Raw genomic sequence first — 57,644 nt, forward strand, 5'->3', positions numbered from 1 at the left:
TAGCTTCTCCCTTAGCACATCATCCATCCGCCTACAGGTGCCTCTTCTGAGGTGGGGCCTTGAGCACCGAGAGGCAGCCCCGTTTCTGGGGGCCAGAAGGGATCCCCACACCCCCAGGGCCCTTCAGGGAGCAGTTCCAAGTGCACATAGGTCATGTCTGAAGCAGGATCCGTTATTATCCTGTTCATTTCATGCAACACGCATCGGCACCCAGACCCCAGCCACACACCCACGTGGGCCAGAGCGAGCCAGACCCTCCATCCAGCCTGCATCCCTGCCCACGGGCCCCAGACCCCGCCAGCCCGAGGCCCCAGCGTCTCGAGGGAGGCCTGTCAGACACAACAAATGCTCTGTCTGCGTTGAAGACGCCCCCACAGTCAGACTGGCGCGTGAGACTTCCCTTCCTGGACCGGCAGGGAGCTCCGGTCCGGTCCTCAGTGGTGGGCGCTTGTGACCTTGCCAGCTAGGGGCACCCCCTCTCCAAGAGGCCAGCCTCCCCCAAACCTCTCCCCCAAGGCAACACAGAGACACAGCGGCTTAGAAACCAGGCACGTTTTAAATATACGTTGGCACAATATTAACCTTAAATACACATCATAAATAAGCCTCATAAATAAAATTTAAATTTAAAAAAACAGATACAAACTGATAAAAAAAAATTGATAAATTAATCACGTTCCTCCAAGGAATTGTTGGCCCAGAACCCTTCGGGGGGACAATTGGTTTCAGCATGAGAAAAATTCCAAGACCCACCACCAGGGGGAGCAGTCGGCAGCCAGAACCCAAGGCCAGGCAGGCGCTGCCGGGTGCTGGCTGGGAAGTCCCCGGCCCGGAATTCAGTCTGCACCCGGGTCCCTGCACTGCGTGACCCCGTTTACGGAAAGAACTTGAAACCCATCCTATGTCAGTGAGTCCCAGCAGCTGACAGGCCCGCTTTACCGGGTCCCCAACCCCTTCCATTCACAAACACAAAACCGAGGGCCGGAGGGGTCCAGTGGCCTGGCCTGAGGCCACACCGTGAGCGAGGGGCCCTGCTGGGTCCTGAGCGCCTTTCCTTGGGCCGCCCCATCAGTGCTTCTTGCAGGACACTCTGCCCCTGTCATAGCTGCCTACGTGAGGTCACCCAGACGTCCAGGTGCCTGGCGATGAGGCATCGGAGGCCAGCTCAGGCCCTGACCCGCCCCCCCTCAGAACCAAGCCGCCACGGAAAGGAGGAAGTCTGGGGGCCACGACTCTGCAAGTCATGAGAGGGAAGGCCGGCAGACCTCCGGGCAGCAGAGTGGGGGGTGGCGGGCAGTCTGGCCATGAGTCAGCCTGTGTCATCAGACCCCTGAATCAATGGAAAGTTGGCCCCGCGTGGCCTGACCCAGCCACCCCACCGGGATGGGGGAACTCGGGGCTGGGGAGGCACCATGGTGGGGTCCTGTCTCCCAGTCCAGGAGGAGGTAGGGGAGCCTGCCCCGCTCTCACCCCTTAAAGTGCACTTCGGAGAGATGGGAAGCAGGGGTGGAGGCCCGGGGAGCATCCTGAGGAGCACCCGCTGATCCTTCCCCTGCGGGGGGGCCCCTAAGGCTACCGGGGCAGCTGCCCCCTGGGCACGAGTCTCCTGCCCCTCCCGGAGGGTTGCATCCCGTGTGCCCTGCGCACCCCCCTCCGCAGGGTCTGGCGGGGGCTGTGTCTCCGGCTCCTCGGGCTCAGGGTCTCCCTCCACTCGCGGAAGACCCGCCCCGCCGCGTGCATGAAGCGGTGGAAGCCGTGCAGGAACCGGCAGCCCTCCAACTTGCGCTGGAAGGTGTCCGGGGCGGGGGTGGGCGGGGGGGAGGCCCCCGGGCCCGCCGGCACGGGTTCAGCCGTTTCCGGGGAGCCTGGCAGCAGCTGGGCCAGGCAGTGGAGGTTGTTCCTGATCCCGTGGAGGTACCTCTTGGCCATCGCCCAGGCCTGGACGTCGGGGATGTCCTGCTGGAAGGTGGCCAGCCTGTGCAGCACCTGGCCCAGCTGGGTGTGGAGGGTCTGCAGGAAGTCCCTCCTGCTGAGCCGCTGCAGGGCCTGCTCGCCGGGAAAGACCCCGCGGCGCTCTTGGCAGCGCTCTTTCAGTCCAGACACGTCAAGGCCTTGGATGCGGATCTGAGTGGGGGTGGAGAGAATCAGGGGTGAGTGCTGGAGCCCCCACTGTGTGCGTGCACACACACACACACAAGCACACACAAGTCTGCTCTGGTCAGCCTTGAAACGCTCGACCTCGTCCACCCCCTATCTAATCTGCCCATTGTACAGATCCAGAAACTGAGGCCCGAGAGGGGAAAGGACTCCCGGGTCACTGCAGGCAGGGTCGGAGGGATGCAGGGGGCCTAGTGGGGTGACCGCACAGGCGGTGACCATGAGCCTCAGGAGAGCGGACTGTTTTGTCCGCTGCTGCATCTCAGGGGCTGAGGACAGGCACGGGGTGGGCGTGCCGTAGGCGTGCTGGGCAGATGGAGGGTTGAAGCGCTGCGGCTGGGCTCACACTCCAGGCCCCCTGAGCTAGGGAAGCTGTCTTGTCTCGGGGGTAGGCCTCGGGTGGATGTTTGACGCGGTTCTGGAATAACACGGGGACTTGGTTTCCCCACCCCCATTCCCATCCTCTCTGGGGCTCACTCCCTGCCCTAAACCCAAGTTCTCGGAGACGCAGCTGCCCCCGGGGCGGGCGCTCACATAGGGGTCCAGGAGCAAGCTGGGGTCCTGCATGAGGTTCGCCTGGTGCCACAGCTGCTTGAGGAGCTCCTGGCCATTGCCCGAGCAGGTGCCCGTGACCACTGGGTTCAGGAACAGGAGTCTGAGGATCAGACCTGGGGCAGAAAGAGGGGGTGTTACCTGACGTGGCGAGGAAGCCATGGGTGGGGGGCTTTCGGGGGGGGGGAGGGCGCTCAGGGGGTGCACCCATCCTCCCGGCTCTGTGCCGCGGGTTCCCAGGTTGCCTGGACACGGGCGCACCTGCCGGGGCCACGGACACCTGCCCAGGGAGGCACTGCCCAGCACCTGGAACAGCGGCTGCTTTTCACCAAGGGGGCCGGGAGAGGAGGCCGTGGAGAGGAGGCCGTGGAGAGGAGGCCGGGAGAGGAGGCCGTGGAGAGGAGGCTGGGAGAGGAGGCTGGGAGAGGAGGCCGTGGAGAGGAGGCCGGGAGAGGAGGCCGTGGAGAGGAGGCCGGGAGAGGAGGCCGGGAGAGGAGGCCGGGAGAGGAGGCCATGGAGAGGAGGCCGGGAGAGGAGGCCATGGAGAGGAGGCCGGGAGAGGAGGCCGGGAGATGAGGCCGGGAGAGGAGGCTGGGAGAGGAGGCCGGGAGAGGAGGCCGTGGAGAGGAGGCCAGGGGACCTGGAGCCAACCGGAGTGGACCAGGTGGGCTTGCTCTTGGCAACACCTCCAGGCTAAGGGCCCCCGGTGACCGACCCATTTTACTGGCAGGAAAACCAAGGAGCGAAGAAGCGTTGCCCAAGTCACACAGGGCCAGCCTGTCCCCCACCTTGGGCCTTCCTCCTCTCCCCATAGGTGGCCACTCCTGTCTGTCAGGCCCACAGGGACGCTGGGAGCCTGTGGGAATGTTTGGGGTCGGGGGGGGGGGGCCCACAGTGACCGCTCGCCCGCCTCCCCCCACTCACCAGCAGCCACGTGGTCGGAAAGGGCCTGTGGTGCAATGGCCCGGAAGGCAGTGACACCAGTTCCCTTCCTAACAGTCGCCCAGCCCCGGGGAAGATGCTGCTGGGAGGGCGGAGGGGCCGGGGCAGCGGGCGCAGCGACCACTGGGCCCCCTCCCGCCCCCCAGGTGCCTGCTGAGTGTGCATGCGGGCCAGGCTGTGTGCCTGCTGCGTGGGCAGGTCTGTGTACGGCTGAAGAGATCAGATGGGCCCCATCCACCGTGGGGCCCAGGGCTGCATGTGGGGGTTCCCGGGTTGGTGAGATTGAGGGTTCCGGATGATGTCACATAGCTCTGCGTGTGTCACCCTGTGGGTGTGGCTATGTGGCTGTGTGATTGTGTGGGCTCCAGGGCCCCTGCCTGGCTGAGTGTGACCCTGCAAATCAAGGCGAGAAGGAGGCCCCTCCAGATGGCGTGCCCCGTTTCTCTGCTCAGCTTCTACAGCTTCCTCTCCACAGCACAACCCCCACCTCCCTCCTGCTGCCCCAGCCTCTCACCCCATCAGTCCCCCCCACCCCCGGCTCCCTGAGCTGTCTCCGCTTTGCCTCCCCCTGGAAGCCCTCCTGGAATACCCCTGCTCCGCCCTGTGAAGATGCCGTGTTCTCCGTGGACCCCTGTCTTGGCCCGACCTCCTGTTCTCTTTCAGTCTCAGCATCCTTCTTTCTGCCCGGGGCCCGGTCTCCCCAGCTCCCGGGGGACAGGGGGTGCCCTGCTCCCCGCAGGCACCCGTGGCTCACAGCAAGTGGGTGCTGGCGGGGAGGAAGGAAGTACTTACTGAGCAGCGTCCTCCTCACAGGCTGTGCCCACATGCTGGGTGTCCAAGCTCTGGCCTGTGCCTGTCAGGGGTGACACCTCCGGGCTGGGAGCCCTGCGGGCTGACAGCCACTTTATTGCCTGCCAGAGTGATTGGCCAACACCTCCTGAGGTGGGTGGGGAGGGGAGGGGGGAGGGCAGGCCTTCTGGGAACATGACCCCAAAAACCAAAGTTTCCACGGGCGACCAATGGGCGCTGGGCACCACGGCATGCCTGCTCCTCCTCCTGTTTTCTTCGAATTCGTTCTTCGAGGTCAGCCCCACGCCCAAGGATGATGCAAAGTGCAGCCTCAGCCTTCCTGGGGGACGGGAGCCCGGGGTCCGCGCCATCGGCAAGGCGCTGGGCGGGGGACGGAGGGGCAGGTGGGCCGGCCAGGCCCCTCGCTGGCCCGCGGGTCACTCTCGGCCCAGGAGCCGGCGGCCTCCCCGCCACTGTGGTTTGGGGCTGAGGGGAGCAAGACATCTTCCTTTTTGGGTGCCCTTCCCGCCCTCCCGCGGGGCTGTTGGGACATCTGTGAGCGGAAACCACTGGGCCCTGGGCACAGAGCCAGACCCAGGCTGGCAGCCCCGAGATTGTGGTTCGGCCCCAGGACCTGCATCCCCCAGCGGGGCTCCTGGTGTCTCCGGTGCCCACCGAGCGCCCCGCACCCCAGCAGCCAGGCCCTTTCCCTGCAGCAGGGTCCATCGGGGAGAAGCTGGCGCTGGGTCTCCCCGGAGAACGGGTCCGAGCCCGCTGACACGCTCTGGGACCTGAGCACATTGCCTCGCCTCTCCAGGGCCCACCTGCAGAATGAGGATTTGAAAAGCATTTCCCGGCCCACCTCACCGGTTGCGAGCGAGCGTCATGGACATAAAAGGCAAAGGTTCTTTGAAGGAAAAAGGAAAGATGAAAGCTCAATTCCAAGTACTAGCTGGGGGGCGGGGGGAGGGGTGGGAGGGGGTGTGGAGGAGAGGGGAAGGCCGTGAGCTCAGAGGGGAAACCAGCCGGGGAGGGGGAGTCGCCTGGGGTGACGGTTGGCACCAGGTTTCACTTTCTCTGAAAGATAGCGATCATGGGTTGGTCCTCGGAGTCTCACAGGCCCCTGAGCGTCAGAGGGAAGGGGCCCTGGAGACGGTGCCTCCCTAGGCAGCCAGCTCCCTCACCATCGGGTAAACTGAGGCCCAGGTGGGGGCAGAGGGGCCGCCCAGGCCTGCAGGCCCTGCCTGGTGGTCCAACACGTTGGCCAGGCCTGGGAGAAGGTCGCTGGCCCGAGGCCTCCCGAGTCTGGCAGGAAGGGGGTGTCCGAGGCTGGGGAGCCAGGGCGGGGCCTCTGCCGGCTGCCAGGGAGGCCTGGGCTGCTCCAGCTGGGCCTCCGGAGCCTGGACGGGCAAAGCCCAGGTGCCAGGGCTGATGCACTCCTGTCCACCTCCACCCCTGGCACCGGTCATGGCCACCAACGCTGTCCCCTCTGCAGAGACGACCAATCAAGCCTTCCTTCATTCAGCCAATGTCCCCCTGCCACCTCTGTGCCAGCCACCCAGGTGCTGCGGCTCCACAGCGGGCACCACCAGATGCACCCCCAATGCCCAGGCGGCTCCTCAGCCCCGCCCACTCCCTGGCACCCCAGCACGGCGCTCGCTGTGCCATACGCAATCACCCCACCGTGCCCAATCACCCCACTATACCCAATCACCCCACTATACCCAATCACCCCACCGTGCCCAATCACCCCACCGTGCCCAGTCACCCCACCATGCCCAGTCACCCCACCGTGCCCAGTCACCCCACTATACCCAATCACCCCACCGTGCCCAGTCACCCCACCATGCCCAATCACCCAACCATCGCCAGCCCAAGGGCCAGTTCTGGATTCTCCTCTGAGCATGTTGCTTCCGCTAAATTCCTCATTTCGGTGCCCACCCCCGCAAGGCTGCTTCCTGCGCCCAGGCCACGCCACTCCTTCTTCATTTCACATCCCTGCTCTCGTCTTGCAACAGCCCCGTGAGGGGGCGCGGCCGGCAGGGGTGTGCAGGCTCCTTTAACGAGGAAACTGAAATTCAGAGAGGCTCGGGGCCTGGCTCCAGGGCCGGGTCTGGCCGGGCAGCTCCTGGCCCCTCTCAGCTCCTGCTGACCGGTCTCCATCCTTGGGGGACAGCCATGTGCATCCTCCTCCGCTCCCCATGGTCCAGGGAGGCCGACTGTCTCCGCGGCTTAAAAAGGCCTCTGAGCCCGGCTGCCGTGGCTCCGTGGTTGAGTGTCGACCTGTGAAACCAGGAGGTCACGATTCGATTCCCAGTCAAGGGCCCATGCCCAGGTTACGGGCTCCATCCCCAGTAGGGGGCGTGCAGGAGGCAGCCGATCCACGATTCTCTCTCATCGTTGATGTTTCTATCTCTCATTCTCTCTCCCTTTCTCTCTGAAATCAATTAAATATATAAATATATATCTATAATAATAAAAGCATAATATGCTAATTAGACCGGACCGCCAGACGACCTTCCGGATGTCCTTCCGGACGACCTTCCGAACGAAGCCGGGGCTGCGAGGGCCGAGGCAAGCATTGCGGCTGCGAGGGCTGAGCCCCTTGCACGAATTTCGTGCACCAGGCCTCTAGTATATAAATATATATATATGCCTCTGAGGCCCAGGGGCATGATGTCGCCTGCCTGAGGTCACTATGCGTGGCGGCATTTCAGAGGCGGGGCATTCATTCCAGGGCTGTGCAATGTGAAAGCCCATGCTGTGAGCACGGGGCTCATGGAGGTGCCTGTGCAGGCCCCGGGGACCAGGGCTACCAAAGGCAGAAACGGCTTATCTGTCGTCTTGCTCGGGACGCCAGACCAAAATGCCACAGCCCGGGCAGCTGATGTACAAGGAACGTGTTTTCTCTCAGTCCTGGACCTCGAAGTCAGGGGTCAGCAAGGTGTCAGCAAGGCCGACGGCATCCTGCAGCCTCCCTCCCGGATTTGCAGATGGCCGCCTTCTCGTTGCCTCCTCGCGTGGTCCTCCCTCGGCCTGTGTGTGAGTCTGTGTCCTCATCTCCTCTTCTTGTAAGGACGCCAGTCCTGTTCGATTAGGGCCCACCCCCTGACCTCCTTTAGCTTAATCGCCTCTTTCCTTCCAGGCCCCATCTCCAAACGCATTCACACGCTGAGGCTCTGGAGGCTTGGACCGAGGAACACCATCCAGCCCATCGCAGCTTACAAGAGGGCGTGGTTGGAGGGCGACAGGAAGTCGGGACCCTGGGTGAGACTCCAGAGCTGGGTGGGAGGGGCAGCGATGGGCAGGAGGTCCCCGAGTGGCCCCCAGGTGAGGAGGCCCGGCTGCCCATTAGAGAGAAGCGTGAAGGGGAGATGCGTCAGCGTTTCTGGTGAGGTCAGCGCCCGATGACGTCCCTGTCGCCAGCAGGAAGGGCTTGCAACACGGCGCAATCAGTATAAATAGGCTCCCTGACCACAGCACCCGGGCTGTCCCCTCTTCCCGGGCCACGTCAGCCAGTTCCGCGTGATTTGGAGGGGAAGAGAGGGCCGGCTGGGTTCCTCAGAACTGCTGCTTCCTCGCTTCCTGGCCCACCCTCTGCAAGGACAGAGGCTGGGGTGGCCTGGGGGACGGGCCACCATGGCAGGCCACGCCGCGGGTCCCCTGCGTGGAGAGACGCTGGCCCCTGACCTGCTGGGTGGGGGTCAAAGACCAAGCCACTTGTGAGCCCAGTGTTTTTTTTTTTTAAATATGTTTTTATTGATTTCAGAGAGGGAAAAGAGAGGGAGAAAGAGAGAAACATCAATGATGAGAGAATCATGGACCAGCTGCCTCCTGCACGCCCCACACTGGGGATGGAGCCCACAACCCGGGCCTGTGCCCTGATCGGGAATCGAACCGTGACCTCCTGGTTCACAGGTCGACACTCAACCACTGCGCCACGCCAGCTGGGCTGAGCCCAGTGTTCTCGATCCAGTCACAGCGCCTTTCTGAGCCTCAGTGTCCACTCTGAGGTGACAGTGGTACAGCTGATTGAGAGACAAGCAACCCAGGGCAAACATGGGCAAAGGTGCCCCTCCCTTGCCTCCAAGGTGACCAAGAAGGGAAGGAACATCGGTCGTGCCGAGGAAGGCCGTGGCCATATGCAGCCTGTTAGCTGCACCAGCTGCGCCCGATGCGAGCCCGAGGACAAGGCCATTAAGAACCTCGTCCTTTGAAACACGGAAGAGGCCGCCGCCGTTGGGGACCTTTGCAAAGCGAGTGTCTTCGACGCCTCTGTGCTTCGCAAGCTGCACGTGAAAGTACACAACTGTGTGGGCTGTGCCTTCACAGCGAGGTGGTCAGGAATCCTCGTGAGGCCTGGAAGGACCAACCCCCAAAAGTTCTTAGGGGGGGATTATATTTAAAAAACAAACAAATAAAAATGACCCAGCCAGTGTGGCTCAGTGGTTGAGGGTTGACCTATGAACCAGGAGGTCACACGGTTTGATTCTTGGTCAAGGGCACACGCCCAGGTTGCGGGCTCGATCCCCAGTACAGCCCATGCAGGAGGCAGCTGATCAATGATTCTCTCTCATCATGGATGTTTCTCTCCCTCTCCCTCTCCCTTCCTCTCTCTACAATCAATGAAAAATGGACATATATAAATTTTGTTTTAAATGGACAGAGGATTTGATTAGACATTTCTCCAAAAGAGAAAGACAAGAAATGATGCTCCCGATCACCAGCCGTCAGGGAAATGCAAATCAAAACCACAGTGCGGTACCACTTCACACCCGCGGGAGTGGCTATCATCAAAGGCAGACGAGACAAGTGCTGGAGAGGATGTGGAGGAATCCGAGCCCCGGGGCACTGCTGGCGTGAACGTGCCACGTGCCACGGCGCGGCCACTTCGGGAGACAGTCTGGCAGTTCCTCAAAGGGTTAAACATAGAGGTGTCAGACACCTCACTGCCCCCCCGCCTAGACCTACGCCCGAGAGAGTTGAGAACGGATGTGCACACACATGTTCAGAGCAGCATTTATTCACAGCAGCCCCAGCATGGACGCAACCCCCATGACCATCAGCAGAACATGGATTTAAAAACTGCCGTCTCTCCAGGCAATGGAATATCGTTCAGCCAGGGAGAGGAAACTGGCCACGCGAGAGTGGCCAGTCACAGAGGCCACGTGTTTTAGGGTTCCCTTTAGATGAACCGTCCATAGCGACAGACGTGGCTTCCCAGGGCTGGGGATGAGGAGCGATGGCTAACGGACAGGGTTTCTTGGGGGTGATGAAATGTTTTTGAATTAGGTAGTGGCGAAGGTTGCACAATCTTGTGAATACATGAAACAACAACAACACTGAGTAGGCGCTTGAAAATGCTCCGTTTGATGGCATGGGAGCGGCACCTCAGTTTTTTGAGGTGTAATGGCAAATGCTCCCGACGGGATGGTCAGCGTGACGCGGTGAGATCGTGCTCGGGAGACACTGGCCCTCAGTAGCCACTCCTTCTGAACTCCTACCCGCCGGCCGCTGGGGCAGACGAGGCTCACGTTTGCTTATGTCACAGGGTGACTGTGAGGACGGTTGGGAAAGACGTCGTTACATAAACCCCAGGGTGAGCAAGATTCTACCAGGAGGTCAGTGAGGTCACGCTGGGCTGGGGGACGCTTCGGCTTGAGGACCGCGACCCAGCTCTTCTGGAACCTGGCGTGTCCCCCTGCTCCCAGGGGCTCCCCCAGATTGGATAACTGATCCCCCTTCCAAGTGGCCCAAACACGTATCCAGGGAAGTACAGCAGAGGAGGGAGGGAGGGAGGGAGAAGAGGCAAAAAGGCAGGTGGAGGCCGGCACATCTCTGAGGAGGAATGACCAGGCATGAGGGGCTGCCCAGGGCCTGTGAGGCGAGGGGACAGGCGAGATGGGCCCCTTGGGGTCCCTCCACAGCCCTGAGCCCTGAGCAGCCATGGAAGTAAAACAACCCTAACCATGAGCCGAGGATCAGGAAGTCCAAGGAGCCCCGTCTTCCTCACGGTGACAACACACAACGCCGATTTTGAAACATCACATTCCTGCCAAACACGGTCTTGGTGCCCAGGCGTGCGCCCGCGGCGACCATCGGCACGTTTCCGGACTTGGGTGCGCGCCGGGCCCAGCGCCGAGCGTTTCCCACGGGCAAGCTCCGTGAAGCCTCACAACCACCTCGTGAGGCAGAAACCCTGTCTCTGTCCTGTAGGTGGGGAAACTGAGGCCTGGGAGGTGGGGTACTTGGCAGAAGGGCTGGACAGAAAGGAATTGGAAGGGGTCTCCTCGTGGGGAGACAGGAGATCCACTCCTGGGGGGGTGGGGCAGTGGGGGGGTGGGCGCTGCCAGAGGCAAGGCGGGGGCTTGGCCCAGGAGGCCGCGCTCCACGGGTCTAGAGATAACGCTTTCATTGAATTCAGAACCCAGAAAAGAGATGCTGTACATTCCGCGTCCAGATAACTGCAGGAGGCCGCAGGCGGGCAAGACCCCACAGGCCCATTCAGAGAAGAACTGATGTGGCAGGAAGGGACCAGAGAGGGAGGGAGGCAGGAGGGAGGGGGACACGGAGCACTTGCAAAATCCTCTGCTGCCACTGCAGCCCCTCTGGACGGGCTTGTACCGCACAGCCCGTCCCACTCCCCGGGTGCCCCATTGCCGTCCGGGGAAGGCCAGCGTCATGACCACAGCCGCCAGGACCTGCCCCCTGCCGGCCGCGCTCACGCCTCTGCAGCCTGCCATCTTCCTGGTCCTCTTCAGTCCCTCGGGGAGCTGAATCCTCTCGCCCCAGGGCTCTGGCACAGGCTGCTCCCAACACTCCACCTGCTCATCTGCCTGGACATCAAGTCCAGTCCAAGCTTCACCTCTCCAGGGAAGCCCTCCCTGACCTGCCTCCCCCCCAGGCTGGCTCCTGCCCCTGCTCCCCAGACCCTCCCAGAGCACTATGGTACCCCACGTTGCAGCACTCTTCGGAGTTGTCAATTTTTACAACCGCGGGGTTGTCTCCTCAGCCAGACTGTAAATCCCGAGGATGTGCGCTGTGGGTGACTCCCCATCGCCCCTCTCTGGAGCACATCACAAGTCCCGACGTGCGTGGCCGGACAGTGTGGCCTCTGTAGAAGCCCCAGGAAAGCCGTCTGTGGCCTTCGGGCTGCAGGACCCAGACGTGTGCCCATCCCACGTCCTCTAGAAGGGCGGGCCCACCTCGCTGCCAGGCCCGCTCGTAGCCTTTGCCCCGCCCTCTCCGGTCGCTTCTCCCCAAGGAAATCGGAATCGCATCACTCACAATATGCCCGAGCACATGATCTCTTTTTGGGGAAGCCTCGATGGCAAAGACGCTGACGTTTTCCTTTATGGCGATGGTTCTGAAGCCAGCTCAAAGCTGCTCTTTCACTCACTGCAGCTGTTCCGTTTCCTGGAAAACGAACTGAAAAAGAAAGAGCCGAGGCATTTCTCCTGCGTCCTTGAGAGAATCCACTTCACAGATGCTGCCTCAGGGGCCCCTGACAGCCTCAGAGGAAGGGGCCAGTCTTGCCCCGGCCGGCGTGGCTCAGTGGTTGAGCATCGACCTAGGAACCAGGAGGTCACGGTTCAATTCCCGGTCAGGGCACATGCCAGGTTGCGGGCTCCATCCCCAGTGTGGGGCGTACAGGAGGCAGACAATTGATTCACATCATTGATGTTTCTCTCTTTCTTTCCCTTTTTCTCTGAAATCAATAAAAACACATATTTTTAGCCCTGACCGGTTTGTCTCAGTGGCTAGAGCGTTGGCCTGCAGACTCAAGGGTCCCAGGTTTGATTCTGGTCAAGGGCGTGTACCTTGGTTGAGGGCACATCCCCAGTAGGGAGTGTGCAGGAGGCAACTGGTTGATGTTTCTCTCTCATCGATGTTTCTAACTCTCTATCCCTCTCCCTTCCTCTCTGTAAAAAATCAATAAAATATATATTTTTTAAACACACACACGTATTTTTAAAAATAAAATGGAAAAGGGGCCAGTCTTCACGTGAAGGGACAACCCTACATGTTGAAAAACAGACAGATCAGTGGCTTTTCAGTCCCTCATTCAACCCGTACGTAAGTGACTCCCTGTGTGTGTCAGGCCCCAGCCTTGGTGCAGGGGATTCGTGGGCAAGAAGGACAAGCCTCGCGGGTGAGTGAAGTCACGCTGAAGGCCTTTTCGTACCAGGCCTGAGCGGCGAACAGACGCACACGCCAGCGTCCAGCACGCGGAGGGGCCTGGAAGACCCGCTGTCAAGCTGCCCGATCCTGGTCCCAGGCCACAGGAGGGGACACCCCCAGCCGGGCCGTGGTGGGACCCTGGGGTCTAGCCATGCACCTGCGACCTGAGCAGGATCCATCAGAACCCTTTCCCAGGACCGACGTCAGACCCCGAGACACGCCTCCCTCACGTGCCTGGGTTTCTGAGCCAGGAGACCAGGCCTGTCCCGGTGGAAAGCTACCTCCCCGATCCCACGGGGCAGGGTGGGGTCCCGCCAATCGGGCGGGGCAGCCAGGAAGGCGGAGTGATTTCCCTGAGCCTCTGGTCCCTGCCTGAAGCCCGGGCCAACACGCGTGTCCCCGCGGCACAGGATGTGAAGGCTGTCCCTTTTCTGCTGGCTGGACTGGCTTCCCGGCACTTGAAGGGGGAGTCCTAGGTCCAGCCACAGCGTGAGGATGGGGGCCGGAGGGGCGGAGGGCATGGAGCGGGGGAGTGGATGAGCTCGGAGCCTTTTTTTTTTTCTTTTTTTTAAATCCTCACCCAAGGATGGTCCCTCCATTGATTTTTAGAGAGAGAGGGAGGGGGAGAGAGTGATAGGAACATCAATGAGGAGAGAACCCTTGATCGGCTGGCCTCCTGCACGTCCCACACCGGGATCAAGCCCGCAACCCAGGCATGTGCCCTGACCGGGAATCGAACCCTGACCTTCTGGTTCATAGGTTGATGTTCAACCACTGAGCCACACCGGCTGGGTACAGGGTTTCCTTTTTAAAGGCAGAGCTGAAAAAACACAGCAACCCCCGGAAAACCAGGGTCCGGAAAGCAGCCGACTGCAAAGGGGCAGCAGAGCGTAGACCTCCCACGGCCCCTCCTGTTACAGCGGTTCAGGGCTGTGTGGGCTCATCTCACCTTGCAGGCCAGGGTCTGCAGCTGGCGGGAGGGTGGGCTCCCGGCTTTGGGAGAGAGCAAGTCTAGGGCAAGGCACCGGGTGGCCAGGCCACCAGGAGAGCAGGTGCAGGCTGGGGGTCTCAAAGACACACGTCCTGAAGGCTGATCAGGGAAGGAGGGGACAGGCCAGGGCTGTGCTGGGGATAATGGGCTTGTGCAGCCGGATGAGAGGGAGACCAGCAGGAAGTCGGGGGCAGCCACACAGGTGAGGGCCAACAGGGGCTGAGGCAGGGCCTTGGGAAGTGAGAGCGTCCAGGCTGAGGGGCTCGTGCCCAGCGGGGCAGCAAGCAGGGCCAGGCTTGCTTCGGGCTGCAGAGGAGAAGGCGCGGAGGAGTGGGCGGGAAGGTAGGAGGGAGACCGGGAGGGTGCTGCTGAAGCAGTGGGCTGGCGGTGAGGGTGGCAGGTGGAGGAGTGGAAGGTGAGGAGTCTCCCCAGGTGACTGCAGGGAGCTGGGCCTTCAGGGATCAGGGAGAAGCAGGAAGGCCAGAGGGATACAGAGGCAGGGAAGGAAAGTGGACAGTAGGGTACATGTGGGCACATGTGTGATCGTGAAAACACAAAAAACGCAGATGCATGTGCGCACACGCATGCGCGCGCGCACACACACACACACACACACACACACTTCCCCGGCCACAGTCAAAAGCAGACACACAGAAATATGTACCACATATGCTCACCTGTACACACAGGCACATATGTACACTCCAGCTACACACACACACACACACACACACACACACACAGGACACACGCAGAGATGGAGCCAGCACAGCTGACGCTCATACACAATCGGATGCAGGTACAGCCCCCCACACACAGACCTCCAACAGACACACAGACACATTGCGGGATACACCGACACTTGGACACATGGCCATGCACACACTTCCTGCCAAAGGAATCATCTAGACCAGCCTTGGGCAAACTACAGCCCACGGGCCGGATCCGGCTGTTCTATCCGGTTCTCTTGCTCTCCCCTCCGCTCCTTTACTTTGAATTTATATTAGTTCACACAAACACTCCATCCATGCTTTTGTTCCGGCCCTCCAGTCCAGTTTAAGAACCCATTGTGGCCCTCGAGTCAAAAGTTTGCCCACCCCTGGTCTAGACCGATGCCCACCAAGGCCTGTAAAGGTAATGCGGCTCCTGCATCCACTTGGCCGTGACCGTGCCCCTGCGAGGGGAGCTCCCCGCGGCCCCATCGGAGACGGTTCTGGCTCTGAAACCCCAGCACCAGGCCGGCCTGGGAAAGTGACACAAATCACAGCCATTGCCCAACACACCCATCGGGCGGGCCCAGGGTCAGGGAGGAGCCAGGGCCAGGCCTCGCGTGCCTGCCCACGCACGCGTTGCCACCGGCAGCAGACACCCAGCCACCAACGCAGACAGCTGGGATGGCGAGGGAGCTTGCAAAATCATCCCATCCCTCAGGGTTCAGCTAGAGGGCCCCGTCCCCCGGGGAAACTCCCCAGGCTCCTTCCTTTCTGAGTTCCGTCTGCAGTGCCCAGCTGTGTGACCTGGGGCAAGCCGCTTCACCTCTCTGTGCTTCATTTCCCCCTGTGCTAAGGCGGATAAAGAGCATGTGCGGAATCCACGAATGGATGGAGTCCCCCACCTAGGGACGGGGAAGCAGCAGCCCAGCCCCATGCTCAGTCAGCGAGGTGCAGACTGCTCTCCCCCTCCTCCGTCCCTCCCCACCCAGGGGGACCCTGGGGCCTGTGGGTCATTAACAAGGTGTGCAGTTCATTCTCCCCTCCATGTAGAACCAAGAATCCAGCTGTGGAGCAACTTGGCAAGCATGGGACCACATAGCCCTGCCTGGCAGGGGACGGGTGAGGACTGGAAACCCCGAATTTCTACTTAAATATCTTCGAGGAGGATTTAAGAGGTCACTTCCTCTATACGGGCACGAAGATCAGAGAGGGTGGAAATGAGCCGCCGACTCTCCCTGCCTGGGGTTTCCTCATCTCCGTCCCCACCCACAGGAGCCCCCCACCCAGGCTCACATCCTCCCTGCTGATGCCGGACACCAGGCTGGCGGTCGGCTGGAAGCTGAGCACCTTCCCACTCCCCGAGGCACCGTGGGCAGGGCCCGCCCAGGCCCAGGCTGCCACCCTTATGATAAACACTGACTCCACGGTCCAGGCCTTGACCCTCCCCCGGGGCTGGGAGGACAAGGACGTGGGCTACATGCCAGCAAGCGTCCCCAAACCCGATCATGAATGACCCCAACTATCCCAACCCCAGGCCTGGGCTGACCAGACTCACTTCTTTGCCCTAAAACCCTCCAGGGCCCGGGTGGGACAAGGACGTGGTTCCGTGAGACCCCACCTCAGCCTGGGACAGCCCCGGGCCTGTCTGATGACAACATCCGGGCATCAGCAGTGGGTGAGGTCCAGGGTCAGATCCCTGGAACGCGCCCCTTCTCAGCCGAGTGTCCCCGGGGACCTCCGAGGCCTGTATGTCTGCCCCAGCAGGTCTCGGTCTCCAAGGGCAGATGCGCCTTTTTGTAACTCACTGAAGGCCGGGGGCTGGCCCAGTGACCCGCAAGGACACCCTGGGGGCTGAAAACCCTCCACCCAGACACCCACATGAAGAGACACACGTGGGCACACTGATCTGCAGGCCTGGGTCCGAGGCAGGCCAGCCCCCGGGCATGCCTGCGGGCCCCTCACCCCGGCCAGCCCCGTGGGCAGCTCCAAGAACTAAGCGACGCTGGGTTCGAGGCATTGGGTGAGGCCCGAGGCACGTGGAAAGCCAGGATGACAGAAACACTGAAACCAAGCAGGAACTCGGGGAGACAGACAGATGGAGGGACCCCAGAGACGACTGTGGGGCCAGGAACTCTCCGGCTGCACATTAAGGATCCCTAGTAATTTGGGCTCTAAAACCCCCACTTCAGTCCAGGACATCGCTCGAGCCCGGCAAGGTCTCGGACGGGGCTTACAAGGAGAAATTGGACCCACCTACCCCCCCCACAAAAGACAAACTATAAAGAAACGCCCCCTACCCAGGGCCATGGGGCACAGGGTCCTGAAGGAGCCGACTCCTGTCTCCATGCACTTGGGGAAACCGAGGCCAAGGGCAAATGCCTGGCCCACAGCCCCTGACTGCTCACTCACCAGGCTTGGATGCGTCTCAGCTCCTCTGATCTGCAGGCCCCCAGGTCCCCAGGGCCAGGGCGGGCGCACTGCCAGAGGCCTGGCCCCGGTTCTGACTTTTCTGGGGAGCCACCGCAAGCTGAGTACGACGAAGTCACACCCTTCTTCCCTTCCTGAGCGCGGGCGGGCCTGGGCTGAAGGCACCTGATAACCTCCCGACGCATCTGTGGGGCCCCATCAGGCCACAGTGGAACCCTAGCTCACAGCGCAGGGAGGCGGCCCCTCCATGACAGGAAACTTGGGGCCAGATGTGCTGACTGAGCCTCTGGCCCAGGCGTGTAGCCATCAAGAGCAGAGTGGGCCCTGGCTGGTGTGGCTCAGTGGATAGAGCGTGGACCTGTGGACTGAGGGGTCCCAGATTCGATTCCGGTCAAGGACACATGCTCAGATTGCGGGCTTGATCACCAGTAGGGGGCATGCAGGAGGCAGCCGATCAATGATTCTCTCGCATCATTGATGTTTCTCTCTCTCTCTCCCTTCTTCTCTGAAATCAATAAAAAGATATATATATTTTTTAAAAAGAACAGAGTGGGCTCCAGATGGCCCCCCAGGCATCCTGCCCTCCTGGACAGGGAGTGCGGATTCGCAGGTTCCCACTGGGGCTGGCCCCCTCCCTGCAGGGTGCCACGAGAGCCCTGGTGGCAGGCACTGACTGATCTCCTGGCCAGAGGGACTCCTGGGAAGGACAGACAGACTCGGGCGTGGTCCAACAGCAAGCAGGCAGCGGCCTGGAGAAAAAGGGGCTCCTGGGCCCTCCGTGGGGTGTCACCACCGGTCAGCCCGGCCCATGGTGGAGGGCAAGCTGGGGGATCCCCAGGCAGGTCTTGGAGTTTCTACCCGTGTTCAGGACTGTTCTGGGAGCAGCAAGGAATGAAGGAAGAGGCCAGACTTCAGGGCCAGGCGGCCCTGGATGGGAACCATGTGATCTTGGCTAAGTCACTTCACCTCCTGAAGCTCCGGTTCCGCAGCTACAGTGGGGTGGTACACGGGGAGCCAGTACTGCCGGCAGTGGGGCCCAAGGAACAGCATAGCAGCCGTGGCTGAGGCTCAGACAACCCCAAAGACCACAGCCCAGCCTGGACACTACAAGCCCTTTATTAACAAGTTGGTAAAAAAAAAAAAAAAAAGAGCAGAGAGGTGTAAAAATACTTTTCTCGGAGGCCCCTTGAGGGGAAGGCACTGTCAGAACCCACCTGGTCAGGGAAGGCAACCCAACCAGACGCAGAACGAGACCAGGGCCCTGTCCAGGGAGCAGCTGGCCCGGGTGCTGAGAGGGGGCGGCTCAGCCTCAGGCAGGGAATGTGCAAACGCCGAGGCTGGGTGGGGAGTGATGGGTTGAGGGCTTCCCGGTGGAAGCCCAGAGCACCGTGTTCCCTGTGTGGGCAGACACGCACGTCCACGTGAGAGCCGGTGACTGCACGCAGCTTATACAGAGAGGTGGGGGTCCCCCTGCATGAGTGGGGGAGGAAGGAGAGGGAAGTGGGCTCACCCCAGAGCTTGGGGAAATAGCTTAGAGAAGTCTCTGGAAGCCTGGGGGTGAGGGGCGAGCGCAGAGGCTGCGGCTCCCCCGTGGCCTCAGGAGCCCAGGCCCTCCTGCCGTCGCTGGAGGACTTCGATGACGCTGCCGATGCCGTCCTCGGGCACCTGTGGGCAGGTCGGGGGAGGAAGGCGTCAGGGCCGCCCGACTTCCTGGCTCACTGGGACTACCAATGCTGGTCCCTTCACCCTCCTGGGCCTCAGTGTCCCTCCGGGAGCCCCTCCCCCCACCCCGTGGTGCTCACCAGGGCGTGGTCGAAGTTGAAGGTGCTGATGTAGTAGGCAGAGATGTCGGCCGCGGCCAGGGGACCCGCGATCTGGGCCACGATCCCACATTCATCTGAGGGTGGAGGAGGAGTCCATGTGGATCACCCCGGTCGCTCCACAGGCCCTTCCCAAGCCCCCCACACACAGGGCGCGGCCTCACCGAAGCCCAGGGGCTGTCCTCCGATGCGCACCATCCTCCACAGCTCCCCCGAGGAGCTGGTCAGCAGCAGGTCACTGGGGAACCTGGGGAGGCAGGTGCGACTGGTGACTTCACAGTCTGACGCTCCACCTCCTTCCTCCCTGGGCCTGGCTTAGCATCTGCGGCCCACCCTCGGCCAGGGGTCACGTACTTTTTCTGTGTCTCCGCATCCATGACGATGGAGATGTAGCCCTCGATGAGGGAGAAGGCAAAGAACGTGATGGAGCTGGGTCCAGGATCGCCAGGGGCTGCCTCTTTGGGGGCGCTGGTGATGGACAGGAGGCTCAGGTACCCTGCTGGGTACCAGGCCTACTCCACCTCCCTCCAGTCAGCCCCGAGACTCCTGAGCAGCCCCCCTCGCCCCCCCTGTCTCTGGGCCACTTTCCTTCCCTGTCCTAGGACCCCGATCTTCTGATGGTGCCAGGTGGGGGTGGGGCTGGGGGAGGACAATGAACCCTGTCTGTTCCAAAGGCTCTGCCCACACCACAGGAGAGGGCTCCAGCTGTAGCACTGGGACCTTCCCCAAACACCAGTGAAGGGCACCGAGGTGCAGAACCATGGAGGGGCAGAAGGTGGAGGGGCAGAGCACAGAGAACGATGATGTGAGGGCAGACTAAATGCGAGGCCCACCTGTGGGAGTAGAAGAGGACGTCGATGAGGGTGGTGGCGATGGCTGGCAGTGTTTCAGGGTCCAGTGTAAGGACACAAAAGCGGTTCTGTGGACTTTGGATAGGATGCACCGTGGGGTTGGGCCCTGCTGGGGGGACCAGGAGGTGGAGAGTGAAAGAAGGACCATGGGCTGGGGCGCCCCCTGGTGGCTGGCCAGGGAGGGGCCTGGGTTGAGTGTAGCATCCTGTTCTACAGACACCTGTCTGCCTTGGTTTCCCCAGCCCCATGCCCCTATCTTGCAAGGTGGCCGATCGGTGTCAGCTAGTCTTTCCACACACAAGCAATGGGCCTCAGTGGGAAGAGGAGCCCCTCCCCCACCCCCCCAGGTCTGGGTGCCAGAGGGTGCCCTCACCATGCTGAGCACGCGGAAAGCCATTGCTGGAATCGTCCCTGGCCACAGGCACAGGCTCCCCGCCCACCTCTCGGTAAATGTCGAACTCCTGGGCCAGCGTGTGGATCACCACGGACAGGTCCTGCTCCCGCACCTGGGCCACAGGATGATGGCATAGCACGTGGGTCCCCAGGCAGCCATACCCACCCATGCCTACACGGGCGCCCGTGGGAATCTCACCAGGATGAAGTCCGTCTGGTAAGTGGACAGCATCAGCACAGACACGTGGTGCTCGGCCAGCGGGGCGATGACGGAGCGGGCAATCTTCGTGACCCCCGCAGCCTGCACCGCTGCTCCGCTGTGGGATGACACGTTCAGCACCAGCCAGGTGGCCTCAGCCACTTGCAGGAACTCCGATGCGGGCAGCTCTGCAGGCAGAGGGCACATGACCCAGTCAGGGCCTGCGGGGCCAACCCCTCATTTCCCCTGTCTGTGCCTTGGCTTCGCCATTTACTTGCTGTTGACCTGGTGCAAGTGGTTTACCTTCTCTGAGTCTCAGTTTCCTCATCTGTAAAAGGGGATGACAGTATGTACTTCATGACAGTGTTCTGTGGGTTCACAGGGGCTTTGTACCGTGGGGTGCCACGAGGGGGCGCCAGTAGATCAGGATGGCTAAGGGATGCCCTTCCCTCCTAACAGACCCAAACTTGGTTGCAGTACAAACAGGGAAACTAAGGCCTGAAGCAGTGCAGTAGGAGATGGGTCAAGCCCCATTTGGCTGGCCTGAGACTCCAGGCCTGTGAGGGCCCAGGCTGGCGTCCAGTCCAGACTAAGAGCTGGGGCCAGGGTGGCTGCTAATTGCCCAAGCACAGCGAAGCGGTCCCTTTCCCCCACTCCCCCCCTCCCGCCCCCAGGACCCTGCCCTGGGCTCGTTGTCTGCTCCCTACCTCCAGTCCCTCCCCAGCCCTCAGACCCCTGGAGTTCCTAGAGAGTCAGGGAGGGGATGATCAGCACCAGGGAGAGAAGTCCAGGCATAAATAACGGCCAGGGGAATGGAACAGCCACAGGAACCCCTGATTCCTGCCAGCAAGCATAACAGAGGCCCTGCTGCCAGGCTGACGCTGCTAAGTGCCCTTCACACGCAGCCTGTTTGTAAAACCCTCATGGGACCCCATTAGATAGAACCATTAACTACACCCCTTTTAAATAAGAGGAAACAAACAGCTCCGAGAGGGGAAATGACTTGCTCAAGGGCACACAGCCAGTGCGCCGTGGAGTCCAAGCTGAAGCCAGACTCATCTGCCTTCAAAGCCTCGGCTCTGAGTCACTGGACCCCAGCATCTAGTGAGAATCCCGCCACGAGGGAAGCACGACCTCCCTCCCCAGCCCCGCCCCCACCTTTGAAGCCCTCCTCGTCCACCATGAGCGTGTAATCCTCGGGAGTCTCCGTCAGGCTGAAGAACTTGCACCTGGATGGGGTGGGAGACACCTTCAGCCTGGGTTGGGAGAAGGGGTGTGTAGACCGCTCCACCCGCCCGCAAAGACCCCTTGGCCAGGCGCCTCCCTGCCCCCTCAAGCCTCAATTTTCTCCCAGGGGGGAATGGGTCCCATCTCGCGAATCGCGAACTGTTTCCCGCCTCCCACCTCCTTAGGAGCCCCCCGCCCCTCCATTCCCGGGGGGAGGAGAGGCTGACCCGCGCGCGCCGACAGCCCCAGGGCGTCGGACCTGGAATCGCCTAGACTTGTCCCTCTGCCCCGATGGGAGGCGCCTGGGAGAAGCTCCCGGCAGTCCCAGGAAGGGATACCCGCATGTGATTCCACTCGGAGTTAAGCATCGCCCACCTGAGGCTGTTTGCGCTAAACTGGCCCGGATAGGCGGCGGTCCCGGGGAGGGTGAAGCCAGGCCGGATGGCGGCCGCGGTGGGGGGGGTGGGGGGGGGGAGGGAGGGGGATGGGCCCTCCCCGCCCGTCCCCGCTGGCCCCGCGGCGACTCTAACCTCCCGACCCCGTCCCGGGGTGCTAGTGGAGCCCACCCTCATCTGTGGCCCCGAACTCGCGCGCGCACCGGCTTCGGCGGGGCAGGAAGAGCAGCTTGATGAGCGGGTGGGTGTAGAGCCAGAGGCCGGAGCGGGCGAGGCTCAGCACCCGCACGCGGTGCTCTAGGATGTGCAGCTCCATCGCGGTCCCGCGGACCCGACCCCTCCGCGGCCAGACTCAGGCCACGCCGAGGACCGGGGGGCGGGGCCGGGGGCTTAAAGGAGCCGCTGCTCACGCCAGTCCACGCCGGCCACCAGGCCTCGGACCCGCCCAGCCCCGCGCCGCGCCCCGCCGGCAACGCCCTGCGATGCGCGCGGCCTATCAGAGGGGGCCACGCCCCCTTCTACCACCATCGCCCCGCCCCCATCCCGTTCACATTGGCTTAGGGATCGCCAGCTGACCCCGCCCCGTCGTCCTTCAGACCCCGCCCAGGCCGCGCCTCTTCTCGGAGCTCCACCCTTTCTGCAAGATGCGGGTGGATCCTGGGTGGGAAGCTTGCAGGAAACGTGGACTCCTTTCTGTCCTTCAGGCCCTCATATGGGTCTTATGATTGAGGTCATTGAGGCGCTGCCTCCAAAACCCTGAAGCGTGGAGGGGGAGGGGTCCACTCTGCCGCCCTACGATTCTCTCCCAACAAAGTATCCTAGCACCTTTCTTCCTCCTTCCTCTGGTGGGATCCGCCTCCCCACCAGAGTCACAGAGATAGTAAGGGCCGCATCCACCTCGGTCACACTGCTGGGTAGGGTGCTGAAGGCAGCCAGGGGTAAGGAGGCCCCTCAAGGCTGAGGCCAGTAATGCCCAAGGCTCAGACTTCAGAGGACAGGCCCAGGCAACGGGCTCCCTGGGTGGTGTTCTCAGACCTGAGGCTTGAGCCTTGCTGAGGCTCCCAAAGCCAGCAGCCATTAGATGAAACCCGCTAGCCTGAGCATATCTAAACTGGCTTTGTGCCCAGGGAGGCCCCCAGCACTGGCAGAGGCCCCAGATCTGAGGCTCGTTAGGACCAACTTGGGCTCATTTTGACATTAGGACTGGGTTCTGCTCAGGCCTCCTCGGGTCTAAGAAGACCCCAAGGCTGAGCAGGCATCAGGCACCCAAGCTGGCCCAGTAGCAGGACTAAGCATGCTCTGGGGGGCCCCCGTCTGGCTCAAGCATCTTCAGGCCTCCGATCTGAGGATTTGAACCAAGCAGGTTAAGGCAGGCCTCAGGCCTGACTGGGACCCAGCAGGCCTGCACAGGCCTCCTGCCTGCTTGGGAGCCTCCACTGAGGCGGTGGAAGCGGCGCAGTGCCTTCCCTCCCTGGACTCTCCGGCGCAGCGGGTTCCTGTGGAACACTGTGCAGCCACCACATCCTGGCCTGTCCCCTAGAGGGTCAGGGGGAGGGGACTGTCCTCAAAGGCTGAACCCCTCTTCTCACCAATGGTGCAGTGTGGGTGGGAAAACCACAGGTGTGAGGGTTGGGAAGCAGGAAGTGACGGTCTGCCCTGACAGGCTCATGTGACCCTTGACCTCCCCAGGCCTCAGTATACCCAGCTGTACCAGAACAAGATGTTCCAGACTAAAGCCCTGAGGTGCCTGAAAGCTCCCAGGGAGGCTCTACTCCTCCCTCTCGCGCCCCCTCCCTCCATAGCCCAGCCTCGCCTGGTGGCCTGCCAAGAACAACCGCTATTGTTTGACTGGAAAAGCTGCTTCCTCAGCAGAAGGGGGGCCTCTCCCAGGGACACCCTGTCCATAACCTCAACAGTCATCAGGTTGTGACCACAGAGCCTGCCTGGGCCCTCAATGGCCAGGAGAGGTAGCTGCGGGGCTCTGGGTGCAAACTGGGACCAGCTTACCTCTCACTCAGCTCTCTGTTGCCTCATCTGTCAAATGGAGATGATAGCGCCTACCTGATGATCAGCTGGTGACGCAACCTACCCAGCGTGGACCATGCTAAGTGCTCAGTAAGCGACAGGTGGCCTTTTATCAAAGACCCAGCCTTCTCCCCTCCTCTCCATGGAAACCTGGGCTGTAAATGTAAGGGCATGCATGGTCTCCCACCTATGGTGCCAGCACCCCACCCAGAATGAACACCCAACCTTTCTCAGTTGGTTAGAGCGATCCCCCAATACACCAAGGTTGCGGGTTCCATCCCCAGTTGGGGCACATACAAGAATCAACCAATTAATGCATAAATAAGCGGAACAACAAAATACTTCTCTCTCTCCCAAATCAATAAAAAGAAGAACCTTATTCAGGTCCAGCAGCATCCAGGCCAGGCCTTAAGGAGAATACCCCAAAAGGATCTTAGGGACCTCACCCATCAGTGATGAGCAGGAATCAAGGCCTGGGGAGTATGCCCGCTCTGCCTTAGCACCGGGCTCCAGCCCTGGTGACTCTCACCCATGGTAGATGGTGGACAAGGGGCTGAGGGATGGAGTAAGGGAAATGGGGACCAGGAACAGGGGCTGGCCCTGGACTTGGCATCTCCTCTGGCAAGGTACTTCTCAGAGAGGCTCTGGTGCTGAGGCCAAGATGAGGGCTCTGTAGGAAGTGGAAGAGATGCTGAGCACCAGGGGTGGTGGCACCCCCTTGCCCATCCCTTAGCTGCACACCAGCTCTCTATACAAACCTGTTTATTTCTGTACAAAACCATGTTTCTATTTTACACAAAGAGTACCCCACCCTGCACCCCACCCTCTCCCCTCATCAGTGCCCTAGCCCTGGGGAGCATCCCCCCAGAAGAGGCCTGAGTGAGGCCCTCACTTCTGCCTGCCCCAGCTGGGTCGGCCCGAGCTCCACTCTGGAGAAAATAAATAAGGAGGCTCAGGCAGAACCTGTACTGGGCCAGCCAGACTCTCTGCACCCAGTAGCCAGGCAGCCGGACCCTCAGAGGGTGGACAGGCCCTGGAATGTGTCAGTCCGTGAACCATGTAGGTGTGTGGAGACCCCGCCCTGGAGGCCTGAGATGCCAGGGTTACAAGTAGGTGTCCTCACTCTCCTGGGACACCAGGCTCTCCTGGGAGCAGTGGTGGGCTGAAACCTGGGGAGCTGAGTCCTGAGGGGATGGGTCCTGGTGGACTGGGTCCTTCGGGGGCACATCCTGTGGAGGACATGCGTCTCCGCCAGCAATCGCCATCTTGGCTTGACCTGGCTTTGGGGTCTTGTCCAGCTGCCCACTCGCCTTCTCCTGCTTCTGCTGCTCCTTCGGAATCTGCTTGGGTGGCTTGGGCTTGCTTTTGGAGCCAGGGAGCGGGGCATCTGGGGGCAGACGGATGGACGGTGATGGTTGCAGGGTGGGCCGGGGGCCTGGCTCTGCCTCCAGGATGGCCTTGGCACCATGCAGCCTGGGTGGCGAGCAGCACTGCAGTTCACCGCGGGTCTCCTGCCAGCGCCGCAGTTGGATGAGGTGCTCACGCTCAATCTGGCGCTCTGTCACTGGCAACTCGATCACCTGTGGGAGCAGTGACAGGCAGGTGGGCATCAGGAAGAACCTTCCCCTCTGCCTTCCAGCCTGGGTCCCGGCTCTGCCTTAGAGTCCCCCAGTCCTGGTCACTAAAGGCTGACCACAGGAAGAATGAAGGTCTGGCCCCTGTGGTGGTCACAAGTCCACTAGCGGTGGTGAGCCAGGCACTGGTGACTCCACTTGCCTAATTATGTGTCAGCTAATTACAGCCCCTGAGAGAAAAATCCACAAAAGAAAGGAAAAAGGGAAATTAAAGCCAAAGTCATGGATGTGGTACCAGAGGAAGAGGTGACGGGCTGCAGCTCTTCTCATTCCCAAGAGGTACAGAACGGGAAGGCCCCACAGACTTAGGCCTCCCTGTGCCCCTATTCTCATTCAGATTATACAGGGGTCCTCAAACTTTTTAAACAGGGGGCCAGTTCACTGTCCCTCAGACCGCTGGAGGGCCGGACTATAGTTTAAAAAAAAAACTATGAACAAATTCCTGTGCGCATTGCGGGCCCGGGACGAGTCGGCTGCTAAGCAGGACAGGCAGCGGCACCTGGCGGGCCGGATAAATGTCCTCGGCGGGCCGCATGTGGCCCGCGGGCCGTAGTTTGAGGACCCCTGATAGAAGGATGACATCTACCACACCATGCTGGACTGCTGAGCACTGAGCTTGGCACCAATGACCCACCCTCAGGGACAGAGGGCTACAGGCTTCCCTCTGAAGGGCCCGCATGTCTCCCCTCCAAGTGGTGAGGGGAAGGTGTGTCCCGCACCTCCTGGACCAGAAAGGCCTCCTGCATGATCTTGGGGCTGAGGCTTCGCAGCCGCTCGATAGTCTCGTACTGGCCCTGGCAGGTCTTGAGCTTCTCCGGGGATCCCAGCGCATGCTTCAGCAGCACCAAGCCCACCCGGAAGATGATCTTGACTCCTGTATGGGGGAGCAGGCAGTGAGCGCAAGAGGGCCGTTAGGGAGTTTCTGAAAATAGAGGTCCCCTGTGGGCTGCACTCCAGAGCTCAAGCTGGTACCTTCGCAGAAAAACATGTCCCAGACGCGCAGCACAGAGCTCCAGGGCAGGGTGCGGGCGAAGGCACACATGAACCACTCTGTCATGTAGAGCAGTGGGTCGATCTTCTGCCGGCTGAGGTGCTTATGGGCCACAGGCGACACCTTCTGCAGCAGAGAGAAGAGGATCTCCCCATCCAGCTGGATTGCCTCCTGGGGGAACAGTGAGACCATGACCATGGACCAGCATCAGCCAAGGCAGGGACTACACCCAGGCCCCAGCACCAGGCAAGCATTCATTCATTCCTCAGGCGGCTACTCCTACAGGGAGCCAGCCTCCTGCTGGATTCTGGGATACCATGATGAGCCAACAGACAGCCAGGCCCCCTTGTGAGCATGTAGTGAAGACATGAGTCACAGGAGCAAACAGATGAGGGGGAGTCGGAGGGGGACTGAGTGCCTAGAACATGGCAGGAACAGGAACCCTGGGTGAGCATGTGCCAGAGTCCCACTTGTAAGGGTCAAGGAAAGCTCCCTGAGGGCAAAAAGGGGGAGTTATCAGAAGAAGGCAGGGAAGGAAAGGGAAAGAGGTTTAAGCCTGTGCCAAGGTCAAGGCAGGGAGGCACATGGCACACTGGAGTGGCCAGACAGCTGAAGGATGAGATGGAAACAAGTGTGGAACCGATGATGCTGGAGCCTGCGAGACCTGGCCCTTGCAGGCCTGGGGACTTAGCTTGAAAGCAACAGAAGCTGAGAAGGTTCCCAGCAGGGGCAGGAGTGCCCGTGGAGAGAGAGGCTTGGAGACAGGTCCTGGACCCAGCAAGCACTCACCAGTTTCTCGCTGTAGTAGCCGGGCAGGTACTTCTCACAGATCTGCACCAGGCACCAGAAGGCTTGCTGTGGGTGAGAGAGACATAAGGCCTTGCTGCTGGGTGTTCCCTGCCCGCCCGCTTGCCTGCCCAGGGCCTGGTGGTACCTCAGCAGGCATGTGCATGAGCAGAACAGCGGCAATGGGTGCCTGGGCCTGGCAGTAGCCCTCCTCAGGTCGGTACAGCGTGTAGGCCTTCAGCACACGGAATAGGTCCTGCTGACTGTAGAAATGCCAAGCATTGCAGGAATGACAGATGTGACTCTGCCACCCACTGCCCTCATCTGTGCCGCACTAGACCAGACCTGTCTCAGAATTTGTACTTCTCTGGAGAGGGGACGTGACCTGGTTGTGGTCACGAAGGGGTCAGTCTCCCATTGCAGCACACAAACTCTCACATGGCCAGAGGATGGAGGAAGAAAAGGGCTTCCCCACTTGATAGGTGAGAGCAGAGCCTCAACGAGAAAGCAGGGGGCACCTCAGCCAGCCCACCTTTATCCCAGGTATCTGTCCCAAGTATTGGTCCCCTGGCCTGCCACCTCTCTCCCTACATACCCCTGTTCACCCCACTATCTCTTTCTCCCCACTAAAACCTGTTTCCAGAGGATGATCAGGCCGGGCAAGTTCTAACACTCTGTGGAGTAAATGATGAAAGTTGCCCCAGAGGTAAGAGATGCTAAGAGATGCATCAGACTCAAACCAAAGAAGGAAAACTCTGAAAGTATAGTTTTAGCTCCTGGGCCCCATAATACCCCCAAACTCACTTTACCTCCTCTGGCTCCAGAGGGACCGGGCCTAAAGCCACTACTAGACTACCACACCCAGCCTGCTTACCCATGCCCTCCCCGGGACACAAACATCTCGTGGAAAGGGAACTGCCGGTGCAGATCACGCTCGATCACGTCCAGCCACTTGGAGTCTCCAGGGGACATATCCAGCTCCTGGAAGCAAGGTCAAGGGAATATATTAGGAGTTTGGATGGCTAGGATGATACAACTGTCCCAAGTATTGGAGAGCCCCGCACCAGGAGCAAGGCCACCCAATCCCATCATGGACTGGGCCTTCTGGAGGATAGGTCAGGAAGCCCAAATGAAAAAGCCTGGGAGGGGCAAAGAGGCAAGGGTGGGGAAGGGAAACCCTGAGGGGTGATTCTGGCTCCAGGAAGACCTGTGTGGGTAAGAATGTCCATCATAGCCGTAGCTGGAAGTAACATCTAGGAATTTCATTCAGGACTCACCTTATGTCACATCCTTAAGATGGAAGGCTACCGTAAAGGTCCTATCATCATACTGTTCACAGATGAGGGCCAGAGAAAAGCCATTGCCCAGGCTTTGGGATTAGAAAAATGGTGGAGTTGCGTGGGGCCTGGAAGCTAGGTTGACTCAGAGCTGTCAATCCCAACTCTTCTGCTACCTGTCTCCCTGTAGGGAAGGTGTGGTGTGTGTGTGTGTGTGTGTGTGTGTGTGTGTGTGTGTGTGTGTGTGAGAGAGAGAGAGAGAGAGAGAGAGAGAGAGAGAGAGAGAGAGAGAGAGAGAGGGGGGGGGGAAGGAAGATCGGAGCTGATCAAAATGTCTTCCTCTTTGTTTTGGTCAAGAATCCCGTCTCTCCCTAACACTGGGCTCCCACAATCAGCAGCCTGGGGCAGAGGCAGGTGTGCTCATAAACCACTGTTCCAGCCCCTAGGACTGCCTCAGGGCCCACCACTCTGCTTCAGGACATCCTGAAGACCTTTCTTAGCAAATCTACCTTCTTCCACAAGCAACCTTGAAGACCCCACAGGGGTGGCCCTTTCCTCTCGATACACCACTCAACACACACACAATGCACACACAGCTCTGTGCTCTGCTGCTCACACAAGTTGCACTCACATTTGCTAACAGGAGGTTGGCCAGGATGCCCAAGCTCTCAGATCTCATGCTGTACCTCTGACGGTCAGAAGTTAGCTATGGATTTAGGTGGGGCTCCCACCCCTGAGCCTCCCGCTCTGTCCAGGATGCAGCTCCCTGAAATTGAAGGTATGCAGCCACATTGGGAGTAAGACTCTGAAATTCAGAGGCTGCTTGAGTGGGGTCAGGTATTGGTATCCAGACCAACTGCCCTAATTCAGGGCTGCCCCCAGGCAGACACTCCATCAGACTTCCTGACTTCCAGTGCCAAGTGCTGCCTGCAAACAGCTCTCACCCTCTCCGAGTAAACAGCAGAAACTCTAGGCTGCCCTGCTCTGCCCGCCGTTCTCTGGGAACAGAGTTCACTGAAGCATGAAGTATGTTAACAGCTCTCTCACTGTCTTTCTGTCACCAGTCCCAAGAGCCGGGGAGAAACCCGAATGGGTTTCTGGTAGGTAAACGGGGGCAACCCCAGGAAAGCCAACTGCCTCCCACAGCTAGAGGAGTGGCCAGCCCAGGCAAGCCCAAGAAGCCCCATGAATGGAGGGTGTTCTTATCCTGGCCACTAAATGGCTTCTGACCCCTGATGTTAATTTGTCTCTGCCATCCCCCGGCTGATAACCCCACAAGTAACACAGGTGAATCATGTCTGGCTGGGGCTGGATGAGACAAGAGAAAGAGTAGAAGATGGGAGGCCAGGAAGTGTTCAGGGTTCTGCAGTCCTACTGGGATAAAGCAGACCCCCAAAGGCCCTAAGCACAGGGCCCAAGGCAGTCGGGGCACTGGTCTAAGTGTCCCTTCCTGATAAACAAGAGCTGGGAGGGGCCCACTGAGCCAAAGAAAGCAAACCTGAGAGATTGTCCAGAGAAAAAGCTGGAATGGGCAGTCAAGTACTTGGTGGGTGGTTCTACCCACTGCTCACAGTGCTGAGGTCTGGGTGGATGCGTGGAGGATCACGGCCATGGGGAATATGCCAAGAGATGAGGAAGGAAGGACAGGGTGGAGGAAAGGCAACTCACATCAAACTTTCCAGGGTTCTGCTGTAGCTTCACCTTGCCTCCTGACAGGTACTGCCAAGCACGGCCCCGCAGAGAAGGTGGGATGCCCTTCTGGCACCGCAGACGGATCTGAAAGTGAGAAAGAGGCATGTGCCAATGCATCCACCCAGCAGCTCCCTAGAGGCTTTGTGCCAGCCCAGCCCCTCTGCTGGGGCATGGCAGGCCCTCAGTGAGCACATTCGCAAGGGGAAAAAAGAGGACTTTCCTACTATTGCTACAATGCAGATCCGATGACTGGGGGCGGGGGGTAGCTGCAATTAACTGTGCTGCCACCAGGTGATGGCAGAGTCCTCACATCCCCCAGTCCAGTGACAGTGCAGGTATCCCTGAGGTCTACCACAAATTCTGAATCCTTATCACCGTTTTCGGAGTCAAAATGGAACAATACAAGTTGGAGGCGCTCCACAGGATGTCACCAGGAAGGATCTGCACAGTGCGGGGCACAGCTATAGCCACACGGAGGGCAGCTCACGAAATGACCGAGAATGTGGCTGGGAACTTTCCCGGGGGTGTTTAAGTAGCCATGTAGCAGGACACAGCCAGCCTAGAGAGGAGAGATCTCAGCACAACTTAGAAGGAAGATCGGAGCTCATCACAATGGCTTCCTCTTTGTTTTGGTCAAGAGTCCCTGCCTCTCTTCTGCTCTCCCCGGCCCTGCGCTCCCTCGATCAGAGGCAGCTAGCCTGGGTGCGAAAATGGCACAGGTCCTCCCCACCACTCAAGAGCCGGAGAGGTGAGAGAGGAAGTGTTCGGGGTGGCACATGACTCAGAGCTAGTGCTCAATTCATATCCTAGCTGTTTTTACCAGGAAATAAGACTTCCACTGCCAAAACCCACTCTGAAAAGCCATCGTATCTTTCACAAATGGGGAAAATGAGGCAAAGAGTGGGAAGAATAATAAGGTCATGCTGTCAGAAGTGACCACACCATAGAGGACCCCACTAGCTCCTAGCTACCCTGCCCAGGCTAGAGGGATCCAGTCCCGTGCACTTTTGACCTCACTGGCCTCTCAGAGCCAGGCCGGAGGCAAGCTCACCCTGGGCTTGGGACTGAATGAGGCTCTGAGGCGGCTTCCCTGATCGTTAATATCAGAATGACCCTACCTAGGACTCTATCAGAATGGGGTGAGGGGAGCTTTTGGGTCAGGCGTGGCTCTTGGGAACCAAGGTCAGCCGCTGGAGACCAGCTCCGGCTCTCCAGGGCTCGGCTGGACTCTGAGGCTAGGCTAGTCTCTTAGGGGCTAGGCTCCGCCCTTCAGCACTGGGTTCGGCTGTTCGAGTCTGGGTTTGGCTCTTGGTAAAAAAAAAAAAAAAAAAAAAAAGAATGGGGGTGTGAGGGACCATGCTTAGGAGTCTGTCTTCAATAAACGCTGCCTTCCTCTCCACCCCTCCATCCCAGGAGGATGCCTGACACAGGAGCTCCAGGGCCTTGGGATCACACCTACCTTCCCCTCACCAGGAAACCCCCTCAAACAATCCCACTGAAACTCTCAGAGGAGGGAACGCAGAAAGCAGGGCCTTCCTGATGACCAGCACAAACAAGAGAAAACTTTCCAAGGGTCAGAGAGAGTCAAGAACCAGGAAGGAGGCAGAGGCTGAGGGCAGTGGGGGAAGAGCAGAGTAACTGGTCACAGGAGCCAAACTGAAGCTTCTGGGACTGCCTGCGAAGTGGGGAGAGAAAGGGAGCGGAAGGGAACTGCCCCAGACTCTGGGAACAGTTTCCTGCTGCTGTGGGACAAGGGTCTCCTTAAGGAAGCCACTTGGTCTGGGCAGGTTTCGACAAAGGGATGTAGTGTAGCCCAGAGTCACAGGCCTTTAGACTCCCCTCAGGGTCATCAGCTGAACCAGCCCCCCATCATCACAGCCCTGTCATATGTGGTCTGCCCCAGAAGCCCCCTGAACACCTTTAGTCCACTAAGGTTCTCCAAGAGGCCACGCCCTCGCTCAGGCTCAGGGCTGGGGAGCGAGATCCAGCAGTTCAGCTAGCCTTCCCCGTTCTGGCCTCTGGAATCTTCCTCAGCACAGAGGTAGTTTCCACTGCCTACCTCAGGGAAGGAGGCAACGATGGGGATCAGTAAGGATAAAGCAGAAGAGCGTGTCGGGTAAACAGAAAGCATAAGGGGTTCTCATTCTCCGAGGCAACGCCTTGGGAAAGGAGGCCGCTGTGACTGTAGTGTGAGACCACTGCCTGCCTGCTGAACTCACAGTGCTCGAGCAGAGCCCTACGGGGCAGACAGCATTCTAGCCACAGGACTGGGCCCGCTCCTGGGGACTCCGGATAAGTCCCGGAGAAGTGCTGGGTCTGAACACACTTCCTGAAACAGGTATTGCCCTTCCGGTGCCATGACTTCTTCACCACAGGGAGAGCCCAAGCCTGCACAGTCAGGCGGGCAAACCTCCCAGGACCAGTGTGGCCACAGCTGAGGGGGCAGGCGTAGAGCAGAAGGTTAGGGCCTCTGGGTAGGGGCGGGGTGAGGCCTCCTGTGGTGGCCCCTGCTGGGCAGGGGTAGCCCTCAGCCTCTAACCACAGTGTCAGGGAAGCAAAGGGGAAGCGGAAGTGCTGCTGGTTGCTCTGCTGAGAGGAACTCCCCAAGGCACCCCTCTGGAATCCCCATCTGCAAGAGAGGCTGCAGCAAGAAGGTCAGAGCCACTAGTCACCACAACCGACAATGGAGGAGCTGAAGCTCAGGGAAGAGCCTGAGGGGTGAGGAGGCAGGAAAACAGACCCCAGAGTCTGGCTGGAGGCAGTGGAGGAGCAGCTGCCTTAAAAAATAAAAATTAAAAAAAGAAGAGAAAGCGAGAAGACATTCTAATAACAAGCAAAAAATGAGTGCCCTAACGCCCACACAGGACAGCAGGACAGAGCCCAGGCCTAGCTGCACTCTCTTCCCCCGGGCACGGGGCTTTACAGTCACCACCTCACAGGAGGGCCTGGCAACCGTATTGTCATTCCCACTTGACAAGTGAAACTGAGGCTGTAAGGGCGAAGTCACACAGCTAACCTTGGACATGAAGAGAGGAAGGCAGTGGGCCCAGCTGTACCTGACCTTTGATCCTGAGCTTTCTGCTAGGCCCTGCAGCTAGCTGTGCCAGCCTGGACCACACCAGTGTGCCAGCCGATGCTAGTGAGCCAGGGGCTCACTCTCTGCACTAGGAGCTTAGGCAGAGACCCCAGCTGTGAGGCTCCGGACAGACCTCCACTAGGCCAGGGAGTAACTAGAACCTGCCAATGGGGCCAAAATACCAGTACACACACACATAGAAGAGTGGTGGACATTCCTGCCAGACAATAGAGTTGGTGCCTAAAGACGGCCGGACTACACAAGGCCACCGCATTTTCGTTTTTATAAAACTACTAAACTGCGAGATTACCTTTCTTTTTGCTTTGGCCAGGAGGCAAAAGGAAACTCATCAAATTAATCTAGAGGGTGAAGAAATCCCCTTATTGTGGTGAGAAAGAGCACAGGCACTAAAATTATTAGATACTGGGGTTCAAATTTTAATTCTGCAGGTCATCTGTAAAGTGGGGATACCACTACTACCAACCTCACTGGACTGTTGTAAGGATTATCCAAGTCAAGTGTCCAGCACATGGCAAACATTCAACAAGTTAGCTATTATGAGTATGATAAAGTCCTCCCCAGATGTAAGCAGCAGTCAGGACTCCCCCAGGACGGGGTGGAGGAAAGCTGCCTATAAGGGCTTTTAGCTGAGAGCAGCTTTGAAGTTTGATTCCAGGACAAACTCTGCATGAGTCTGAAGTCATGTGGGAGGACCAAGTGAAGGCTGGGCACTGCCCTCCAAACGGCTTCTGTTCCCACTGCAGACCTGGTAGATGGGGCACACCTAAGGCAACTGGCAGCTGGAGAAGCCCCTGCTCCTCGAAGCTAATATAGTTTCTCCCTCTTCCTCCCCGGCTTCCAACTCCCAGCCCAAGGCCCAAGGCTAGGCCCCTCACCTTTTTGTGCTTCTTGGCCATCCACTTGTCCCAGTTGTTGAGCATGTCCAGCCATTTGGACTCCCTCTGCCTCAGCACCTCCAGAGGGACTTCCTCCAGTCTGTGGAGCAGAGGGCAGGGCTGATCAGAGATGCCAAGAGAAGCAAAGGCCTTGGCTTAGGCCCTAGCCAGCAGTCATCAGTCCTCTTTCTTCCCCCTGCCCTCCATCCCTGCCGTCCCCTTTGGGGCTGCTAACTCATGAACGTCCTGACACAGATGGGAGGAAACTCTGCCCCCTCCCTGAAAGGCATAGTCCAGAGAGACATCAGGTTCCCGTGCCTACTCCCCCAATGTGTCAAGGGGCCAAGGGTCACCATGTCTTTCTGAGGCAGAGGCCGGAGTGCCTGCATTTGTGCACCAATGCAAAACATTCCTGTTCTAGATCTGTCCTGATAAATAAGCCTCTTCAGAGGGCCTTCTTGCAAAGTGCAGGGTTGGATGAAAAAACTAGTCTAACAAGTACAGAAATAACATGCTCACCTCTTCACTCCAGCAAAACTAGTTACTCATAGTTTCCCCAATCACACCCTGGCCCTTTCCCGCCTTCCAAACTTCGCTCATGCCAGTCCTTTTGCTGGAACGCTCTCCAAGTTGTCTCTACCAATCAAAATCCTACACACACATCAAAGGCCCAACAAATACCACCTGTATTTGTACATCTATCTACCAACTGAGCAGCTATCACAGCTGTGTCGGCATTGTGCTAGGGCCAGGGCATCTGGGCAGGCTGTGGGGAAGCACTCATGTGACCAGACCAAAGTCCTGGACCTCATGGCATTAACATCCTACTGGCACTGAGTGCTCAGTGGGGAGAAGACCTTACTTAGCATGGAGATCCGCCCCAGGCAGGCAGGCAGACATGCACCAAAGCAGCCAAGGCGGGCTGGGGTAGGAATCCCTGGCTTTGCCAGAGGTACTTCACGTGAGTGGGTTTCCTCTAAGCAGTGAGTCTCCAGGAGGGGCAATGAGAAAGAGGAGACTAGCATTTGTAGTCTGAGTATTTACATATGTTTTACTACTTAACCAATAGAGCAATATCAGTAAGACAACAACCAAATGTGTATGTATACCTCTCTATACACACTCTCTCTTATTCAAGTTATTTTTAAAGTGGTGGATTATGGATCTTTTAAATTTCCTTTTTGGGCTTCTTTTTTTTTCCAATTTGAAAAAGTACTTGACAATATTGAGAAGTAAGCTATCCAGAGAGGACATCTTGCTCAGAGTGAAACAGAAAATCAGTGGAAAAACCCAGACTCAAACCCAAGTCAGATCCTAGCCAAGAGCCTGCACTCAGTCCTGCCTGGCCTCCCAGAAAGGAGAGTAGGGGCGAAGGCATTGGGGCGACTGGGAGGAGGCTCTCAGGAACAGGACATGGTGAGGCCAGGGCTTGGCCCGGGCCTCAATTCTGATTCTCGCTCTGCCGGAAGGAAATGCACTGCTGACTTTTACTGGTTAGAAGAGCAGAGGGAGGAGCCCTGGCACAGCCGAGGCCTCTGAGACACAAAGGGCAGGTCCTCTTCTTCAGTGCCAGTTTTCTGGGGAACTGCACACGCCTGCGAAGAGCCTCAGAGCTGAACAGCTGAGGAAGGACGACAACCGGAGGCAAACCTGGCCACCCTAGACACACTGACGCTGGCCATCCTGGTCTTAAACTTCTGACCCTCTCACCACCTAGAGGCAAAATCAAGGCATGAGGACACTCCCCTTCCCTCCTTGAGAAGAGAAAAGCAGAGACCACACCTTCAGATGAGATCCTGCAACCCCCAAACACGGAGAGAGCGGAAACTAAAGAACCACGCATCACAAGCCATCCTGCCTTTCACCACCTACAAACACCCAGCTGTACAAGTCAGAGGATGAGCCTTCCAGTTCGCTGAATGAAAGGGAGTGTCCACCCTGAGTCAGTCAACAAGAAGTTTTGGCAGTCATGGATGGGGATCATATCTGATCCAATTCCCCGTTTAGCAGATGAGAAAACTAAGGCTCATAGAGGGCAAGGCTTTCACCTGAGATTACCAGTTTTCAAAGAATTCCCACGTAATACATGCCTATTTGACACCTCAGGTCTGTCTTTGTTGATAAGCTCTAATTGCAGGGCCTCAGAAATACCCACTTTTCCCAAATGCAGATTCACAGGGGAACACATTCAAGTTCTGTGTTTTTTTCTTTAACTGATGACAGATAACAGCTTTGGCAGTTTCAAAGCCCGAACATCAGACCACAAACCGGAATTTCAAATGGGTACAAAACAAACGACCATATTTCCTGGATTCGAAGACACTAGTGATTTTAAGCTACACCATTGATTTGGCAAGATTGTCTCAGAAATATACCAAAAAAAATCCACCACTACTTTAAATGTACATGTCAATGGAAAGATTCTATTTTGATTTTTAAAACCTTAAACTGAAAGAAATTTGAGGGAATATGGTCATTTGAATGCCTTCTCCTCCAACAGCGGGGGAGTTTAACCACCTGGAGGTGGGAAGGGAGACACTGCAGGTCTGGTTGTGGCCAGCACTCAGCACATCGCATGCCCTCTAACCGCAGGCAGACTTCTTTATGCACAGGATGTACCCTGAAGAGTTGTAGGCTATCTATTTATTGAAAGTCAGAAGAGTCATGTATCTTCTAGTCTAATCAGTGAGGACCTCAAAAGGCATCTGATCAAACTGCTGTCTGATATAGGAATCCCTTCCACAACAGGCAAGTCCCTTGCCCTCTCTGAGCCTCAGTTTCCCTATATGATTAGGTGGTCCACATTGTGAACTGACCCTCAACGGGTGCCCAGAAAGGAGCCATGAGATGAAGCTGAGGTCAGGCTGTCCCTGCAAACAGCATGATGGGATAGAGGCCTTGAGGTGGCTTCTCGCGACAGTGAGAGGAGATGAGCCAATTTGTAGTGCCTGGGAGCTGACTGTGTGGCCAGTTTAAGGGACCAAATGGTCCATGGGGATGCTTCAGGACTGAGGGCTTCCCTCACCCTTCAGAAAACCCCTCCTACCTTAAGGTGGCCTAAAGGAGTCTGCAACCAAAAGAACTTAATGGAACAGTCTCTAGCAGCCCAGGTTAAAAACTGGGGCCCTAGCCGTAGCTGGTTTGGCTCAGTGGATAGAGCGTCGGCCTGCGGACTGAAGGGTCCCTGGTTCGATTCTGGTCAAGGGCATGTACCTTGGTTGCGGGCACATCCCCAGTAGGGGGTGTGCAGGAGGCAGCTGATCGATGTTTCTCTCTCATCGATGTTTCTGACTCTCTATCCCTCTTCCTTCCTCTCTGTAAAAAATCAAATAAAATATATTTTAAAAAAACAAAACAAAACAAAACTGGGGCCCTAGCCAGTTTGGTTCAGTGGATAGAGCATCCGCCTGCGGACCAAAGGGTCCCTGGTTCGATTCTGGTCAAGGGCACTTATCTCAGTTGCAGGCTCGTCCCCGGCCTGGGTCCTGGTCCCGGCTCGTGCAGGAGGCAACCAATCAATGTGTTTGTCTCAATGTGTTTCTCTCCGTCGATATTTCTTTCCCTCTCTCTTCCACTCTCTAAAAATCAATGGAAAAATAACCTCGGGAGAGTATTAAGAAAGAATAATAAAATAAAATGAGCAATTCATTACCGAAATTTGCTCATATTGCTCTGCACTATCCCTCCATAACTGGACTGGGTCTTAACTTCTGTAACTCGCACCATGCACCTCGCAGGTGTTCATCAGATGCCTGCCTGCCTGGTTTTCGTCATGACATCATCACTTTCATCTGCATTGCATTCGGGGCTACAAGCCACTGCTGCCTATAGAAATTTTGTGCCCCTAATAGTCCAGTGAGGTGGATCCCTTATGGATTAATTACTATTTCCATTTGGCCCATGAGAAACTTGACCCAATCAGAGAGGTTATATGACTTGGGCAGTCACAAAGCTAATAAATGGCAGGAACCAGGACTTCCCCTCTGCCACAGTGACTCGTGCACTGCCTCTGACTCCCTTGGGAGGGCTGTGGGGAAAGAAGGCTGTTCTAAAGAAGCTGCTGTAAAGCTCTAGCTCTGGGCCCCAAGTCCCTAGAGACAGTCTAACCTCCTCCTGACCGCCCCAGTGAGTGGTGTGCCCATATCTAGCAATGCTCCGTGAGCTCATTATGATGAATGGATGCAGCTTTCAAGCAGAACCTCCATTGGAGACAGCAAGCCTGGGGAATGTTCCATTTGCCAGCCACCCTCTCCTGAGGGAGAGCGGCACAGAGGAGGCAAAGCAGGGCTGCCAGGAAGCCCCTAGTCCCAGGTTCTACTGGGCTCCGGGGCTGAGCTAGGCTTAGCTGTGCTGAGCTACGCCATGGCCAAGGTGTCAGCGGCACACCACCGACTCCATTTGCTCTACAGGCTCTCAGTCCCCTAGACTTCTCCCCAAACCCAGAGGGTGGGGGCTTCCAGGAGCTCAGAGACTGTTTCCCAAGGCTACTGAGACCGCAAGTTGGGGTTCCTGCTCGCCTTGTCCTTCTAGCTGTCTGCTTTCTGCCCAGGCATACCACAGCCCTCCTGGCTGGCAGGCTCAGTCAGGTATGGCCCCTGTGCCCATGACCCCTTTAAGTTGCGGTGGAAGATAAACCTAGATCCCAAGGAACCAATCTAAGCCCTTCCTCCAAGCTTTACTCTCCAAATGAGCCCAAAGGAAGAAAAACACAGCCCATCAGAAAGCCAAGGTCACAGGCCAAAAGGATTGATCCTCCTCGTCTCAACCACTGGGGAGGCCAAATGGGGTGTTGGGGAGAGTGAACAGAGTGGGGACTTTGAAGCCTCCCAACCTAGGCTTCCATTGCAGATCCTCCACCTGAGACCATGGGCAAAATACTTGCCCTCCTTAAGTCTTACCTTTATCTTTAAGTGGGACCATTACACACACCTCACATTTTATAGGGCTTCAATGAAGAATAAATATATAAGAGCCCAGCCTGGTGGGTGGCCAGCAAATAGTATTTGCAGCTTACCTCACACTTTCACATCCCTTTTCTCACCTGACTGGTCCATATACACAGCCACACACGCATGCGGCAGGGCAAGATTCTCCTCATTTTACACAAAAGCAATTGAGACCCCAAGAGATTAAGGAATTTATTTAATGACACACACACACTATAATTCCTGGCTTCTGATCCCAGCTCTACCACTTCATGGCTGTGTAAAGGGGCAGACAGCTCCACTCTCCGAGCCTCAGGTTCCCCTTCTGTAATATGGAGACCATGCCACCTTCTCAAAGGGCAGTAGTAAAGACCACACGAGACAGTAAGAGCTGACACATTCCCAGCACTGGCTGTCTCCTGGCTCTGCCAAGCACTACTCAGGCAGACAATTCCCCAAGGAAGCCTTCATTATCTCCATTTAACAGACGAGAACACTAAAGCTCGGCAGGGTTGAGTAATGTGCCCAAGGTTACACAACCTAGAAGTGAAAGCTGCCACTTGATCACTAACCTGTCCAATAAAGAGAGAGTGCCCACGTGTAACACCGCTTCAATACCTGTCACATTCCCTTCCCTTCTCCTGCCCTCCCCAGTCGAGAGCTGCTTCCCTCTGTGCAGAGAAGGGCAGGAGTGAGCAACATGAAAATGTGGAAAATTGAGAGAGAACATGGACAATCGCAGATCCAGGGAACAACAGGGTCCCCTCTCCCACCAGGACTAGAAGAAGAAGTGAGGATAAACAAAGAGCTGACCTACTTTGCACACTGGGCAACTTCTGGAGTTCATTAACCTAAGAGGTGGTAATGACTGAAAGTATAAATGGCTTTTGTGCCAGTGCCACAATAACCGATCACAGGAAACTGGAATGAAGAGAGGATGTGCTGGTGGTGTGCAAATGGCCACAGTGAGGGTGGGAGGCCTGTAGCCCAGAGGCTAAGGGATCTGCCCAAGGCCACACTGTGAGTCAGTATGGAAAAGGAAGATGGTGGGTAGCAGCCTGGTGCTCCCTTCTGTGGTCTGGCAGCCCCTGACTTGGAGGCAGGGCAGTGTCCAGGCTCCCTGTCTGGGTGTGAGAGAGTCTGGCTTGCTTCATTCCCCTCCCTCCCCGCTACCCCCGCCCCCACTCCCAATGCAAAGTAGTTCTGGGCCTGCCTCCCTTTCCCATACGGCAGTGGTTCTCAACCTTCCTAACGCCGCAACCTTTAATACAGTTCCTCATGTTGTGGTGACCCCCAACCATAAGATTATTTTCGTTGCTACTTCATAGCTGTAATTTTGCCACTGTTATGAATCGTAATGTAAATATCTGTGTTTTCCGATGGTCTTAGGCCGCTGCTGTAGAGCCTAAGACCATCGGAAAACACAGATATTTACATTACGATTCATTAACGGTGGCAAAATTACAGCTATGATAGCAATGAAAATAATTTTATGGTTGGGGGTCCCCACAACATGAGGAACTGTATTAAAGGCCGCAGCATTAGGAAGGTGGAGAACCACTGCCATACAGAATTCCCTGGCTTTGCTCTTTCCAGCCGTGGGTCAGTGCACAATGGTAAACAGGTTCTCTTGACCCTTCACTGGCCTCGGTGCCTTGGGCCTCTGCCCAGCTCTCCACTCTGCTCAGCTTCAACACCCTCACCCCACCCTGAGATTCAGATGGAAGAAACGGTTCCTTTAGGCACCCGCCTTGCTGGCTCAAAAAGCAAGGATTCCCCCCTCGCCCACAGCTAGGGAAAGGCACTGACCAAAGCAGAAACCCCCAGACCAGCTCTCCCCGACAACTACAGGAAAGTGTGGAGACTATTTACAACTGAAGACATCCCTTCCCCAAGCCCCCGCCCCTACCCTGGAAGAAGAATGCTTGAAATTCCCCTTCTGACAACTGGGTCCTCAGATCGCAATCTCACTGTGGGCACCTGCAGCCACCCTGATTCACGTAAGGCCCCTTACGCATCCTTACCAAACTGCTAGATCTTACTGATATGTCTTACCAAATCTGTCTTGACTCACTACTTACATAAGGTCCTTCTTCTGCCCAGATTCCTTCAAGGCCCCCTACTGCCTTCCTTGTCCCACAGAAATCTCAGGCTACTCCTATTCCCTCTAAACATCCCTCCCCCCCCCCAAGTCCTATTTCTAGATAGCCCTCTCTGAGCTGCCCTCCCTCACCCCTACCCCCACTCTTACTCAGTCCCACTCATCTTCTGAGGCCTCATGCAGAACTTCCTCTCATCTCTACAAAGCCTTTCCTAACTACTCCAGGGACAAGTCACAATCAGCACCTCACTATATTCCATACACATCTCTCTAGGGGCTGTGTTCCAGGCCCTGAGGCTACAAATATGAAAAAACACATTCCCTGTCCTTGGGGAGGTCAATCTGGCAGAGGAGACAAATGTGTGAGTAAATTACTAGCACACATACAAGCGCTGTCACAGAAGCATGTAGAAGGTGTTAGGGGACTGCAAGGAGCCCCCAGGGTGAGAGCAGGATGCCAAGGGAAAGCTTTAAAGGGAGCTGACTTTTGAGATGGTCCTTGAAGGGTGACAGGACATAGCCAGATTGAGAAAGGGGAAAGGGCACCCCAGGTGGAAGACCCAGCATGAGCAAGCACAGTTAACAGAACAGGGCCCGGCCTGTTTGGGGAATGTGAGCAGTCCAGTAGAGCAGGCAAGGCTTCTCCACCCAACTGTCCACTCTGCTGAGGCAGCATTCCAAAGTCATCCCTGGAGGGCAGGGGCTCTGCCTGTCTCCTTCTCTGCCCTGTGTCCCGGCCTAGAACAGAGCCTAGCTGGCTCTGTGTTGACAGATTCATTAGCTTTGTGACCTCGGGCGCTCAGTCTGTTTTCTCCTCAGGGAGACAGGAATACTGTCCTCCACCTTAAGATCAGGTGGGTAAAGCAGGCAGTGCCTGACAAAGAGCACTCCCTCTCTGGCCTGATACCAGCTCTGCATCTTCCTGGAAGGCCAGCACAGGACTGAGCACAGATGTACTTGATGATGGCCTTTTACAACATTATAATTCTAATATCCAATTAACGTAACTGACTGTCTGCTGGAACACTTACCAGGCACTTGCTATGCAGCAGACATGGTGCTCAACACTAACTCACACTATTCCACTTAATCCTGACAAGCCCATGGGAAGGTCCTGTAATTATCACTCTCCTTCTGCACATGAAGAAAAACTCGGGGTTCAGCCAGCCAATCAGTAACTATCCAAGGCCCAAGGTGAGCAGAGGACAGCTCTAGGCGGCGATCCAGCCCTGCTCCGCTCCTGCTCCATCACTCGACTCCAGAACTGAGTGCTGTCCACCCGGCTGAGTGCACACAAGCTCTGCTCCCAGGGAGTTTGGACCTTAGTGGATTCAGAGCCATAAACTGTGATGCTTGACAACTCATTTTGCCTTTCTGGAGTTTGGTGTCTGCCTCTGTAAAATGGGGATCACAACGATAAGTACGTCTCAGAATTAAACCAATTAAATGAGATGGTGTCAGTGAAAGCCTGGTCCACCAGGCAGGCTTTCACATGAAATGGCATTACCATGCTGGGAGGATGGACGGGGTCACTCACAGGCAGGCCAGGAAGGCCAGGATGAAAGTCTATAAAAAACACAGGAGGGTGGTGGGAATTAAATAAACTCTGACTCCTTCCACAAGTGACTGCTACTACCCAGGAGGGCACAGGCCCCAGGCAGCCTATGGCTGCATGCTTTGAGTGCCTCTTTCAAGAGACCCACCTCCGTTCTCACTTCTGCTTTGTCTTCACAGGCCAAGGAGAAAATTAGGGCCCTCGGGAGTCAGGGTCACCTGAAGACTCTGTTCCAAATGACTCAGTGAGGAACTGATGGGGGATTTCCAACCTGCCCTGGCAGGCCAGAAAACTCCAGACTACAAGCTGAGTGGTATCGGCTCCTGCTTCACCCCCAAGCCCAAGGGTGAGTGGGCAGCAGAGCACACGAGACGATCTGGATCTTCACACCCATGCTTCCTTGTCCCCTCACCATTATGCCAAGACCTGAAGTGAACCTCTGAGTATAATTCACACTCAAACTTTAAGAGTCCCTGTGTACCCTGGATCCCTTACTTTGTGGCAGAGACTATGCTTTACTAACGTTGCCTTCCTAGATCCTCAGAACACCCCCTTCTCCCAATGCTACCACCTGGCCCATTTACAGACTCAGAGTGGTGACATGGCAAGAAAGTGACAGAGCCAGGACTTGAAGCCAGGTCTGCTGGTGTTCTGAACCCAGGCTCTCCCAGGCCCAAATTTGGGTTCTTTTTTGTGAAACCAAGACAGAGAGGGAAGGGAAAGCAGCAGCATCCTCCAAAAGTCGCTAGCCGGGAATGATCACTTCTGGACACACAGACTCCAGAGCCCAGAGTGCACTGAGGAGGAACAACCGTTCTGCACTGTGTTCCTAGGCCCCTCACCACCCACCTGTTTCTGCCTTGTCTTGGGCTGTGTGAGCGGCTGTGTGTGGAAAAGTGGGACAGGAAGCATGTCACCCATTATAATAACTAAGCCAAAAAACCGACTTGAGGAGACGAACAGATACTGAGGGCTGAGCTAAAGTCTTAAGGCTGGGACAGGGAGGGGGAGGAGAAGCCACAGGTGGCCACTGGCTTTGGTAAAATGAAAAATTGCAAGGAGGAGTCCTTGGTTCCAGCCCAGTTCCATCACTTGCTCAGTCTCAGTTTCCTTGTCTACAAACAGGGTCCAATAAAGCTCACCCTGCTGATTTCCCAGTGCTCCTGCAAGGATTATGCAATGGGACTGAAAGCGCTTTGCAGACCAAAGAACTAGACAAATCAAAGCATCTTTTGATTTGATTACACTCCCAAAATAAGAGGGCCCCTGGCCCTACATACAAAGAGAGATCCTTTCACAAGAGGAACAGAGCATGCCAGGAGCATTGGCCTCAGTAGGCTGTGCCGTGACAACTCCTTGCATGTGTGTGGCACCTCATAAACAAACTTCTCAAAGCAGTTTTCGTATATTCCAAGGCCAGTTTCAGAATGTTAGAAGCAGAGGAACTATTCACCATCATCCCATTAAAACTGCCTCAGTTTATATCTAGGGGAAACTGAAGCTTAGAAAGCTTAAGCAATTTTCTCAAGGTCACATAGCAAGTTGGGGGCCCTCTGAGGCCCTGGATTCAGGTCTCCTGACCCCCTGTTCAGCAGTCTTTGTTTACACTTGCTCCTAACCCAGTTATCTCATTTGATCCTCACAATCCTTCCATACACAGGCCATGCCTTTAACTGCGTGTTGAATGTCTGACATCCTGCTGGGATCTCAGTTCTGGGAGGGCAGGACCAGGTCTGTATCCCCTAAGCCTAGCACATGGTTGCACATACAGTAAGCGCTGAGTGAAAAACAGGGAGCATTAACCCCATGGTCAGGTGAGGGGACCTGCCTAAGTTGCACACCCACAAAGGTCAATGGTGGAGCCGGCAGAGCCCTTCCCCACTACTAGCCTAAGTCCACATTTCCAGCCAGAACCGCTCAACTCTGAGAAATGGCTGCTTGTGCTCCTAAGGGCTGAGGTGTTCGCCTTCTTATAGGTGCTGGACTTGCTTCCACCCATCCCAGCTCCAGGAAGACAATAATGACTCGAGGTGAGGTCAAGCCAACCCTCAGGTGTCATCTGCCGCCCCTTGACCAGCTAATACTGTGCCCAACCCCAAACCTGCCCTCCCTAGCTGCACACCTCCCTAAGGCAGGTTTTCCATGCCCTTAGACCTTACTCCTCTCTCCTGGAAGCCTTCCTTGCCATCCAATATGTTTACTGGGCAGAGACCAAAAAGCTCAGTACCATTCACCCACCCCCTCCCAACCAGGCCAGCTAACCCACGCTCCCACTGGAGAGAGACAAAGAACCCCTTGATGTGCCCTGGGCATGCCAGCCATGCCAGGCACCTTGGGGAGCCCAGGGCCGTGACAAAGCAGAGTCAACAGCAGCTTGCTGTCCACTATAGAGGAAGATCACAGTCATCCTTCCCTCCCTGTGGCCAGACAGCCCCCAGATGGGTTCTGTGAGAGTCCAGAGCCACTTCAGCCTGTCCCAAGCCTTCCCAGCTCCCTATCAGTCCACACAGCCAGTCAGGCACCAGGCCCTACTGATTCGCTGGCCTCTTCATCCTCATAGCTCCGGACCTCTTCCAGGCCTCTCCATAGCCCCTCTGGGCTGTCCCAAACTCTCCCAACTAGTCTCAATACCATCTGCCACGCCAGCACCAGACTGACCTTGATGAAACGCAGAAGACCTCAGTCTGCTCTTCAAAGCTAGGCCTGGTCAGCCCAACCTACTTTCCGAGCCTCCTGTTTCACATGATCCTCCGGCTTCCTGCTCTTCTTGTCATCTCTGCACACATCTCTCAAACTTTGTACGTGATTCCCTCCCATCCAATGGAATGCCTTCCCTCGCTCCTTCTGAGCCCTGGATCAAATGCCACTGCTTTCTTCTGTGCTCCTATAGGTGGAGATAGCTGCTTCTTCCTCTATATTCCCAGAGCAACCACATACCTCAAGTATAGCCTTTATTGCTCAACATTAGAATGATCTGTGTGCGGTTCATTTTCCAACAAGTCTGTGAACCTCTTGAGGGCAACAAGGCATAGATATCTTGTTCAGTTCTGTATTCCTTGTCCCTATCACAGGGGCTGGCAGAGGAGGTGCTCAATAGATGTTTTGTAAATAAGCCCACTGCTAAGATGGATAAACTAGCAAAAGTAACCTTGGCTTTCTCTCCCAGGCTCCTGAGTCTCCTTCTATTTCCCTACCTGAAGAACAGTGAAGAGCTAAACTGTGAGAGCCTCTGAGGAGCCGGACAGGGCATAGAATGGAGCACGGCGGGGTGAGAAGAAGGGAAAGAGAAAGATGAAGTCAAGAAAGCTAACACTGGCAGCTGCCCTGAAATCCTGGATAGGGGGCTTCTAAGCAGGTGAAGCATCGGGAGCATTGGTTTGCCAGTGGAGCAGGCAGGACTCCAGAGCTTGGGTGGGGAAGGAGCACCCACCTTAGTGTAAACAGATTGGGTGGCTGGACCAGAGCCAGGCCTCACTGGCCCTCTGGAGGTCCTGTTTCAGACACAGATGCTAGGAGGACAAAACATCAAGCAGGCCCCACCACCTTATCTCTTTCCCACAGCTTAGGATTTCCTAACAGGCGGACACACAGGCACCTTCCCAGGGTAGCAGCTGCTGCGCTGGCCCCCTCCTTCATCAAGTCGAGTCTTGTCTGAGGCTCAGAACACCCACAGGGCCACCAAACCGGATTTTCCTTTGAAGCTAGAGGATGAGAAGGAGGAGAGAAAATGGAGGGCCTGTGGTCTAGTCACAGACCAAGGCCCACATGTGCAATTGCCTCTTTCCAGATGGGCCACCCAGGGACCACTCTATTGCCAGCTCTATGCTCTCTTGGGAACTATACTAGTTCAAGAAAATAGGATGCTCTGAGCTTGTAAAGTGGAGAAGGTGGTGGGAAGGCAGGGAGGCAGGCTCTGGTCTGCCAAGAGGGCCCTGGCCATACCCCAACAAAAATCTGGCACAGATCAAACTATAAGGATGCCAATTAAGCCAATGATTAAGCTATGATTTACAAAGTCATAGGGCTGCCATAATTGGCTAAGGGTAGTGGGGGACCCAAGGGATGGGAGAACTGAATCAGCAGAAGACAATACTGCTGTTCCAGATGTTTCTCCCCGGGGCCCAATTCAGATCCTTCTCTCCCCTAACAGGAAGCTAACACCCACGGGATCCCCGAGAACATAGCTCCTCACCCCATCTGGCCTGTTGCACTGAGCAGACTGGGTGGGAAGCTCCAGCCTCAGGCCAGTGCCGGCAATCACATGGGAAAAGAAGAGGGAGGTCGGGGTATCTCCCTCAAGCCAGGTGAGCTAGTATCTGTATCTTTCTTTCCCTTCCTACCTCCTCTATACTACAAAATGGACACCCGCCCCCCCAAAAGAACACACCACAAAACCGGTCTGCTCTTCCCACCCCAACGTTATAGGAATAGAAACATGACTCCTCCCACCCTTCCCCGCCGAGGACACTTTTCCTCCCCTTCTGGTCCTTCCTGGGCTTTAACGCCCAGCTCCGTTCCCAGCCAAGCCGAAAGCACTAACGCTGCCAGCACGCCTGTCTGTGTCCATGCCACCCACAGGGCCCTGCACTGGCTGGCTGCTTCCTTTCCTTTCCCCACTCACTGGCTTCTGCTCAAAAGCGGGTAGGGATCATCACAGTCCCACCAAAGGTTCCCTGCAGAGTAAGCTCAAAGACAGAGAAGGTAAAGAAGTAGAAAAGGCCTAGGGCTAGGGGTCAGTTCTGGGTTCAATTCCTGATGTTGCTCCTAATAGACTGAAGAGATAAGGCTGCTAATTACTGCTCTCAGGACTCAGTTTATCAATCTGTATGACGACAGCCATCTCTAAGGTCACTTCCAGCTTTCTGACTTGAAATGTCTGTCAGTAAATGGTCTTCTGTAAATAAATATTAACTGAGCATTTCTGTGCTGCAGGCCTGCGGAGAAAAGGTGAGTAATCTGGTGCCAGCCCTGAAGCTGATGGGTCTAATGAACTGGTCACGACCCACACTCCTACACTGCTGAGGGAGTCCAAAGTGCTGAGCCGAGCCCGGGAAGGTGAGGGTAGGTAGGTTCCTGCTAGGAACCTTATGTCCTACCTGTCCAGCCCCTGATTTTCCGCTAGGACCATAGACCATATTAACGGATGGTGAAGGCAGTGGAAACTGTCCTGACCTGGGAGTCAGAAACCCCGTCTTCAAGTCCTGGTTCTGCTAATATGCTGTGTAATATCAAGTAAGTTAGTTTCCTCTCCCGGCCTCAGTGTCTTCATCTGTATAATGTGTAAGGGTTAAGGGGATCAATCTTAAGATCCCTTCCAGCTCAAAAAGTCTGTAATTTTAAGATGCTCTCATGCCAGGCACCTGAGTGGGACAGCCTCTGACCTCCTTTTCTTCCCCCGGCCCCCAACAACTGTCAAAACTGACCGTTTTGAGACAACCTTTGGCCCGGGATGCCTGAAATGGACCTTTAATCTGGAGTCAAGAGTCCCGCCATCTCCACTGCAGCCATCAGTGCTAATGTTTCACTTCTCTGGAATAGCACGTGGACTCCTAGCCCTCAACCACGAGAATGGGTTCAGGGCGGTCACCCTGAAACTTCGCATAACTTCCCCTCTCCAGCTGTGGGCAGGGACTTACTTTTGGCTTTTCTGGAACCACAATATAAACAACGCAGGGAACATCAAAGCTTTCAGACACCAGAGATTTTAGGGTGACCAAGAGGGTCAAGAAAGTGAGGCAGGGAGGGAGGAGGGGACCTGGGATCCCACCTCAGCCCAGGCCTACAGACACCAGTGATGCAGGGGGAGTCTGCAAAGCCTGGGTCTGTGGTTCGAGGGTGGGGAAGACAGATGTCTGGCGGCCTGGTTGGGGACTACAGCCAAAGGGAGGTGCTCCCACTGGGGCCTCTCTCTGTCTCTGTCTACAAATACCAGAGGTACGCCCTCATTTTTCTCCTCCATTTTCAGACCCTTAGAAGGGAAAGAAAGAAAACTAACATTTTCTGGGCCACTACTTGCGCCAGGTACTGTGCTAAACCCCTTCACATACCTGATCGCATTTAATCCCCAGTCATCTTGGGAGGAGGCGTTACTGTTACCCTTTGCAGAGAGTAAACAGGCTCAGAGATTCGGGATCTTGCCCAAGGTCACACAGCCAGGAAGTGTGAGTGCTTCCTCAGTCCGCCGTTCCCCACTACAGCACACTGCTCTGTACCCCCAGGTCTGCTTAACCGCCTGATAAACACGCAGTAGGCTTTCTTATCTCCTAGAATTCACCAGCAAATCCCAGCTCTTCCTTCCAAGAACCCACAAACACAACTGGAAACTCCTTTCCCACTTCTCAAGACCCCATCCCTCCGGGGCCCTGGGGCCTGGTGACTGCCCCTCAATTTGAAAATACACCTTCAGTCCCCTTTGGGTTCTCACAAGCTAATCCCCAGGGAACTGTGACAACGCTTCCACACAGGAAGAGGGGTCCGAGTGAGGGGCGCTTTCTGAGTCCTGGACGGGATAGGCTCAGCCTGGGGTGAGCAAAGGGGCAGAGGCTGGAGGAAGCAGAGCTCCTTTCCTTAGGGGAGGGGCCTACATGTCTCCAGAGGAGGCGGCCTGGTGACTATGAAGCGTGGGGACTGGGGAGCACCCCGGAAGTGACCTTGCAGGGGCTGCCCGTGTGGAGTGGAGTTCTCACACTTCCAGAAGTCGCCAGGGAGGCTGCAGGGGCCGTGGGTGGTCCCAACCGGTCGGAGCTGGGGAGGAAGACCCCCGGGAGTAGGGTCCCGGCCGCGCAGTGCTGTAGGCCCCCACAGGTGATTTTAGGGGGCTGTCTCTGCTGCAGGGGAGGCACGGCACCAGGGCGGCTTGTCAGTTCTGTGCAGAACGCTCGTCTCGGGCGACAGGACAGCTGGGGTGGGAGTGGGGGTCCAGAGTCCATCTTCCCTAAGGGGAATGTCAGCCTATGCATCCCATCTCTGGACTGGGCTCTGGGGGTTCCGTGGGGGCAGAGTGTGGCTCCCCGGTTTGCCCAGCTCGGAGGGAAGGAAGGTGGTGCTCCACGGCCTCCCGTTTCCCTGCCTGACGGCTGAGGGCCTGGGTGCTCTGGGGGTCGGGGACGGGATCCCGCTGGCTCCCCGCCTGCACCCCTTCCCCCAGTCTGTGTTTTAAGAGGGGCGCCCATTTCCAGAAGATGCACAGAAACAGCCGGCAGTCCGTGCTGGAGGTGAGGCACTGTCACCCTATGGGTGCTGAAGGTGAGGCCAGCTGCCACCTGCCACCCCCTGGGACAGGAAGAAATCTGCCTCTGCGGGGGCAGGGGAGCACACTGGGACCCTCCTAGGAGGGGAGGGGCTGTCTGTCCGGAGGTCTTTGTTTCTGTCGTGGAGCGAGCAGGGGGCAGGACAGTCTGTCCCTCTGACCTCTGCCTAAGATGTCCCCCTGGTGAGGGGGCAGAGAGGTGGTGAGGCAAGGGAGTCTGTGGGTCCTGGGGGGGGCGGAAGGGAGTAGAAAATGTCTGTTGGGGGAGGGGCAGCCATCTGTGAGCCTGTCAGGGGGGGCAAAGTCAATCAGCCCTAAGGCCCGGGTGGCAGCAGTGATGCTGGGACAAGTGTCTGTCCTGAATTTGGGAGGAGGACCCTGTCGGCCCTCCCCGGGGGGCGGGTGGTTTGTGGGGGAAGGTGGGAGAAGGGGGGAGGTGGGATTAGCCTGTGGGTCAACCGGTCGGAAGTGGGTTCGTGGTGAGGGACGGGTCAGTCTGCCCGGGGCATAATGGGGGTGGGGCAGGGGGGAGAAGGGGTCCATAGTTCCTGGTTGGGAGAGGAACACGTCGGTCGGTCCTGAGGGCGCTCGGTCCGCGTGGATCCCACCCCCCGCCTTCCTCCGCGGGTCCCGCGCCCGGCCCGGCCCCCGGCCCCAGGCGCTACTCACGCGCCCTCGGCGCCCTGCGCGCCCACGATGAAGCCGAACTTGTCGATGCGGCGCTCAGCAAAGCCGTTGGCCTCTGAGTCGGAGCCGAGAGAGCTGAGCTCGTCGGTGGCTGCCGCGTCGGGGCCCGGGGCCAGGTTCTCGCGGGTCCCCGACAGGCTCCCTCCGGCCGCGGGCGATCGCGGCCCGTTCTCGCCAGGGCTCTTCGCCATCACGGCCGCGCCCGCCGCCTCAGCCTCAGCGGACACCTCGCCACCTCAGCCACCCGAGCCGCCCAGCCGCCCAGCGCCCAGCCGACGCCGACGCCCCGCCCACGCACCGCACCCATTGGCCGCGGCAAGGCCGGAGGCGGGCCCTCCGGAGCCCTCCTCCCACACCCAATGGGCGACGCGGACCCCGGGGTCCGCCCACCTCCCCCAGGACGGCGCCAACAGGCCAGACGTGAGGAGGCGGGGCAGCCCCACTTCCCCCCGGGGCTGCCAATCACCGGAGCTCACCTGAAAGCATTCCTCTGGCCTTTCCGGGTTGGCCGGAGCCGGGGCTGTCACCTGTAAGGCCGTGCCGGCTAGTGCGGCGGGCGTCTGCTGAGGATTCCGCATCTTCCTTCCGGCTCCTCGCGAGACCCCCCCAGGACGTGGGTGAGGATTATTTCATCTGCTCATTTATGGGGGGCTCTGAGGAGATTCAGGATGGGTTCGGGGACTAGCCAGGAACATGGAAGTTCGGCAGCCCCTTCCCCCTGCTCACTGCTTCTGGGGCTTTAAGTGAGCTCATGGGAGACCTTTGAAGAATAACCAGCCCTGGCCGGTTTGGCTCAGTAGATAAGAGCGTTGCCCACGGACTGAAGGGTCCCGGGTTCGTTTCAGGTCAAGGGCACGTTCCTCGGTTGCAGGCTCAATCCCAGTCGCAGGGGTGCTTGGGGGAGGCAACCAGATCATGTGTCTCTCTCACATGGATGTTTCTCTCTCTCTCTCCCCCTCCTTTCCACTCTCTCTAAAAACATCAATGGAAAAATATCTGGTGAGGATTAACCAACAAACAAAAATAATAACCAGAGGGACATCTGTAACTGTATCAACAATAAAAAACTAAATTAAAAAAAGAATAACCATACGCATGCATATAAGCATAACCAATGGATACAAGACACTGGGGGGGGGGCAGGTAAAGGCATGTACTGGGGGGTAGGGGAGGCCGGGGGGAGGTCAATGGGGGAAAAAAAAGGAGACATATGTACTACTATCTGTAATACTTCAAACAATTAAAAAAAATAAAATTAAATTTTAAAAAAAAGAAAGCAAAAAAAATAAATAAAAAAATAACCAGTTTATTGAGCCATGCACTGCCCACTTTCTCTTATAATCTTCCCACACTTACACATAACTTTGAGATATAATCAACATACTGTAAAAATTACCCGTTTAAAGTGTATAATTCAGTGGTTTTAAGCCTAGAGTTGTGCAACCATCACCATAATCTAATTTTAAAACATTTTCATCACTCCCAAAAGAAATTCCTATCCACTAGCAGTTACTCCCCAGCCTTCCTCCCCCAGCCCCTGGCAACCACAAATCTGCTTACTGTCTCCATAGATTTGCCTTTTCCTGGATATTACATATAAATGGAACTATATATGCCCTTTGTGTGGCTTATTTCATTTAGCATATAGTGTTTTCAATTTCCATTCATGTTGTAGCCTATACCACTACTTTATTCTTCTTTATGGCTGAATAATATTCCATTGAATGGATAGACCTCATTTTGTTTATCCACTTGTCAGTAATGGTCATTTGGGTTGTTTCTATTTTGGGGCTATTTTGAATAATGCTGCTATGAACATTGAGGTACAAACTTTTGTGGGAAAATATTTTTGTTTCTCTTGGCTAAATATCCAGGAGTGGGAATTTCTGGGCCCCCTGATAACTCTGTTTAAACCTTTTGAGGAACTGGCAAGCTGTTTTCCAAATTGTTCAACCATCTATCTATATGTATAAAAGCCTAATATGCAAAGTATCCCTTCAGGAGTTCAACCAACTGGGAGTTCGATCGCTATGACATGCACTGACCACCAGGAGGCGGCACGGAACGGAGGAAGGCCCCGGCCAGCAGCCAGTAGCCACTAGGGACCCTACCATGCACAAATTTCGTGCACTGGGCCTCTAGTCTCTTATAATCTTTTAGCAACAAGGTAGATACTATTATTAGTCCCCTTTTTCAGTTAAGAAAACTGAGGTGCAGGGAAGTGACGTCATCAGCCTAGGGTCCCAGAACTAGCTGTGGCAGAGCCAGGATTTGAACCTAGCTCTTACCAACCGCTTATATTGGGAGGCACGAGCCCATTGTATCGACATGGACTTAGCTCCCAGCAGCCTACTTCTGACCCCAGGGGTTGTCAGCACTTGGAGCCATAATGATAGTTCCTCACTTAAGTCCAGTACCATGTTGTCATCCGACAACCTACTATAGAGCTGTAAGGGAGACAGGCCCAGAGCCGGGAAGGGACCGAAAGAGCCAGACCTGAGCTGCAGGGCCTGGGTTAGGCTGGCTGCTCAGGGACCCGAAGCGAGCCCCAAGAGGCGGGTCGTAAGACTACGGTGATCTCACCAGTCATTTCCTTGATGCCGTGTGGCCCAGACATTCTTGAAGACTTTGCTGTACGGTCTTCACATTCCATAGGCTTCTGGTTTTCCATAAACAGGGCAACAGCAGACATGGGAGTGGGCACAGGCTATTTTGGTCTTAAATTCTCAGTCTGGGAGGATGTTCCTCCTCTCCAGTGGCTCCAGACAGAGTGGTGGGCTCAGTCCCAGCTCCCGGGAGGGGCAGAGTGGGCCTCACATCGGGATGTGGGCCTATCCCAAGAAAGGGAGAGAGGAGCCAGGTACACCTGGAGCAGACATGAAGCCCCAAGGCTGGCAAAGTATCCACAACCCTTTGACTCCATAATTCTGGTCCTGGGGTCATTTCCCAAACATGTTCAGTTCTATAAAGGCACATGTATACAGTGATGTCCACCACAAGGGTATTTGGGGTGGGGTGGGGGTTAGAGGGACCTGGGTGTCCCTCTCTGGGAGACTGGATAGATGTTTCTCAAGTAAAGGCCTTCTAATTTTCTTACGTAAGACCACCCACGATTCAAATCTCTGCTCTGTCACTGTGTGACCTTGAGCAAATCATTTCTTTTTGAGCCCATTTCATCTGCAAAATGGAAATACTGAAAAAATACCTCCTTAGAAGAGCTGTTCTGAGACTTGAGTGTGATAATATGTGCTAAGCATCTGGCACACGGAGATACCCAGTAAATGGGAGCCAGGAGTGGTGGCATTTGTAGCTTGCAAAGCACTTGCAAATTCATTATTGTCTTGTCTGTTCCCAGCACAGCCCGTGGCTGCAGCAGGGAAGTTTACCTAATGTAACCAACGGCACGTGGCTTGGGAGTCTTCGTTTCATGGATGTGCCTTCTCAATAACTGGATGTTCCTATGCAAAATTGTTTAACTTCTCAGAACCTGTTTCCTCTTCCGAAAAACAGGAATGTCAATAATTACTTGAAGTCAGCGAGCTATGTCGCTGAAGCCTCCAGCACACAGTGGACACTCAATAAAATGTTAGGTTTCTTCACTTCTAAACTCCAGAGCTCTTAAACGTATTTGCTATTACTCTAGTGAACAAAAGCGATGAAGTCCTGGCTCACCAGAGTTTATATTCCAGGGAAGGAGGGAGAACATTTGTCAGGCAGTGTGAAAAGGGGAAAAAAGGTAGGGTAAGGTATAGAGAATGCTGGGAGCCGAAGTGGGACTTGCGGGGGGAGATGGAAATGAGGAAGCCGCCCTGCGAGGACCTGGGAGAAGAGTGTGAAGGAAGTAGGGCAGCAAGTGCAAAGCCCTTGAAAGGGAAGCAGGCTCAGATGGTGTGGCTAGTGAGAAAGGAGTGAATGAATGAATGAATCAATCAATCAATGATTAGGTTCTTTGAGGATGAGACACTTGAGCAGGGCTACAGGGATATATTGATAACCTGGAATCTCATCCAACTGGGGCCATTCCTGAAAGTTTAGCGTGAAGTGCTCACACAGGCCCCCGTGCAGTTCCCTCTTGAATGTGGAGCTTGCACAGGCTCAGGAAACCTGTCAGCTATCCAGATGCGATAACCTTTATTTGTAATGACAGCGGTGGTTCAGAAGTAGTCAGCCGGCTGGCCCCCAACAGCCGGTGACGAGTAGGCAAACTATGAAGCTTCTTTGTCCCCACACTGAGAGTAACAGTTAAGCATCTTTTGGTCCAAGAGGCAGAGAACCCAACTCAAATGCACTTAACCGCAAACTGCATTTATTTTTTTTTTATTTTTTTTTAAAATATATTTTATTGATATTTTACAGAGAGGAAGGGAGAGGGATAGAGAGCTAGAAACATCGATCAGCTGCCTCCTGCACACCTCCCACCGGGGATGTGCCCACAACCAAGGTACATGCCCTTGACCGGAACCGAACCCGGAACCCTTCAGTCCGCAGGCCGACGCTCTATCCACTGAGCCAAACCGGTTTCGGCCACAAACTGCATTTAGTGGGTGCCGTAATGGGTGTGTTTGAATGGGTCTTCGGAAAATTCAAAGGTGAGGAAGCTTCAGGAGCAGTTTGATTCAAAGGTGGCCACCAGGGCTACAGCCTCGTCTTCCTTTTTTCTCCGTTTTGTTCTTCCTATGGCTGCTTCACCCTCAAGTTAGAGCCCCTCATGGCAGGCAGCAGCTCTCGGCTCACCTCTCTTTTTCACACATCCACACAATGAATGACTCTTCTGATACTGTCTGCTCAATTGTGAATCCTGGGTGGTCTTATGTAAGAAAATTAGAAGGCCTTTACTTGAGAAACATCTATCCTTTTTTTTTTTTTTTTTTTGGTTAATCCTCACCCGGAGATATTTTTCCCCATTGATTTTACAGTGGAAGGGAGGGAGGGCAGAGAGAAACATTGATTGGTTGCCTCCCGAACACACCCCAACTGGGGCCAGGGTTCAAACCTACAACCCAGGTGCATGCCCTTGACCAGGAATCGAACCTACAACCTGACCCTTTGGTGCAAGGGCCAACACTCTAACCACTGAGCAACTCCGGCCAGGGCAGCAGCATTCTTTTTCTTTTCTAAACAGTGGATAGAGCGTTGGCCCGCGGACAGAAGAGTCCCGGTTCAATTCCGGTCAAGGGCACATACCTGGTTTGAAGGCTCAATCCCTGGCCCTGGTCAGGGTGCGTGCAGGAAACAACCAATTGATGTGTCTCTCCCCCTCCCACTCTCTCTAAAAATCAATGGAAAAATATCCTCGGGTAAAGATGAACAACAAAAAATCTTATATACTAGAGTGTATACTCTTAAACATAAGCTATATTGCACTACTTTTGCTTTTTGAAGTAGAGGGATAAATGAACTATTACATAAGGATTGCTATAATTATACTACACCACATATTTCCATTCAAGTATATATCCTAACATAACCTAATGTAACCTTTATACATATTCTCTAATGCAATACTGTAATTTTTAAAAGTGAAATGGGTCTAATCATTAGTGGCCTCCTCTGGGCTACGGAAGTGCTCATTTTGAGCAGCTACTGCAATTGAAAGAGAAATTCCTTAACGGCTACTACTCCTGAAGCAAGTCTTTAAAATCATCAAGTTTTGCCTAGTTTTCCTAGCAGTGCCACACCAGGAACATCTGTCCCCAGTTCACAGTGCCGCCTGGTGAAGCAGTGAGGGCAGCGTGGTCACCAGGAATGGAAGAGCTGTTTGGCCTTCCAGAGCCCTCCCTGGCTACTTGACCGCGGATCTACCTCATCCAAACAGTGGGGCCCATAATCCTCAGATGGAGACGAGAAAAGCTGTGCAAGCAAGGAGCTGCCTACATGCTGCAGGCCCTCAACAAGAAACGCACAGTGCTGGCCTGTGGCCTCTGCTGGACACAAGGCTGCCTTGTGGTCAATGGGCCTTCTGCGGCTGAGCCAGGACAGATGGCCATTCAGGAGCTCTGGGAAGCTGGGTTTGGGCCCCAGAGGGCCACTCAAAGGTCCCATTCACTCACATTCCTCCCAGCAGCATTCCAGGCCTTGTCACAGCCTCAGTCCCAGAGGGCCGGCGGGACCTGCCAATCTGTGGAGGCGTGTCCATCTCCAGAGCCAATCGCAGGAAGAAAGGAGAGCTTGGAGTGTGGGACTCCCCCAGGTCTCCTGATCCCACCCCTCTTGGAGTGAGAGCCAGGTCGTATTCAGGGGGTTTCTGGTGTTGGCCATGGAGAAGCAACTAGCAGTGGGCTCAAACTACAGAGCCCACTTCAGAAAGCCCAATTTCGGCTAGGCTCCTGGAGAAAACCTGCAGCCACCAGGCAGGAGGCAAATGTCAGAAGGGTGAGGAGTAACATCCCGCAGACCAAGTTAAAAACTTGGTCCAGCCGTTTGTAATGGAGCCACGTAACTGGCACTGTAGAAGGGCCACCTGAGCCTTAGGCTGGAGTTTGGGAGCTCTGAACTTGGGGGGTGGGGAGTAGGGTGTTGACTAAAATCCTGGCTCTATGACCTTGGAAATGGCCTCACCCCTCTGAGGCCTAGAGATGACCTCAGGGGGCAGCTAGGAGGACCACATAGAGGGACTGCAAAGAAAAGGCTTTGGGAACTCGGGGGGAACACACACACGAGATGTTCAGAGTGAAATCAGCTTTGTATTTAAAACCAGGAAGCAGTTACCTACAGGCTTTCACCTCCCTCCCTCCCTCCCTCCCTCCCTGTGACAGCGCATTTCCAAAAACAACAGCCTGCATCTGGTCCTTACTAGGGGGCAAGGACGGTGACAAGTATTTTGCACACATTTTCATCTCTTTACTGTGTGACTGTGGGTATACGACTTACCCTCTCTGTGCCTCAGTTTACTCAAGGGTAAAAACAGGAATACTCAGTAGTCAGAGATTCGGAACATGAGAAGGATTCAACGTGCCGTTGCTGACTTTGAAGATGGAGAGGGCCGAGTCCCAAGAAGTGCAGGTAGCCTTGGGCCTCAGAGCTGAGAGTCACCCCCGCTGACAGACAGCAAGGAAACGGGGACTGAATTCACCCAGAAGAAGGAGCTAAGGAGTCCGGAGCAGATTCTCCCCC

At 56.5% G+C, this 57,644-nt stretch overlaps 3 protein-coding genes across 9 annotated transcripts; all 3 read right to left on the reverse strand.

The window, feature by feature from the left end:
* Positions 1 to 1,466: 1,466 nt before the first annotated feature.
* On the reverse strand, positions 1,467 to 2,871 carry OSM (oncostatin M; the record flags this gene model as incomplete). Its single annotated transcript, XM_080649894.1, is given in 3 exon segments — positions 1,467 to 1,581; positions 1,583 to 2,124; positions 2,692 to 2,871. Coding segments are annotated over 3 exon segments (837 nt in total).
* Positions 2,872 to 11,796: 8,925 nt separating this feature from the next.
* Positions 11,797 to 22,108, reverse strand: CASTOR1 (cytosolic arginine sensor for mTORC1 subunit 1). 7 transcript variants are annotated; one of them, XR_013959539.1, is made up of 10 exons: positions 21,841 to 22,044; positions 21,174 to 21,244; positions 20,016 to 20,203; positions 19,797 to 19,929; positions 19,406 to 19,532; positions 18,927 to 19,040; positions 18,737 to 18,819; positions 18,555 to 18,649; positions 18,263 to 18,417; positions 11,797 to 11,868 (listed from the first exon to the last, which is right to left on the reverse strand). XR_013959539.1 is itself a non-coding variant. In XM_080650006.1 (9 exons), the coding sequence occupies exons 1-9, from the start codon at positions 21,951 to 21,953 to the stop codon at positions 18,349 to 18,351; spliced, it is 990 nt and encodes a 329-aa protein (XP_080506132.1). In that variant the 5' UTR covers positions 21,954 to 22,044; the 3' UTR covers positions 17,848 to 18,348. The 7 variants fall into 7 exon arrangements, 6 of the variants coding, with proteins under 6 accessions (XP_080506132.1, XP_080506136.1, XP_080506135.1 ...); XM_080650006.1 differs by lacking the exon at positions 11,797 to 11,868 and having other exon boundaries at positions 17,848 to 18,417; positions 19,406 to 19,529; XM_080650010.1 differs by lacking the exon at positions 11,797 to 11,868 and having other exon boundaries at positions 17,848 to 18,417; positions 19,406 to 19,529; positions 21,773 to 21,970.
* A 2,300-nt stretch (positions 22,109 to 24,408) lies between these two features.
* Positions 24,409 to 50,835, reverse strand: TBC1D10A (TBC1 domain family member 10A). Its single transcript, XM_080649660.1, has 9 exons — positions 50,514 to 50,835; positions 34,015 to 34,114; positions 30,019 to 30,126; positions 27,948 to 28,054; positions 27,222 to 27,336; positions 27,077 to 27,142; positions 26,269 to 26,458; positions 26,016 to 26,170; positions 24,409 to 25,242 (listed from the first exon to the last, which is right to left on the reverse strand). The coding sequence occupies exons 1-9, from the start codon at positions 50,720 to 50,722 to the stop codon at positions 24,766 to 24,768; spliced, it is 1,527 nt and encodes a 508-aa protein (XP_080505786.1). The 5' UTR covers positions 50,723 to 50,835; the 3' UTR covers positions 24,409 to 24,765.
* Between the last annotated feature and the right edge of the window lie 6,809 nt (positions 50,836 to 57,644).

This window comes from Plecotus auritus (assembly GCF_963455305.1).
Source record: "Plecotus auritus genome assembly, chromosome: 13".
NCBI classification, from domain to species: Eukaryota; Metazoa; Chordata; class Mammalia; order Chiroptera; family Vespertilionidae; genus Plecotus; species Plecotus auritus.

Excerpts from the sequence above, each read along its gene's own strand:
- CASTOR1 (XM_080650005.1), bottom strand. The coding sequence starts at position 21,953 with ATGGAGCTGCACATCCTAGAGCACCGCGTGCGGGTGCTGAGCCTCGCC. Across the intron at positions 20,204-21,173 it reads GGACGAGGAGGGCTTCAAAG|AGCTGCCCGCATCGGAGTTC; the intron begins GTGGGGGCGGGG and ends CTCTGCCTGCAG. Across the intron at positions 19,533-19,796 it reads CTTTCCGCGTGCTCAGCATG|CAGGGCCCAACCCCACGGTG; the intron begins GTGAGGGCACCC and ends TGGTCCCCCCAG.
- TBC1D10A (XM_080649660.1), bottom strand. The coding sequence starts at position 50,722 with ATGGCGAAGAGCCCTGGCGAGAACGGGCCGCGATCGCCCGCGGCCGGA. Across the intron at positions 28,055-30,018 it reads AGAACCCTGGAAAGTTTGAT|GAGCTGGATATGTCCCCTGG; the intron begins GTGAGTTGCCTT and ends CCTTGCTTCCAG. Across the intron at positions 27,143-27,221 it reads TCATGCACATGCCTGCTGAG|CAAGCCTTCTGGTGCCTGGT; the intron begins GTACCACCAGGC and ends TCTCACCCACAG.